The 72,089-nt window shown below is 40.6% G+C and overlaps 2 protein-coding genes, 3 long non-coding RNA genes and 1 pseudogene across 15 annotated transcripts in view; 1 reads left to right on the forward strand and 5 right to left on the reverse strand.

The window, feature by feature from the left end:
- Window positions 1-1,000: 1,000 nt before the first annotated feature.
- LOC143884614 (pentatricopeptide repeat-containing protein At2g40720 pseudogene) lies at window positions 1,001-4,860 on the reverse strand (annotated as a pseudogene). Its single transcript, XR_013253000.1, has 2 exons — window positions 1,970-4,860; window positions 1,001-1,847 (listed from the first exon to the last, which is right to left on the reverse strand). The product of XR_013253000.1 is annotated as a pentatricopeptide repeat-containing protein At2g40720 pseudogene (transcript).
- A 21,410-nt stretch (window positions 4,861-26,270) lies between these two features.
- Window positions 26,271-42,376, reverse strand: LOC143884622 (uncharacterized). Its single transcript, XR_013253004.1, has 3 exons — window positions 42,295-42,376; window positions 41,418-41,458; window positions 26,271-26,666 (listed from the first exon to the last, which is right to left on the reverse strand). It is a non-coding gene; the product is annotated as an uncharacterized LOC143884622 (long non-coding RNA).
- LOC143872113 (uncharacterized) lies at window positions 27,589-37,051 on the reverse strand. Its single transcript, XR_013246876.1, has 2 exons — window positions 28,257-37,051; window positions 27,589-28,118 (listed from the first exon to the last, which is right to left on the reverse strand). It is a non-coding gene; the product is annotated as an uncharacterized LOC143872113 (long non-coding RNA).
- Window positions 42,377-44,720: 2,344 nt separating the features above from the next.
- LOC143884625 (uncharacterized) lies at window positions 44,721-55,732 on the reverse strand. 7 transcript variants are annotated; one of them, XM_077388319.1, is made up of 4 exons: window positions 55,452-55,732; window positions 54,756-54,874; window positions 54,547-54,660; window positions 44,721-44,959 (listed from the first exon to the last, which is right to left on the reverse strand). In XM_077388319.1, the coding sequence occupies exons 1-4, from the start codon at window positions 55,595-55,597 to the stop codon at window positions 44,952-44,954; spliced, it is 387 nt and encodes a 128-aa protein (XP_077244434.1). In that variant the 5' UTR covers window positions 55,598-55,732; the 3' UTR covers window positions 44,721-44,951. The 7 variants fall into 7 exon arrangements, 5 of the variants coding, with proteins under 5 accessions (XP_077244434.1, XP_077244426.1, XP_077244400.1 ...); XM_077388311.1 differs by lacking the exon at window positions 44,721-44,959 and adding an exon at window positions 48,876-49,552; XM_077388285.1 differs by lacking the exon at window positions 44,721-44,959 and adding an exon at window positions 48,876-49,957.
- Window positions 55,733-58,360: 2,628 nt separating this feature from the next.
- LOC143884659 (uncharacterized) overlaps window positions 58,361-72,089 on the reverse strand; it is a 21,133-nt gene continuing 7,404 nt past the window's right edge. For 3 of the 4 annotated variants that reach the window (XM_077388342.1, XM_077388364.1, XM_077388356.1), the window contains 8 exons: window positions 60,275-60,695; window positions 59,967-60,152; window positions 59,798-59,890; window positions 59,618-59,719; window positions 59,213-59,512; window positions 59,048-59,121; window positions 58,724-58,948; window positions 58,361-58,627 (listed from right to left, as the gene is read on the reverse strand). In XM_077388342.1, the coding sequence (XP_077244457.1) occupies window positions 58,939-58,948; window positions 59,048-59,121; window positions 59,213-59,512; window positions 59,618-59,719; window positions 59,798-59,890; window positions 59,967-60,152; window positions 60,275-60,685 (1,176 nt within the window). In that variant the 5' untranslated portion in view covers window positions 60,686-60,695 and the 3' untranslated portion in view covers window positions 58,361-58,627; window positions 58,724-58,938. The remainder of the gene's footprint in view (window positions 58,628-58,723; window positions 58,949-59,047; window positions 59,122-59,212; window positions 59,513-59,617; window positions 59,720-59,797; window positions 59,891-59,966; window positions 60,153-60,274; window positions 60,696-72,089) is intronic. The other variant, XM_077388349.1, reaches the window with a different exon arrangement.
- Window positions 66,026-71,567, forward strand: LOC143884653 (uncharacterized). The gene is made up of 3 exons (XR_013253031.1): window positions 66,026-66,091; window positions 69,926-69,986; window positions 71,490-71,567. It is a non-coding gene; the product is annotated as an uncharacterized LOC143884653 (long non-coding RNA).

The raw sequence follows: 72,089 nt of genomic DNA on the forward strand, positions 1-72,089 counted from the left end.
TCTAATGTTCTTCATGAGAGGACATAGTATCGAGGGCCACCTCTGTCCACTAGGGGCGGCCCTTGATCAAATGAGCTTAATCCCTTGATTCATCAAGCCCAGTTTAGGGTTTTCCCAAGGAAAGCTAAACTTATCATTTTTATAGTCCATTATCTTATGCCAGATGGATCTCTCATTTAATAAAAGTATGAAACCATGGGTGGTTGTTTTTTTTTTTTTTTTTTTTTCTGAATGAGAGAATTTTTATTGAGACATCTTGTGACCGAGGTGGTCGATACACGAAGAGAGAAATTACAAAGGGACTTGATAGCAGATTGCCCTCAAGAAGGAAATCAAATAGCCCTGGGTGCTCTCTAGCTATACCTTCCACAGCTAACCTATCAGCTTCTGAATTAGCCGACCTTCTAACATGGTGAAAGGAGATAGCAGAAGCCGCCCCCCACTCGTAACATGGGACCTAGGGTTAATTATCCGTGGAATAGCAAGCAATTCAAATAAAGTTTGTATGATATTCAAGAAAAAAAGGTTCTAGCTCCTAATTCCTTTCCAGCGTCCAAGAGCAGAACCAACTGTATCCATATCCAGAAATTCACATCCAGAACCCCACACCAGGATAGTGGGTTAGTTGGGCCCACCAAAACCTGAAAACATGGAATGAGCTGTTACCCAGTTGAACAAATAATAACCGAGAAAGACATTTCGGACTTGAATCAGAAATGTGAGGTTAGGTTGGGAAGTAAATAGGAGCTCTGTAGTTATCCTTTCTGAAGTTAGTTTAGTAGCTGCATGGATTCTGGCTTGATCTGATTGACCGAAGTTTGGTGATGGGAATAAAGAAAAGTCTAGTATGGAGCAGGAAATAGTGGCATGTCAGCAGAAGGATGAACTATGAAGTGAAGAAACTACGCTTGCTGGATCAAGGTACATGGCTTGGGAAACTAGTCCTGTAGTCCTATAGTGGAATTGTGTCAAATTTTCCTAGGGTTTAGTTATGCAGAACTGAAAAAATTCCAATTTGGATGTTTTGATTTAATCTTTAATTAGTCTTGAAACTTTTTATTAAAGCAATCAGCAGATGATGTAAAAGCTAAGCCCAGAGTCCCACAATTACCTTGACCCACTATCTATAATGATGATACTGACCCAGGGATGTTCTATGTTGGAAACCCAAATACAGAGATCCGTTGTATTTATTGTCCCCCCCACCCTTTACACTTACATTAACTGTCTCATCTTACTCATCATCCACCCCTTCTTTTGCAAACTAGTCCTCTCTTTCATTTGCAGGCTGAAATTGAGGACCAAATTTTGGAGGAAGGTCCCTAATTTCAGCAATAATATCTGCCAACTTCCATGGGCCTCTAGTTTTTTTAGTGGCCCAGTTCAAGACAATAGCTTAATCACCTTCAATTATTAGGGTCCGAAACTAGGATTCACTAAGTCTGCCACATTTCTCTTTAAAAAATTTATTATTTCTCTCCTTCCGTATATCCCAAATTAGAGCAAACGGTAGTAATTTCCACTAAGTCTGCCACATTTTGCCCAAAGGCCGAATATGACAAGTTTCTTAATAGATCCTTGAAACACCCATGATAGTCCAAAGCCTTTAATAGTATTCTGCAAAGTCTATACGAGAAGGGCCACAGGATTAGTAAGTGATCTAAAGTATCCTCATTCTCCTTGCAAAGCATGCACGGGCTCACGATCTGAAATTTTCTCCTTTTGAGATGTTCACATGTGTTAATCTTATTCTTCATCAACGTCCAAGCAAAAACCACAACACTTGACGGGGCAATGGATTTCTAAACTCTTGCACTGCAGGATCCTTCCTAACCTTCGAGTTTAACCTGTAGAAAAAAGTTCGATAAGAAAAAGCACCTTGAACACACGATGTCTTCACTCTACAGTCAGGTATGGTAGAAGAACAATAAAATGAGGAAATAAGACCAAGCAAGGAAGACAAACTAACCTTCTCACAGTATTTAAGGTTCCGCCTAAGCCTAATGTCCCAGGTAAAGCTCCCAAGCTCCCACCCTCCCCCTCATAGAACTTCTCTCAATTAAAAACTCTCTTGGGGCCTCACATGGGAACAGCTTCAAGAGAGCTTTCTTCCTTTTCCATGTTAATTTTTAGACAGTTCAATGTAGCATGGATTTCTACTGTTCGTGGCGATGATGAATCCCCTGAGAAGAACACATCAACCCTATCTTTCACCTCAATCCAACTGCATCCGGGGCTCTTTTTTAATCCCCTTTCTTTCATCAAAGCCCTCAATTTTGCTACCTTGTCCCACAGTTCACCTTCCCCATAAAGATTTAACAAGTGAACATAATTGCTACTTCTCTCTGGCTCTAGCTTTAGTAGCCGGCCAGCAGCTATTTCTCCGAGCTCTATCCGGTTTTGAGCTCTACAAGCACATAGCAAGCACAACCAAACACTCTCGTCAGGTTCGATTGGCATGCTTTGGATGAAGTCGTAAGCTTCATTAAGGCACCCGGCACGCCCCCAGAGGTCTACCATATTTGCATAGTGCTCCATTTGTGGTACAATGCCATAGTCTCTGCTCATAGAATGGAAAAAAACAACACCCTCTACCAGAAACCCTGAATGAGTGCAAGATGAGATCAAGGTAAGGAATGTGACTTCATCGGGCATTAACCCCGATCTTTGCATTTCTTCGAACAGTTTGATTGCTTCTAGGCAATCTCCATGAGATCCGTACCCAGCAATTATCGAATTCCAAGCCACAACATTTCTCTGCGACATCCTTTGAAAAATGCAGCGTGCATATTTTAAGCAGCCACATTTGATATACATATGGATTAGTGCATTCTCTACATGAAAATCAGATTGAACCTTATGTCTCATCAGGAAACCATGTATCATCTTTCCCTTTAGCAATGCCGCTAACGAGGAGATTGCAACTAGAACACTTGTTATGGAAACAGAGTCAGGAATCAAACCATGTTCAAGAATTTGAGCGAAAAGAGTAATGGTCATGTCGGATTGACCACTCCGACAGTAGCTGGAGATTAATGAATTCCATGCTACCAAATTCTTATGCGACATACCGGAAAACACGCCTCTTGCCAACTCAGGCAAGCCGCATTTTGCGTACATATCTATCAAAGCGCAACCTACAAACACATCTGATCCTGTGCCATTCTTGATAACAAGTCCATGGATTTGACAACCCAATTGCACATTTTCTAAACTTGCAAAGGCATTGATCACACTTGCCGCAATTTCGGAATCTGGTTTCAGTCCTTCGAGCTCCATTGCTTTGAACAAATCCAAAGCCTCCTCAATTTTCCTCTTTTGGCAAAGTCCCATGATCATGGAGCCCCAGGCAACCAAATCTCTTTCCTTAATTGTATTAAAAACTGAATTAGCTTCCTCAATTCTTCCATATTTAGCATACATTGTAAGCAGGGCACTCTGCACAGCCATGTTAGTCGAGGCTGCCGGACATTTCACCAATTCCCCGTGAACTCTCCTCCCAAAATCAAATAAACCAGTAATACTACATGCAGATAAAATATTTGAAATTGTGAAAGAATCAGGTCTTAATCCACTTAATCTCATACGATTATAAATCTCAAAGGCTTCTTCAACGTAATCATTTCCAACATAAGCTGAAATCATAGCATTCCATAACTCAATTCCTCCACTAGACACACTATCAAACAGTTTGTATGCATCTTCAACTACCATACACTTTCCATACATTGCCAATAGAGAAGTACAAACATAAGGATCATCCACAAAGCCCATCTTTATTACATTGCAATGAACCACCTTCCCAAAAATTAGAGCCTCTCCATACGAACAAGCTGTTAAAACACTCGAAAACGTTGAAGACCCAACTTCACAACAGTCATTCTTCATGCATTTGAACAGTTCCAAGCTTTCCTCCCACAGCTCATTTTGACAATACCCCCCAATCATAGCATTCCAAGCAAAGCTGTTTCTCTCAACCAATTTGTCAAACACTTTGCGGGCATCAAAAGGCCTCCTACATTTCGAATACATACCTATCAATGCAGTACCCAAGTAAGGGTCATGATCCAAAGCATTCCTAACAACAAAACCATGAACTTGCTTCCCATGCTCTACAACTAAATAATCCCTACAAATCCCAAGAATTATACTAAGAGAGTACTCGTCTGGTCTGACGCCTAAAATTTGCATCCGACGAAACGACAAAAGGCCCTCAGCTTTATAATCATAGCGAAAATAGCCATCAATCATGGAATTCCAAAGAGTGACATCTTTTAATGAACACTCATGCTCAGACATTTTCACAAACACCTGGGTGGCATCACCAATTGAACCTGTTTTAAAGTACATGTTTATCAAAGCACTTGCTATGTGAGAATCGGATTGAAGACCCATTTGAATGATCGAGCCATGGATCTTCTTTCCGAGATTCAGATCAAACAGGGAAGCACAGTTTTTGAGAAGGGAAGGGATGGAAAATTTGTCGGGTTTTAGGGAGGAAAGCATTAATGTTACACGGAATAACAGTCATAGAACTTCTTGATGAATAAAAAGAGAATAGTTGTAGAGGTGATTTGCGTCCACTGAAGCGCACCCCCTGTAGGATAATTCGCACCCATTTAAAGTGAATTCATGCGCCAGACTTGAACGCCAGAACGTTTTTTCACGTTAAGGGGCGCGAATTATCCAAAAAAAGGGTGCGAATTTATAATTGCCCTTTTTTATATATGAAAACATGCCCTCCGGATGATTTTTGGAGATTGTATGAGGATGAAGATCTTCAATTTAGAACTTATAAATTCTTGAATACACGATCCAGCATTGTAAAATCCTGGATTTTAGAAGCTTAAAACTAGATTTTCTAAGACAAATTCTGTAGTTTAGATTTTCGGGTTTTAGCTTATAAAATCTTGAAAATGTACTACAATATCCAGGTCTTAACTTATAAAATCCAGGTTTTAGCTTGTCAAATCCACGATTTTACAATCCTGGCCACTTAGATTATAGGTATCGGGTCCTACAACCTTACAAGTTGAGAGTAACGTCTTGATATCCACTCTTTCTTAATGATCTTGTACAAAGAAATTTTTGATCTACAAAATTTGATTGAGATCCTCATTTCCCAAATTTTCCAAGCTGGATTGTAGTAAAACCAAAATTTTAAGACGCCCTGGATTGATTCCCCATAGATGTGAGGACTATGTGAGCCATTTAATGTAAAAATCAGAGTACATTAATTTTAGGGCAGTGATAAATCGACTCCCCATGTGTCTATCTCTCTCCTCTTTCTCTCTCTAACCTAGAGGAGAGAGAAAGACACATGGGGAGTCGATTTATCATCTTGGGGAGTCGATTTATCACTCCCTTAATTTTATACTACGCAGTTCATATTTAACAGTGGTTCATGTGAATGAGATTGCTAAACTTTGTAACCATAGAATGATCAGACACTGATTAAGATGTGTATTGATCTCTATAATTCGTTATTAGGAATTTGTTAAGGGCAATGATATTTTCACCACCCTGCATTGCACATGCGCTCCCCTTATAAGGTGATTTGAGGTGAATAATGTGCAACTGTAACTCTTTTTGACGTTAAACTTAATCATGATACTAAGTTGGTATTCATATTAATTTTCGGCAACCACAATAGATAATCCAATCTAAAAAAGTTTCCAAGGTTTCTGGTCATATAATTAGGCCGTACTTGGCAACCACAATTTTTTAGAGTTGCTAGCGTCCATCGCAGAAGGCAATTCGCGGAGCATTTGTTGCTTGAGGTAGCAACCACATATGCTCAGATTTTATCTTACTCATTTAATTCATCTGAGGTGGTTGCTTCCTCATGCAACAGACACTGTGAAATGCCTTCTACAATGGACTCTAGCAAATCCCTAAATTTTTTATCATGATATATTAATTTCTCCAAGTGGTGAGAGAGGGGTAGGGCGAGTGGAGGGAAGAGAGACTTGACAGGGCACGGATAAGTAGCGGGTGAAGTGGCTAAAAAACATGGAAAAACTCGATCGCTCATATTTTGGGTGGAGTTTTTTGTTTCCCTGTTTTTCTACTTTTCTTACCCTCTCCACGCTCATTCTCTTCCATCTATTACCCTCCCACGCTCCCTCACCATTTGAGCTAATATTTGTGTGTGTGTGTAGGGGGGGGGGGATCACGGTAGGCAAACATGCCATTTTAATGATTGCCCAAGTGTGAGAATGTAAGAACTTTTGTATTATAGGCTTTCCATTGGTTACATATATTTAGTTAGGCCTATGAGTAAAACTGATGTAAAGCGGAAATGTCTAAAGCCATCAATTTATCCTTGATTCACAGATTATAAATAAGAATATTGTGGGTTTATGATCTTGGTTTGGAATCTAATGGCTATTGTTCTATGGTTTTGCTCGCCCACAATATTGATCCTTAAAAAAGGGAAATATTATATTCATCCCCTTTTCTTCCCCGGGCCACACCTTTGTTACCCAATAATTATGAAGATTGCCACTAATCTTTGATTAATTTTCAATTAAGCTCTAATGAGTGTTTATATAGAACACTCAAATGGTACGGTAAATATAAAAAATTAAAGATAATGATTGAAAGAATTCATCCTAATTTAGTTCAGTTACCTAATATAACTTTTACCTACGGAATCTAACATTACCTAAACCCAATGAAAGGTAGTGATTATGAGGGTGTATTGGTGCACCTTAGACATGAGCTATCACGCGCCCACAAGATACAGATGATTAGTGATGGGGTGCAAAAACTGCAGCCTCTCACAGGCCGCCACCTGTCCCAGAGTAGGTGAGCTGCAGCCTCTCACAGGCCGCCACCTGTCCCAGAGTAGGTGAGCTGCAGCCTCTCACAGGCCGCCACCTATCCTGGACACCTGTCCAGGACACCTCACCAGATTTTCCCTATAAATAGGGGATCAAAGCTCAGACCAATGGGTAATGAAAAATCCCTTCTCTCCCTAAAAACTCTTAGACATCTCCCCTTCACTCCTGCTCATACTGACTTGAGTGTCGAAGGGCCTGTCCGGAGTAAAACCCGGTCTGGTCTTCTGACCTCGCTTGCCTTGTGCAGGACTCAGCCCTCATAGCAGGACTCGTTCTCGACCACCTCTCTCCTCGTTCACTCCGGTCCCTCAGGACTCAGCTCCCCTAGTCATCCAGCTCAGCTCTCACGCCACTGCTGTACCTGTTACCGATTTTAGGTCTAACAGATTGGCGCCATCCGTGGGACCCCAGAACTAAAAGCTGTCCTTACACATCCCACTCACAAAAATGGCAGGACGCAAGAGTACGCGGACTACCCAAACCGCGCTACCCCGCAGGAACCGGAGCGAGCGAATTGCATCACTAGTAGTAGCAACTTCTGCTACAACAGAGCAGAGCCCGGCTCGCTCAGAACATCTGAATCCCTTGCCCACCCCGGAGCAAGTTCAAGCTCTATTTCAACAGATGACAGCTCTCGTTGGGCAGTATCAGCAACTGCTTGAGACGCCTTCACAACCTCCCCCAGAGGCTCTGCGATCTGTCCAAGAAAGGCCAGACATCCACAGGGGAGAGTCGTCGCGCCATGGTGAGGATCGAACTCACCACTCCACCAGACAAGTCCATCACCCCACAGCGAGACATTCCCAAACAGAGCCTCACGGCCGCCAAAGGTCGCGGTCCCGCTCCGCACAAAGGCGCCGAGCTCATGAAGATCGTGCACCACCAGTGAAGTCCCGGCCTCGTCGTAGGAGTCCGGAGAGTCAGTCCGGCTCCGCGGCGAGCCAGTCTGTGGAAAGGATCAGGTCCTTGGACCACAGGACGGATCCGCTACTACAGAGAATGGAGGAGATGGATCATCGGATAGAGGAACTGGCGAAGGACCAGAGCCGGCCCGTCTCCAGGGCTTTCTCAAGCAGGACGCCGTTCACTGATGATGTTCTGGGTGCCCCAGCACCCAGAGGGTTTAAAATGCCCGCCGTCCCTCAGTATGACGGCACTACAGACCCCGTGGACCACTTGGAGACATTCAGAACAATGATGCTCCTCCACGGAGCTTCCGATGGCTTTCTTTGCAGAGCATTTCCGACGACGCTAACTGGCGCGGCAAGAGACTGGTATTCCAGGATCAAACCGAACTCCATCAGCAATTTTGATGATTTTGGAGAGGATCTTGTCCGCCACTTCATGAGCAGTCGCAGGCCAAGGAAAACAACAGCTTCCCTGATGGCCTTGCGACAGGACGACAACGAGCCTCTGAAGGTGTTCGTCCACCGATTCAACAGGGATGCACTTCAAGTGCCAAATCTAGATCCCTCAGCAGCAATGAATGCTCTCCTCGCAGGCGCCAGGTCTAATGATTTCCGTCGAGCGGTGGCTCGACAAAATCCGCACTCACTAGCGGATCTTATGGTCGGGGCAGAAAAGTACATAACGGTGGAAGAAACACTGGCAGCTCTTAATTCAAACCGGAGGATAACCTCTGAAGAGAAGAATCTCCCTAAGCAGCGCAGGGAGGATAAGCCTCCCAGGAGAGAGAAGTCTCCGCCTCCTCAGAGAAGAGAAGAAAACTTCACGCCTCTCAACACCTCCAGAAAGCACATACTGGCGGCGATCAGCGAAGAGAAGTTCGTGAAGTGGCCTGCTAGAATGATCTCCAAGGGAAACAGGAGAGATCCTTCAAAGTACTGTCGGTTCCACAAGGACCACGGCCACGACACAGATGATTGTTGGCAACTTAAGGAGGAAATTGAGCAACTCATCAACCTGGGCTATTTGAAAAAGTTTATCCGAACTGACAGCCGCAACCAAGAGCGCAGAGGAAAGAGCCCCCAGGGCCGCAGCCCTCGAAGATCACAGCAGCCCCCTGCTCGGGACAAAACCCCTCAGCCAGCCAATGCGCAGCCTGAGGCACCCCGATCTCAGCCAAGGGGGGTCATCGGTACAATTATGGGTGGGCCTGCCGCTGGGGGCACCTCCTCTACCGCTCGCAAAGCATATGCACGGCGAGTTAACGTCGTGCACACAACCAGCAAAAAGACGAGAACGGAGAATGAAATCTCCTTCTCAGATGCAGATCTGGATAATCTTATCCTGCCCCACGACGATGCACTGGTTCTAACCATGCTCGTTGCCAACTGGGCGGTGAAGAAAATCCTCGTAGACAATGGGAGTTCAGCGGACATTCTATACTACCACGCCTTTGAGAAAATGATGATAGGCGATGACCGTCTGAAGCCGGCGAACTCAGATTTATTTGGCTTCTCCAGAGAGGTCGTGAAAGTGGTGGGGCAGATCGAGCTCCCTGTTCTTGTCGGAGACCCACCTTGTCAAGCTTTCGTCATGGTCAACTTTCTGGTAGTAAGGGCCACTTCGGTCTATAATGCTATCTTAGGACGGCCTGGCCAGAAAATGATTCGTGCAGTGGCTTCGGCTTATCACCAAAAGATGAAGTTCATAACCCCCAACGGCGTGGGAGAAGTTCGAGGAGATCAACCTCAATCTAGGGAGTGCTACGCGATGGCACTCAAAGGCAAAAATGCAGTGGAATCACTGCCAATCGAACTGCTTGATGTAAGGGACGAGCTCAGGGGGACTCAACCCACTGAAGACCTCCTCTCCATCCCGCTATGCCCAGAAGATAGTGAGAAAGTCGCTCTGATCGGCTCCTCTTTCAGCAGCAGCACTCAGCACCAACTCACTAAGTCAAATCGTCCTGCATGAAAGGTGATTTTGTAAATTAAATTTATGTTAATATGAATAATATAATCTTTTTGCAGACTCAGTCTCCCTCTTGTATCTGGAAACCCAGTTCATAAAACTTGGGTACTCTCTGGAAACTCAGTTCATAAAACTTGGGTACTCTCTGGAAACCCAGTTCATAAAACTTGGGTACTCTTTGGAAACCTAGTTCATAAAACTTGGGTACTCTTTGGAAACCCAGTTCAATAAAACTCGGGTACTCTGGAAACCCAGTTCGCTAAAACGGGGTACTCGCTGCTTGGTTCGCCACGGCTCGTCTCCGCAAAGATCGGGAGCTCACTCCTGGTCCGGAACCAGCCCGGATGCAAAAACCATCGCCGCCTGAAAACCCAGTTCACTAAAACTTGGGTACTTTGGAAACCCAGTTCAATAAAACTCGGGTACTCTGGAAACCCAGTTCGCTAAAACTGGGTACTCACTGCTTGGATCGCCACGGCTCGTCTCCGCAAAGATCGGGAGCTCACTCCTGGTCCGGAACCAGCCCGGACGCAAAAACCAACGCCGCTTGGAAACCCAGTTCACTAAAACTCGGGTACTCTGGAAACCCAGTTCGCTAAAACTAGGGTACTCGCTACTTGGAAACCCAGTTCGCTAAAACTAGGGTACTCGCTGCCCGGAAACCCAAGTTCAATAAAACTTGGTCATCCTAAGCCGTTCAGAACATCTCAGGCCGAACTGGATATGACGAGTCTCGCTACAGGACAGAATTCAGTCCGGCCCCAGCCGGACTGGATATAACGCGTTTCAGCAAAACGACAAAAAGCAGTCCGGTCCGAACCGGACTGGGCGCAAGACGACAAAAAATCAGTCATGTGCAAGCCGTACTCCGAACTCCGGACTGAATACGACGCGTCCTACAAAACGTCAGAATCAGTCCGGTCGAAGCCGAACTCCGGACTCCGAACTCCGTACTCCGAACTCCGGACTGAATACGACGCGTCCTACAAAACGTCAGAATCAGTCCGGTCGAAGCCGAACTCCGGACTCCGAACTCGGGACTCCGAACTCCGTACTCCGGACTGATTACGACGCGTCCTACAAAACGTCAGAATCAGTCCGGTAGAAGCCGAACTCCGAACTGCTCCAAGCTCCGGACTGACAAAATCCGGACTGCTCCAAGCTCCGGACTGACAAAATCCGGACTGATAAGCTCCGGACTGCTCCAAAATCCGGACTGATAAGCTCCGGACAGACAAAATCCGGACTGCTCCAAGCTCCGGACTGACAAAATCCGGACTGATAAGCTCCGGACTGCTCCAAGCTCCGGACTGACAAAATCCGGACTGATAAGCTCCGGACTGCTCCAAAATCCGGACTGCTCCAAGCTCCGGACTGACAAAATCCGGACTGATAAGCTCCGGGCTGCTCCAAAAGCCGAACTGACGAACTCCGGACTGGATCTCCGGACTCATTTCCAGCCGGACTGGCTCAAACTCCGGACTGGATCTCCGGACTCATTTCCAACCGGACTGCCGAACTGGATATAGCGCAAAGCGCTACAGGACAAAATCCAGTTCATCTCAAGCCGAACTGGATAGCGCTACAGGACAAAATCCAGTTCATCTCAAGCCAACCAGGACTCGGTGAGATTCGCTACAAGACAAAATTCAATTTCGTCTTTTAGCTGATTGCACTATATTCAGTTCATCTCAATCCGAACTGGATATAGCGCAAAGCGCTACAGGACAAAATCCAGTTCATCTCAAGCCGAACTGGATATAGCGCAAAGCGCTACAGGACAAAATCCAGTTCATCTCAAGCCGAACCGGATAGCGCTACAAGACAAAATCCAGCTCATCTCAAGCCGAACTGGATATGGTGAGATTCGCTACAAGACAAAATTCAATTTCGTCTTTTAGCTGATTGCGCTATATTCAGTTCATCTCAATTCGAACTGGATATAGCGCAAAGCGCTACAGGACAAAATCCAGTTCATCTCAAGCCAAACTGGATATAGCGCAAAGCGCTACAGGACAAAATCCTATTCATCTCAAGCCGAACTGGATAGCGCTACAGGACAAAATCCAGCTCATCTCAAGCCGAACTAGATATGGTGAGATTCGCTACAAGACAAAATTCAATTTTGTCTTTTAGCTAATTGCGCTATATTCAGTTCATCTCAATTCGAACTGGATATAGCGCAAAGCGCTACAGGACAAAATCCAATTCATCTCAAGCCGAACTGGATATAGCGCAAAGCGCTACAGGACAAAATCCAGTTCATCTCAAGCCGAACTGGATATAGCGCAAAGCGCTACAGGACAAAATCCATTTCATCTCAAGTCGAACTGGATAGCGCTACAGGACAAAATCCAGTTCATCTCAAGCCGAACTGGATATGGCGCAAAGCGCTACAGGACAAAATCCAGTTCATCTCAAGCCGGACTGGATATGGCGCAAAGCGCTACAGGACAAAATCCAGTTCATCTCAAGCCGGACTGGATATGGCGCAAAGCGCTACAGGACAAAATCCAGTTCATCTCAAGCCGAACTGGATATAGCGCAAAGCGCTACAGGACAAAATCCAGTTCATCTCAAGCCGAACTGGATAGCGCTACATGACAAAATCCAGCTCATCTCAAGCCGAACTGGATATGGCGCAAAGCGCTACAGGACAAAATCCAGTTCATCTCTAGCCGGACTGACGAACTCCGGACTGGATCTCCGGACTGGATTTCCGGACTCAACTTCCAGCCGGACTCCGGACTGGATTTCCGAACTTAATTCTCCGACTCACTCCCAGACAATGCCTACCCATTCAGAGAAACGATTGACTACACTTTCCCAAGTCCCTCAATGACTTGGAAAACTGGGGGGCAACTGATGGGGTGTAAAAACTGCAGCCTCTCACAGGCCGCCACCTGTCCCAGAGTAGGTGAGCTGCAGCCTCTCACAGGCCGCCACCTGTCCCAGAGTAGGTGAGCTGCAGCCTCTCACAGGCCGCCACCTGTCCTGGACACCTGTCCAGGACACCTCACCAGATTTTCCCTATAAATAGGGGATCAAAGCTCAGACCAATGGGTAATGAAAAATCCCTTCTCTCCCTAAAAACTCTTAGACATCTCCCCTTCACTCCTGCTCATACTGACTTGAGTGTCGAAGGGCCTGTCCGGAGTAAAACCCGGTCTGGTCTTCTGACCTCGCTTGCCTTGTGCAGGACTCAGCCCTCATAGCAGGACTCGTTCTCGACCACCTCTCTCATCGTTCACTCCGGTCCCTCAGGACTCAGCTCCCCTAGTCATCCAGCTCAGCTCTCACGCCACTGCTGTACCTGTTACCAATTTTAGGTCTAACAATTAGTATAGGTACTGTTAGACCGAAAATCGGTAACAGGTACGACAGTGACGTAAGAGCTGAGCTGGAAGACCAGAGGAGCTGACTCCTACGGGACCGGAGTGAAGGGGGGAGCGAAGTGGCTGAGTCCTGCTGTGAGGGCTGAGTTCTGCACAAGGCAAGCGAGGTCAGAAGACCAACCCGGGTTTTACTCCGGACAGGCCCTTCGACACTCAAGTCAGTATGAGCAGGAGTGCAGAGCTAGTCTTAAGAGTTTTGGGTGGAGAGAGGGTTTTTCGTATTACCTGTTGGTTTAAGCTTTGAACCCCTTTTTATAGGGGAAAACCTGGTGAGGTGTCCAGGACAGGTGTCCTGGACAGATGGCGGCCTGTGAGAGGCTGGAGTTCACCTACTCCAGGACAGGTGGTGACCTGTAAGAGGCTAGAGCTCACCTACTCCAGGACAGGTGGTGGCCTGTAAGAGGCTAGAGTTCACCTACTCCAGGACAGGTGGCGGCCTATAAGAGGCTGGACCTTACCTACTCTGGGACAGGTGGCGGCCTGTAAGAGGCTGGAGCTTTTCACCCCATCAGTTGCCCCCCAGTTTTCCAAGTCATTGAGTGACTTGGGAAAGTGTGGTTGATCGATTATCTGGACGGGCAGGTGCCGGAATTAAGTCCGGAAATCCAGTCCGGAGTCCGGCGGGAGTTGAGTCCGGAGGTCCAGTCCGGAGTCCGGCTGGAGCTGAGTCCGGAGGTCCAGTCCGGAGTCCGGCTGAAGCTGAGTCCGGAGGTCCAGTCCGGAGTCCGGCTGGAATTGAGTCCGGAGTCCGGCTGGAGTTGAGTCCGGAGGTCCAGTCCGGAGTCCGGCTGGAATTGAGTCCGGAGGTCCAGTCCGGAGTCCGGCTGGAATTGAGTCCGGAGGTCCAGTCCGGAGTCCGGCTGGAGTTGAGTCCGGAGGTCCAGTCCAGAGTCCGGCTGGAATTGAGTCCGGCTTCAACCGGACTGGTTTTTGTCGTTTTGCAGAATGCGTTGTATCCAGTCCGGCCGTTTTTGTCGTTTTGTAGAAACGCGTTATATCCAGTCCGGCCCAAGCCGGATTGGTTTTTGTCGTCTTGCGTCCAGTCCGGCTTGGGCCGGACTGGTTTTTGTTGTTTTGTAGAAACGAGTTATATCTAGTCTGGCTTGGGCCGGACTGGTTTTTGTCGTCTTGCGTCCAGTCCGGCTTGGGCCGGACTGGTTTTTGTCGTTTTGTAGAAACGCGTTATATCCAGTCCGGCTTGGGCCGGACTCGTTTTTGTCGTTTTGTAGAAACGCGTTATATCCAGTCCGGCTTGGGCCGGACTGGTTTTTGTCGTTTTGTAGAAACGCGTTATATCCAGTCCGGCTTGGGCCGGACTCGTTTTTGTCGTTTTGTAGAAACGCGTTATATCCAGTCCGGCTTGGGCCGGACTGGTTTTTGTCGTCTTGCGTCCAGTCCGGCTTGGGCCAGACTGGTTTTTGTCGTTTTGTAGAAACGCGTTATATCCAGTCCGGAGTGCGAAAATCCAGTCCGGAGTGCGAAGATCCAGTCCTGAGTGTTTTGGAGGTGGAGGTACGCGTATTCGTACGCGCGTGCTCAATCACATTTTTGTTCTGAGAGAATGTGTCCGTCATTAATAAGGGACACGTGGCGTCATTTGAGTACCCTCGAGATGCGTGCTTCGCATTTAATGCCCCACCGCCTTTGAAAAGTTATAAAAGGAGGTTTTTACCTCTCATTTTTCACTTTTCACCTTTTATCTGCTCCTCTTCTCTTGCTCTGCGAGTTCGGCTTCGCAGTTCGTGTTTGGAGTTTGCGCTTGGATCTTTAGGAGCTCTCTACTTTCCCTGGTATTTTTCTCAGCCTTTCTTTTTACTACATGTCTGATAGTAGTTCAAGTTTCGAGTACGGTTCTGAGTCTTCCACCAGTAGTAGCTCAGAACTGAGGCCGCTTTAGGAGCCTGTAATGGCTAGTCCGGCCGCTAGAGTAGATATTATAGACAGCGATGACGGCGGGGACAATGACGAAGTTAGACCTGAACGCTACCCCACTCCCGACTGATAGTCTCCACCGAGTAGGGGGGTGGGGGTAGTGATGTTGCTGAAGCGTCGACAACGTTTCTCCCTGGCCGGGCCGTGGAGGTCATCGCTAGAGCACGGATGGAGGCCATCCCTAAGTATAACATGCAGGCTTTAATTGAGGAAAATCACCTAACCGAGTCTATGCTGGGGGACATTAGAGATAAATATTGTGTGCCCCCAAGATTTGAGCTGAGGGCGGCTATAGAGGGAGATAGGGCCTGTAACGAGAGTCAGGACCTCTATATCTATGAGGAGTCGTTGAGAGCAGGACTTTGATTCCCTTTGCACCCGTTCTTTACAGCGGTGCTCCGATACTACGGACTGGCCCCAGCCCAGGTTGCTCCGAACTCATGGAGGTTACTGACTGGGTTTTTGTACCTTGTCCACGGCCGGCTAGAGAGGAGCGTGACCTTGCCGCTATTCCGCGCTTGTGCACATCTGAAGAGACACAAGGAGGGGGGCTGAATTTATATTAGCCAGCGCCCTGATTTGAAAATAATTACTGGCATCCCCTCGTCAATACATACGTGGAAGAATAGGTTCTTCTACGTCGAGGATAAGGGAGCCAGTGAGGCCTGGCCGGTCCCTTTAGTGTGAGACACTCCGGATACCACCGGACTGAGTCGCAAACCGCTTCTTGAGGGTGAAGATGCGAGGACATTCGCCTTGATTACGGAAGGAGGTTGAACGACCAGGCATCATCCACTGTTCGGACTTTTCAGGAGAAAATATCTTGGTCGGACTTGGTATAAGTACCACGACTCCGGCACGTATGTAGCTAGACTTGTCTCAAAATCTGCTGCTTTTTGTTTATTTGTTTCTGACTGTTTGCTTACTTGCAGAAATGAAGAAACAATCAACAGTCGAGAAGATAAGGCAAGGAGCCCAGCCAAGGGTACAGGAAGGGGCTCAACAGGCAATTCAAGAGCACCAAAAGAGAAAGGCGTCTGAGCTGGCGAGCCCGGCCCCGTCACGAGACACTGCGCCACACCCGGCTCAGAAGGCAAAAACCACAGTGAAGCTAGTGGGCCCCTTTGCTCAGGGAGGTGGTTCCTCTAAATCTGGTGGCACATCCACTGGAACTGGGGCTGGAGCCCGTCCTCCTGTGAGGTCGAGTGACAACATTTTTCGGCCCAATTGGGCCGTTCAGAAGGACGATACCGGGCTGGGCGAGAGTCGAGTAGCGGCTGAGATCGTGAGCAAATGTCTCCTTGGAAAGGACAAGCAACAGGTCATCCACGAGCCGCCGGCTACTGGCGAGGAGGCGGTGTTCTCTTCACTCTATCAGGTAATGAATTTGTTTACTTTCTGTCCGTCTTTTGCTTTCTTCCTATACTGATGCTTGTTTCTCTGTAGATTGGAATATACTACAACGATCTCAAGGAGAAGAGCCAGAAGTTCTCCGAAGCCATCACCAAATCCGAAGAGGTGAACAGAAAGCTGGCCACTGAGGTCAAGGAGCTCCAAACGAGTATCGGACGGGTGGAGGCTGAGAAGAAGTTACTGGCGGAGGATTTGGCCTTCGAAAGGCAGAAGTTGGACAAGGCTGCCGAGGCCATGGACGCCCAGAGGAGGAGGGCCAAAGAGAGGCAGGAAGTGGCAGTAAAGGGGGCCGTCGAGGCGAAAGAGGCCGAACTCTTCAGCCTGTCGAGTGAGGCTTATAGTCTTGGGTATTACGACTGCCTCCAGGAACTCCAAGCGTGCAACCCGAACTTGGTGATGGCTAATCTGACTCTTCCTTCCAGGCCGACGATTGTTGACGAGGAGCCAGAGGCCCCTGCCGATACTGCTGCTGATACCGCTATTGACACTGCCACCATCCCAGATGCCTCTTAGTATTTCTTTCTCCTTTTTGTAGTGGTCTTTGAGACCCTAGGATCTCTTGTTTGTTCTGTTGTTTTTCTTTCTTTTTTTGACGGCCTTTAAGGCCAACTCTGTAATGGTCCTCGAGGCCCTACATTTTGATGAATGAAATTATATTTGTCCATATTTGTTTCTCCTGCCTCTGATAAGCTTTAGCTGAGTAACTTATCCGGCTTGCCCCCTAGTTTTAATAACCTGGGATTTAGGCGGTGGAGTGCACCCATGTTTCCTAAGCTGGGTTTCCAGAGAGTACCCAAGTTTACGAACTGGGTTTCCAGAGAGTACCCAAGTTTTGCGAACTGGGTTTCCAGAGAGTACCCAAGTTTTGTGAACTGGGTTTTCAGAAAGTGCCCAAGTTTTATGAACTGGGTTTCCAGAGAGTACCCAAGTTTTGTGAACTGGGTTTCCAGAGAGTACCCAAGTTTTGTGAACTGGGTTTCCAGAGAGTACCCAAGTTTACGAACTGGGTTTCCAGAGAGTACCCAAGTTTACGAACTGGGTTTCCAGAGAGTACCCAAGTTTTGTGAACTGGGTTTCCAGATATAAGTGATAAGAGAAAGTCTAGATCTGCAAAAAGGATCATTTATTCATATTAATGTAAACGTAATTTTACAAAATCACCTGTCAAGCCGGGCGACGTGTCTACTGATAATATTTCCTAAGGTTTTTGGTGTTCCATGCGTGGAGTAACAAACGCTCCTCCAATGTCTCTAGCTTGTAGCTTTCTGAGCGGATGACTTATTTCACTCGATATGGCCCCTCCCAAGTCGAGGAAAGTTTCCCGATTTTAGTTGGTTGGGATACTGCTGCCCTCCTCAGAACTAAATCTCCTGTTCGGAATTCTCTGGAGCGTATCTTGGAGTCATGATAGTTGGATACTTTCTGTTTGTAAGCGGCGACTCGGATTCGAGATTCTTCCCGGATCTCTTCTAGTAAGTCGAGATTGGCGCGGAGCCCGTCACTATTAAGCTGCTCGTTGAAGCTGGTGACTATGGGAGACGGAGTGCCTATGTCAACCGGTATCACAGCCTCTGTTCCGAAGGAGAGGTTGAATGGCAATTCACGAGTTGGCGTACGAGGAGTAGTACGGTACGCCCATAGAACGTGATAGACCTCCTCTGCCCATCGACCAGCTTCTTCATCCAGTCTTTTCTTTATCCCCTGAAGTAGGATTCTATTAGTCACTTCCGTTTGCCCATTGGTCTGGGGGTGAGCTACTGAAGTGAACCTCTGTTCAATCTTTAGGTCAGAGCAGAACTTCCGAAAGTTCCGACAGTCGAACTATTTGCCGTTGTCCGTTATCAAGGCACGGGGAATCCCAAATCGGCAAACTACTGATTTCCAGAAGAAGTTCTGCACATTTTGCTCTGTGATCTGCGCTAGAGGTTCTGCCTCCACCCACTTAGTGAAATAGTCGATCGCCACTACCACGAATGTGCGCTTTCCAGAGGCCGGTGGGAAAGGGCCTAGGATGTCCATCCCCCATACTGCAAAGGGGAGTGGACTGATAATTGGAGCCATTGCTACGGCGGGCTGGTGGATGGTGGGAGAGAATTTCTGACACCTCTCACACCTTTTAACCAGACCCAGCGCGTCCTGCCTTATAGTGGGCCAATACAGACCTGTGAGCAGCACTTTTATTGCCAGGGCTTTGCCCCCCAGATGCTCTCAACAGATCCCTTCATGCGTCTCTTGTAGTGCATACGCGGCGTCGCCCGGCCTGAGGCACTTTAAGTATGGGAGAGTATGAGATCTCTTATACAAGATGTCACTGCTGAGGGAGAATCGGGCAGCTCTCTGTATCACCTTGCGGGCTTCCTTTTTATCCTCAGGTAGTTTACCATCGCGCAGATAATTGATGATCTCGTCCATCCAGCACGGCTCATTCCCGACCTGCATTATTTTCGCGGCTTCACTCTCTATACTCAATCTCTGTAGAAACTCCATACATATGCTTCCAAGAGCGGTGTACCCGGAGGCGGCTAGTTTCGACAGCACATCTGCCTTGGCATTTTCTGTTCTGGGGATTCTGATGACCTCAAAACTTTTGAACTTGCTGGCGAGTAGGCGGACCTTGGCGAGGTACTTGATCATACGCTCGTCTCGAGCTTCGTATACTCCCTGAATCTGGTTTGTGACTAGCTGAGAATCGCAGTATGCTTTTAAGTCCCGGGCGCCGGTTTGGATTGCGAGGCTCATTCCGGCGAGGAGAGCTTCATATTCTGCCTCGTTGTTGAATGTGCGGAATCCAAACCTCAGGGCGTAATCTGCAATGAAGTCGTCAGGCCCAGTGAGGACGAGGCCGGCTCCACAGCCACTCTTATTCGAAGACCCGTCGACATGTACTTCCCAGATTAGTGAGCTGGCTATGGAGTCCTGCTCAGCTGGCAGATGAACGATTTCTGTTTCAGCTCCCTCCGCTATACATTCTTTAGGAGCTGATTTTTCCACCACTGGGAGCTGCACAGCTTCAGAATCGACGAACTGCTGGGGGATGGTGCACTCGGCCACGAAGTCGGCCAGTACTTGAGCCTTGATGGCTGGCCTAGGTGCGTACTGGATATCGAACTCGCTTAGCTCCACGGCCCACTTCACCAGTCGCTCGGAGATATCTGGTCGATGTAGTACTTGCTGGAGTGGCTGATCAGTCAGGACTTTTATGGTGTGGGCTTAAAAGTACGGCCTTAAATTCCTGGCCACCATTACCAGCGCGTAAGCCAATTTCTCGACCCACTGGTACCTTGTTTCTGCGTCGTGAAGAACCTTGCTGACATAATAAATAGGTTTTTGCTGTCGGTGCTCTTCGCGGACAAGGACAGCTGTCAGAGCTGTGGAGCTAATGGAGAGATATAAAAATAGCTCCTCACCTGGCTCCGGCTTTGTTAGTAGTGGTGGGGAGGACAAGTACTTCTTCAACTCCTCGAATGCGGTCTGGCATTCCTCCGTCCAGGGCGTAGTCTTGAGTCCTCTGACTGCGGTGAAGAAAGGCAGGCACCTCTCCGCGGACTTGGAGATAAAGCGCCCCAGTGCGGCTATCATTCCCGTGAGCCGCTGGACTTCTCTGATAGTTTTTGGGGCAGTGAGCTCCATCACAGCTTTGATCTTCTCTGGATTCGCTTCTATATCTCGTTGGCTTACCATGAACCCCAAAAAATTTCCTGAGCTGACTCCGAAAGTGCACTTGGTGGGGTTAAGCTTCATGCTGTGCTTTTTCAGCACCTGAAATGTTTCTCTGAGATCAGATACATGATCCTGCGCACTGCGACTTTTGACCAGCATGTCGTCCACATAGACTTCCATGTTGCGGCCGATCTGGTGCTAAAAGAGTCTGTTCACCAGCCTTTGGTAAGTAGCTCCGGCGTTTTTGAGGCCGAAGGGCATAACACGGTAACAATAAGTCCCTTGATCTGTGACGAAGGAGGTCTTTGGTATATCTGATTCGTACATTCTGATCTGGTTGTATCCGGAGAAGGCGTCCATGAAGCTCAACAATTCGTGACCCGCAGTGGCGTCAATAAGTTGATCGATCTTTGGGAGCGGATAGCTGTCCTTGGGGCAGGCTTTGTTTAGATCGGTGAAGTCGACGCAGGTCCTCCATTTTCCGTTAGTCTTCTTGACTAGGACTACGTTTGCCAACCAGTCCGGGTATCGAATCTCTCGGATGAAGTCAGCTTTCAGAAGCCTCTCCACTTCTTCTTTTATTGCCTGTCGCCTTTCAAAAGCGAAATGCCTTCTCTTCTGCTTAACCGGTCTACAGGTTGAATCAACACCAAGTCTGTGCGTGCTGATCTCTGGGTCAATGCCGGGCATATCAGCAGGAACCCATGCAAAGACACCTGCATTGTCTTGGAGAAACTCGGTGAGCTGGTCCTGAATGCTGCCGCTGAGAGAGGAACCGATCAGGGCGACCTTTTCCTTATCTCCTGGGCACAGCGGAATGGAGATGAGGTCTTCAGTGGGTTGAGTCCCCCTGAGCTCATCCCTTACATCGAGTAGTTCGATGGGTAGTGATTCCACCGCGTTTTTGCCTTTAAGTGCCATCGCATAGCACTCCCTGGACTGAGGTTGATCCCCTCGAACTTCCCCCACGCCATTGGGCGTTATGAACTTCATCTTTTGGTGGTAGGCCGAAGTCACTGCACGAATTTGGTTCTGGCCAGGACGTCCTAGGATAGCATTATAGACTGAAGTGGCCCTTACTACTAGAAAATTGATCATGGCGAACGCCTGACAGGGTGGGTCTCCGACAAGGACTGGGAGCTCGATCTGCTCCACTACTTTCACGACCTCTCCGGAGAAGCCAAAAAGGTCTGAGTTCGCTGGCTTCAGGCGGTCGTCGCCTATCATCATTTTCTCGAAGGCATGATAGTACAAGATGTCCGTCGAGCTCCCATTGTCCACGAGGATTTTCTTTACTTCCCAGTTGGCGACGAGCATGGTTAAAACCAGTGCATCGTCATGAGGCGGTATCAGATCGTCCAGGTTTGCATCGGAGAAAGAGATCTCATTCTCTGTTCTTGTCTTCTTGTTGGTTGTGTGCACGGCGTTGATCCGTCGTGCATACGCCTTGCGAGCAGCGGAGGACGTGCCCCCAACAGCAGGTCCACCCATGATTGTACCAATGACCCCCCTTGGCCGAGTCCGTGGTGCCTCTGGCTGTGTGCTGGCCGGCGGAGGGGTTTTATTCCGAGCAGGGGGCGGCTGTGATCTTCGAGGGCTGCGGCCTTGGGGGCTCTTTTCTCTCCACTCTTGCTTGCGGCCGTCAGTTCGGATATACTTTTTCAAATAACCCCGGCCGATCAGCTGTTCAATTTCCTCTTTGAGCTGCCAACACTCATCTGTGTCGTGACCGTGGTCCTTATGGAACCGACAGTATTTTGATGGATCTCTCTTGTTTCCTTTGGAGATCATTCTAGCAGGCCACTTCACGAATTCCTCTTCGCTGATCGCAGCCAATATATGTTTTCTGGAGGTGTTGAGAGGTGTGAAGTTCTCTTCTCTTCTTTGCGGAAGTGGAGACGTCTCTCTTCTGGGAGGTTTATCCTCCCTGCGCTGCTTGGTGGGGTTTTTCTCTTCAGAGGTTATCCTCCGATTTGAGTTAAGAGCTGCCAGTGTTTCTTCCACTGTTATGTACTCCTCTGCCCCGGCCATGAGGTCTGCCAGTGAGTGCGGGTTTTGTCGAGCTACAGTCCGACGGAAATCATTAGACCTGGCACCCGCGAGGAGCGCATTCATAGCTGCTGAGGGATCTAGGTTTGGCACTTGGAGTGCCTCCCTGTTGAAGCGGCGGACGAATACTTTCAGGGGCTCATTGTCGTCCTGTCGCAAGGCCATCAGGGATGCTGTCGTTTTCCTCGGTCTGCGGCTACTCATGAAGTGGCGGACCAGATCCTCTCTAAAGTCATCAAAATTGCTGATGGAGTTCGGTTTGATCCTGGAGTACCAGTCTCTCGCCGCGCCAGTTAGCGTCGTTGGGAACGCTCTGCAAATGAAACCGTCGGAGGAGCCGCGGAGGAGCATCATTGTTCTGAATGTCTCCAAATGGTCTACGGGGTCGGTAGTCCCGTCGTACTGCGGGACGGCGGGCATTTTAAACCCTCTGGGTGCTGGGGCACCCAGGACATCATCAGTGAACGGCGTTCTGCTTGAGAACGCCCTGGAGGCGGACCGGCCTTTATCCTTCGCCAGCTCCTTTATTCGGTGGTCCATTTCCTCCATTCTCTGTAGGAGCGGATCCGTTATATGTTCCACGGACCTGATTCTTCCCACAGATCGGCTCGCCGCGGAGCCGGACTGGCTCTCCGGACTCCTACGACGAGACCGGGACTTCACTGGCGGTGCACGATCTTTATGAGCTCGGCGCTTTTGTGCGGAGCGGGACCATGACCTTTGACGGCGGTGAGGCTCTGCTTGAGCATGCCTCATTGTGGGGTGATGGACTTGTCTAGTGGAGTGGTGAGTTCGATCCTCTACATGGCGCGATGACTCTCCCCTGTGGATGTCTGGGCTTTCCTGGATGGATTGTGGAGCTTCTGGAAGAGGTTGGGGAGGTGTCTGAAGCAGTTGCTAGTACTGCCCAACGAGAGCTGTCATTTGTTGAAAAAGAGCTTGAACCTGCTCCGGAGTGGGCAGGGGATTCAGGTGTTCTGAGCTAGCAGGGCTCTGCTCGGCTGTAACAGAAGCTGCTACCACCAGCGAGGCAATTCGCTCACTCCGGGTCCTGCGAGGTAGCACGGCTTGGTCAGTCCGTGCAGAGGGTATCCGCGCACTCTTGCGCCCTGCCATTTTTGTGAGATGTCTGAGAACAGCTTTTAGTTCTGCGGTCCCACGGATGGCGCCAATCTGTTAGACCGAAAATCGGTAACAGGTACGACAGTGACGTAAGAGCTGAGCTGGAAGACCAGAGGAGCTGACTCCTGCGGGACCGGAGTGAAGGGGGGAGCGAAGTGGCTGAGTCCTGCTGTGAGGGCTGAGTTCTGCACAAGGCAAGCGAGGTCAGAAGACCAACCCGGGTTTTACTCCGGACAGGCCCTTCGACACTCAAGTCAGTATGAGCAGGAGTGCAGAGCTAGTCTTAAGAGTTTTGGGTGGAGAGAGGGTTTTTCGTATTACCTGTTGATTTAAGCTTTGAACCCCTTTTTATAGGGGAAAACCTGGTGGGGAGGTGTCCTGGACAGATGGCGGCCTGTGAGAGGCTGGAGTTCACCTACTCCAGGACAGGTGGTGACCTGTAAGAGGCTGGAGCTCACCTACTCCAGGACAGGTGGCGGCTTGTAAGAGGCTGGAGCTCACCTACTCCAGGACAGGTGGCGGCCTGTAAGAGGCTGGAGTTCACCTACTCCAGGACAGGTGGCGGCCTATAAGAGGCTGGAGCTTACCTACTCTGGGACAGGTGGCGGCCTGTAAGAGGCTGGAGCTTTTCACCCCATCAGGTACAAATGATTCCCACCCACTAATTTTAACACTCTCACCCATGTCATTCTCTCTCTTTCCCATTGAGATTAGAATCTATTATCATTGAAGAACTACTTTTAATTGGATGCCCTATTTCCTTCCATGTAAGTTTGGCTTTAAGTATATACTTTCATCACTAATCAATGATCTGTTATTTTAATCACTAATCTATTATCATCACATCCATATGATAATTGCTTGCTATTGTTGCCAAAATGAGTCGTGTATTATTTTTCTTATGCAATATGTAGTATTTAAAATTAGCATTCCAAATTCCAATCAATTCATTCGTTCATCGCTTTGGGTTGTTAAAACTTCAGTCTCACCTATAAATTTATCTGTGACATCAATCAAACCCTTTTTACACCTGATCAAAGGACGCTAAGCCACTTCCTTCTCTTGTGGCTATGATTTCAGGTTCAGGTACCAAAAGATTTACGTGTGACTGCAAGTTCAAATAGCAAACAAAGCACCTATAGCTATTGTATAGAGTTCCATAAAAAGAAATTGTCACTGGAATACTGAAGGGCATGCGGTCTTGGTGCCAGAGGTAGTAAGAAAGGATTCAAAGAGTTCCCATTGGGGCTTGGAAGAGAAGCTAGGATTTATTTTTTCCGCATTTAGGCTTGCTATCTAAGGATTCACGTTGAGAACAGCCCCATTGGGTAAGGTATACTATACAAACATATTAGTAAATCCTATACTATACAAGCATAGTAGTAAATCCTAGGGATTTATTTAGACGGGAACACATGTTAATTTTCTTCCATTAATAGTTATTTTATTGCAGAGCCCTTTTGTGGACTTATTTTTCTAGTAGAGACTCAAAGCTGCGTTAATTTTGAGTGTAATAATCAGTATTGGACTTGAAATTGTAGAATTTGAAGCATGAAAGCAATTTGTGAACAATATAAGTGTGTGCTACTGGTAATACCCTCATAAATAGGAATTGCTTTGGATACAAACCATATGGCTAATGTATATGTTCTTAGACCTATTACAGTTAAAGCACAAATCATGGTTACAAAATTTATAGGAGAAAATGAGGGCCTTCCACTGGTTTAGTCGCCTGCCGCTATACACAGTCTCCCACCACCATACATTCGATTTACAAAATATATCGAAAACACAGTTTTTATATGGTGTAAGGCCTGACAACAATACGGTAGAGGTACCACCCTTATATTAGATAGAACAGCATCTCACTTTTTGAGAAGCTTCTGTTGAATCAAATATGAAGGTTGGTACCTCCACCGTACAAGGGCCTTATTGTGTAAGGCCTAAGGCCTTACACCCCCAAAACACAAATCATCTTATTTTTTCTTTCCTATATAAAATTGTATAGTTCGAATCACAAAAACAGGTTGTGAAGAGCATAAGATATGTGCTACTGGTTATACCTTACAGAATTTCTTCGATCACTACTTTTATATGCTTGTCATGCTTAGCAATGTTCCCGACTATTAAGCAAAGAAGTGTCCCATTGTGCTGTACATTTGACGGGGTGAGTTCTTGATGTGTATTTGTGGATTAGGATCCCTTTTAGGGCCCGTTTGGATGCCGAGAAGATTTTGATTTTGATTTCTCACATTTGCAGCCCTTTTTGTGTTGTGATTTGGATCCGGATCAAATCCATTCATTTCCAAATCAGAAACTGACAGTGAAAAACTATCAGATTTCCAAATATGCTGTGGAAATCCTCTGGCAGTTTCCTTCACCCTCTTTGCTCATCAACCGAGACCCCATTCCCTCTCTGTCTCCCTCAACATGAGGTGGCAGATCTATTCGTTTTGTATTCAAAACTCAATTCTAAATCCAAATACAAAATATGAGGTATCCAAACGGGCCCTTACAGTATTTCAGGAATCTATTCTTGACTAGTATTGGGGATTATGATTCCTTTTATGGTATTTCGTGAATCTAAGAGGTGGTGGAACTTGCTCTTCTTATTTTTAACATTGAATATGATTTTTCGGCAGGTATTTCGAAAAAAATCTGCACGTTATCTTCTATTGTTCTTTATTATTTACACAGTTTATCCGAGAATTTTGAAACACCCTTGCGGGTCCATATCTCAGCATATGATCCGATATCTTCATACTTGATTTTTGAATTTGCATGTGAAAAGAATTAATAGTGTCATTATCAGCTCAAAAAAATAGATAATATAAAAGTATGCAGTTAGCAAGTATTGTTCTAGAAAGGAAAGATGCAAATGCTATAGATTCAGCTCCGATATCAGGTCCTATTTAAGTTGATTGAGATGACCTTCCTACCTTATTGTTCCATTCTATTGAAAAATGTAGCACTCATAAGTTCCAAATCTATTTCAGTCCCTTTTTAAAATTTAATGAAGAAATCTATAATGCGGGAACATTTGCCACAAGTCTCTCATAGTTTCATTCACTTTTTCCATTATCGCACGGGTTCACACACACACATATGGGATTTGCTAGGGACCATCACTAAAGGTGGCACACCGTGGGGACCCACACATTTGGTTGCCGATTTCTTGGATGAAAGAGATGGGCTTAGAGCCAGAATTCGTCTATGCCGGCGTCCGTGAACAAGAGAAATGAGCTTAGTGCGAGTCATAGGCTTCACTATAACTCGTCAACTCCGGCCTCCGTCAACAATTATTTCTTAGAACTTCGTGAGTTTCCGCTGACACCCACTATCTTGCTCTGAACGCCCATTCTCCTCATCATTCCTATCACATGAAAAAAATCTCAATATTTGAAGGGAAAATATATGAAGATACATCTTCTGTCAAGATTAACCCAAATAGCCCAAGTAATATTAAAAAGTATACTAAAGTTGGAGCATGTTTGTTAGTTTATTAAATAATATGGGCACTTCTGGTAAAAAAAATGCATCTTTGAAAAGAAGATAGAATAGAGAGGGAAATCTACGTCACACACATTTCTTCTTTGCATTTCTCTTATTAAAATAAATCAAATCATAAACATAAATGTTTTCACGAAAATTATGGGTATTTTGTTCATTTAGGCACTATTTTGAGAAGCCAAATGATACAGGCATGAAGACAACTTGTCACATATGCTTTAACCGGCTGTTAAAGGCGGTACAAAGCTATTTGGGAAATGTAAAACTGGTTAAGCATATAGGACAAGCTGAGATTATGCATATTATTAAAACACGGTTGTGCTGATATTGTTTTCCTTTGATAATTGATTTTGAGTACAAAATTGTTGTACTCAAAATTAGATGTCGTGTTACGAGGGTAAGTTTCTAGACATTTTATCATTGAGTTTGATGTGATGGAATTACAGTTTTTTTCCATAACTAGCTTTTGCATAGGATGAGACACATAGCCCATGGAAAGAATTGTTATTCAATTTTATCCCTACAGATGTATAGCTGAATCCAAATGAAGATCCCGCAACAAAGAATGAAATGTCAATCCATGATGGCATCTCGATACTCAAAATTACATGTCGTTACGAGGTAAGTTTATAGTCATTTTATCAATGAGTTTTATGTGATGGAATGACAGCTAAGAATGTATCTATTAATAAATTCACCCACCCACCCCTATTTATTCTTATTTACTCACCCGTGTAGAATCTTCAAAAATTTCTGCAATTAGCAGTCTATTACATCTCCCATAATCGCATCTAACCATACTTTTATTCCGTTACAATTGTATTTTCACACCCCAATTGATATCATTTATAACAAGAAACAAATATAATCGATATGGATGAATCCTCTCTCCCTCTAAAAGCCATATGTTGCCTCCATGGCGCTATATTCTCCTTCCTCTTCAAATCCACTGTTACATGCTAAATGACCTTCATCAATCATTCTTCAAAAATGCCTCACCCACCATAACTACACCTAACCTCAACACATTCACCATTGTTTGCATTGAATGAATTACAACCTCTATATAATAAGATACGGTGGAACCAAGAATCCTTCCACTTCTATTCCACTACTTATTTCATGTGTCATTCACACCTCGTTTTGTAATGGTTAGAGGGCTGAGGTGGACACCCTCTCCTTCCTCCACAGTCCTATGTGTCTGCCACTTCAGCACCTCCAACAGCTTAAGAACGTATCTATTATTAAATTCACGCACCCCCACCCCCGCCCATTTATTCTTATTTACCCACCCGTTTCCAATCTTCAAAAATTCCTGCAATTAACAGTCTATTAAATCTCCCATAATCGCAAAAAAAGAGAATAGAACATAGAAATAAAATGAACTAAATTAGAATTGGCAACATATTTTTGACAAACTTTAGAAGTTTCCACAAATAGATTAGAAGAGTACCTTGAACATCCAATAGAGACGCGTGATGTTTATTAGAGGAGTACCTTGAACATACAATAGAGACGCGTGATGTTTATTAGAGGAGCACCTTTGGAGTTCCCCTGATTTAGGAATCATCAAAGCATTAAAACACTGAACTTTTTATTATTGGTGTCTCGTGATGTTTATCAGAGTAACCTTTCCTATTCAAATAACCCCTACTAATTTCACCCAAGATGCAATAAAGAAAGCACAACCCATTTCTACATAATTCCATCCACCCGTACCCTTCGAAATCTAATACTCAATATTAATTGATATTAATCAAAGATCGATATTTATGAATTTCTTTTTAAACCCAACCCCGTCCGTTAGGTTTGACTCAACCGAAGTTTTTATAGATATATTACATTACTTTTCCTATTACTAACGTTTCCTCTTCGACACCCACATCCGGTATAATAAGGGTCTCCATGGAGCTGTGTTGAAACGAGTATGTCCTCTTAGCCTCCAAGAAAATAGGAGGTCTCTTTCCAGCACCTGTCGCTGCCTTACCCAAAAGCATTCCGACGACTTATTGGGCACCCAAAAAGGTTTGAGAACGCCTAGAAATTTCGGCAAAGGGGCACACTCTGTGAAGATCCTCAAAACTGAACGACTCCTTCTCGATGTCGACAGAAACAAGTGGCAAATTTCCAATCACGCCGAAGAAATGATCAGATGCAATATGCATATTGCTACTATGCGGGGATTCCGGCATGACGGAGTCTGACAATGTGTCGAACTCTTTCCCTTCCAGAAATTGATAGGTAAAAAGAAAGAAAACCGCCCTTAAACCAGAAATGTCATTCTTCTCCTTCCAGTACTTGCAAGTCCTGCAAACATGGCCAACCTCGAAGATATCTTGGAGCTTCAAGGTGGCGAGTTCGTTGTTTGTTATTGCATTCCGTTTAGGGAGGGGGGGAGGTTTTTTTGCGTATCAGAGAGAGAAGGGAAAGAGTGTACAGATTCCAAAGGTGAAAAAAAAGAAAATGGTCGTCGGTGGGATGCATCCAGGAAATCTCCTCTATTTTGCTTTTTTTTTCATTTCTATTCGGCCAATGTATGTTGATTTTTACCAAATATTTAGGTTGAGCAGACCAAACTTATTTTTCAGAGAAAACAAATATCTATGATTTTTATGATTTTACGGGTTTTCTGCACTGTTTGAATTTGAACCATCCTGAAACCTCTCTGTCCTGGAGTTTTGTCCGACTCTTATTCCTCACATAATCTATACTATGCCAAATGATATTTCTACCACCGTTCTCTGAATTCACGCAAAGCAAAAAGGTTCTAAAAATGCAGTCATTTTTACGAAAATATATAAGTTGATGACAATGCTGGAAAGTGGTAGAAGCATGACCTAATGTGTACCATGTATACATACCTTTGTCACATGTGCATGTGGAGCTAAACCCAAAGACATGTAGACATGTTTGTGAAAAGTTCTAACTGCATCCTAAATGTACATACACAAGCATGTAATTGTGATGGGTATATGTAATCTTCTGAAAAAGCATTAAGTACACAAGTGAGGGCACTTAAATGTATTGTTGCATAACAAATATGATCGTGGGGAATTAGACGTCAATGCATTCCAAGCACAGCTTGCGTCCCACATAAGGGCCTGTTGATCTAGTGGACCACGATTATGAGATGTCTGTGAGAGCTTAAGGCCTACTAAAATCAAAGATTTAGCTTCTATAGAAGGAACTTAAATGTGAACCAACATATCAATGAGCTAGGATCAACCCAGTGCTAACAACAATGGGCCGGAATTGTTCGCCTGTTGTGTATCAAATGACCCGATCACATTCACTTCGAACACATAGGTTGCAAAAAAGATATGTTTAGAAGAGAGACAAATGACCTCTTTAAGCACCTCTTAACATTATTTGAAGCTAAATGTACAGTTACCCCCACATAATCAGATGATCTAAACCATTCATGTTTGCTGATGTTCCTTGTTTCCATGTTTTTTTTAAGCTTCATTTGATTGTGACGCTTTTGAATTCATCCAAACATTTGTGACTTACTGCCACGTCAAGATCTTAATTTCCCTGAGAAAGGTCCCTGGTAGCAAAGACCCTTACAACAACCGCATTCAAGAAAACAAAACCAACAAAATCCAATCAGCAATCAGGTCTGGGATCCTAGCTCATTGATATGTTAGTTCAATGATCTAGGAGGGGGTGAAGTGCTTGGTGAGTTGGTTATGATTTTTCCTGAAGAAAATGGGCAGGTAATGGGCTTAATTGTATTTTTCTGATATCATTGATTTAGCTCTACAGGATATGGTTCTAAAAGCATAAATCCTTAGATGGGTTTTTTATTTTCATGGCTAATATTTGTGTTGTAAAGGAGAATCTATTTTTCTTGATTCTTTTCTTGCTTTTTATAGGATGACTCGGGAACCATGGAGGAGAAGGTTCGATAATTGTTTGATGAAGATAATTTTCTTCCTTACAATCTGAGGGGTGTTTCTGAAACCATGGGAAGATTTCTATAGTCGGTCTTTCCTTTTTCCACTTTTCAAATTGTTTTTTTTTTATTTTCTTATTTTTCTGTTGGAAATTTTAAAAAATTTGAAAAATCAGAAGTGCTTTTGCGTTGTCTTTAAAATTTAGAGGGAAATATTCAAAATTTGATTTCCCTTTTATTTCAAAAGCTAGTGACTTTTGAGTGCTTTTTTAGGTTTAAATGAAAAATAAATAAATCTTTTTAATGCCTAAAACAGTTTCCATTTTACCCCATTAATTGCTAAACGTTTGTTTTTTAATGGCACCACAAACGGTTGTGATAATAACACCTATTAAAGTTGCAAAACCGTTTCATCTCTAACGGTCACAGATATGAATGTTGGAAGAGAAACGTTCAAGGCTTTTAATGTTGGCTTTTCTCAACATTAATACCCATTATTGGTGGCTCTTTCCAATAGACACTTTGTGGTCTATAAAAAGGAGAAGAGAATACGGTTTGGGTAAGGCTAAGAGTTTTTGGGGTCTACGTTTGGGGTGGCTTTTGCCAATAGAAAAAGAAAGAGGTTTACACAGAAAAAGGGTTATGTTTTTTTGTTTTGCTTCATCTCCTTCTGTTCCTTCCGTGTCTGAGCACAGTTCTAAGGTGGTTCTGGGTGGACCAGTCAGCGAGTGCACGTGGACTGGAGCCAACTTTGGCTGTTTTATCTTGGAGCATCGGTTCGCGGATCCCGGTTGCACCGGTAGGGGGCAGATACGATTCTTAAGGAGAGTGACCAGTGGCACGACTCAGCCTTCTTCTTCTTAATCGGATTTCCCATAAACGTTTTTCCATCAAAAGAGATAAGTGCAATCTGTTTTTCATGTTTTATTTCAATTATGGTTTAATTACAATACATGGATTTTTGACTTCGACTTGCACTGTTTTGAGGTCGAGTAACATGTTTTCGTTTCAAGTAACGTGTTTTGGGTTCAACTAAACCATATATCATTCTTTCATTCTTTGTTTATAAGATCTGTAGAAATCTGATCCGTCTATTTTATCCAACAGTCTTAAGAATAATATTTGGGCTTCTTAAGATATGGATTCTATCCAACAAACTTAAGAATCGTAGTATTTCAGATTTATTACTTCTCTTATAAGGGTCAAACTTGTTACTGATCTATGATCTATGGCTTTCTAAAAAAACCCAATTTTGGTGCAAACAAAGTCAAAAGATATGTTTAGATTTCTCAAAAGAAAATAGAACATTTTAATGATTTTTAGCCTCATGTTATGATGTTGATTGTTGATCCGTTTATGTTTGCTCTTTAAAACATGAAAAGTTCCATATTTTATTTCAATTACAGTTTTGAAATTTTACATGCTTGGTTGATATTCATATGATGTTTTTTTCATCATTTAGTTAAAACTCTTTTGATGTTTGGAACTAAATTGATCACATGGATGGGGTTTGGGAAACACTTTGTTTTTAAATTGGTGTAAAAACCCATCTCTTATTTGGTTTGGCAAATAAAAAGGTTGAGTACCTTATGACTTAAACTATTAGATTATATTTGTTTGGCTTTGATGATGGATTTTCTTATTGTATCTTTATACAATTGCCTCAACATGTTAAATTTCTGTTTTAAGAAATTTTATTGGTTTGTTGATAAAAGAAAAGGGAATTCATGGTTGATCATCATAGGGGCTTGATATTTGGACCGTTTGCGGTGGCTCATAAAATCAGTAGCCTATGTTTTGATATCAACACCCATTTATCTAGTTAAATGTTTTGACACTCATTTGTTTTGGTAATGGTACATGGTTAAAAAAATGATGCTTGTCAAGTGTTTGCTAAAATGCCTTTAATGCTCTGTTTGGTTGCTGGGTTTTTTTTGTTTCCAGGATTTATGTGGGTAAAGGTTTAGTGGTCACATCAGCTTTTTCTTGCTGACATCAGCAAAATCTTGTCTTGAAAAGGGTGTTCTCTCTTTCTCTCTCTACCCTCTCTCTCCACTCATCATAATATCTTTCTCTAATTAATGCTTGTCCCCTCTTTTGTCTCCTACCTTTACCCACATAAATCCCAGGAAAAAAAAAACCCGGTATCCAAACAGAGCATAAGAGATAAGCATGTCTTGTTGAATGCTTGTAAATGAATCTAATGGCAATATAAGTAATGATTTATTTTCAATGAGAAAAAATCTGCATTACTTGAATGGGAATACTATATAATTCATATACTATCAAAGTTTAAAGTTCTTGTTCTTGTTAAGGAACTTGGTGTATTGCCATTATGTATTGGAAATGATGTTTTATACGTACTATGGCATGGGAACTCTAAGAGCCAAATTGGGTTTGGCATTACCCTAACTAGTTCATTCCATCTAAAGAAGAATTGATGAAATTCATCAATATAATGCATGTTAAAATGTCATTCTAATTTTCTGTATTTTTTTGGAAAATAAGTAGATTTGGCATATTGGAACACAATTTGAATATTATATGCATTATGTACCTATTACATACATATTCTGCAGATTGCAGAATGTAAGTCCATAAAAATACTTATATGAAGATTAGACAATTGAATGCAATTACATATGCAATGATGCATGTAGTGTATGGACATGACTTTAAATTCTTGGTTGAGAGGCTAACCATAATTTTTGGAGTATGGAGGCTTAAAATGTAAATTCCATATACTCACTTATGGTTTGTTGCCTGATAGGTACATGTGTACATAAGATTGGGATGGATTGTACCTGGTAACTCAGAATTGAGAAGTAATTGTTCAAATTGTGGGGGTCCTACTGTTCAAGAAGGCTAGGTTGCGCTAATTGTATCTCTAATTGAGAGAATCCAAGTATACCAGTGGGTACTTATCCATCTTAAGTGGTGGAGCGATTTCATGAAAATCGGTTACACACATGTGTTGTAAAAGTCCCACTATATGATAGTAAGATTATAATAGCCTTATCTCTAGCAAGAGGTGGAGCCAAATGGCTCAAGTTATGTTTTTATGGCAGATGGGCTGCTATGGCCAAGACTGGTTCCCTCGGTAATTTTATATAGTGACTGCAAAACAAAACAAAAAATGCTTTAGCCAAGGCCAAATGTAAAACCTTAAATGGCAAAAGAGGCATGATTGCCTCAGGCATAAGTTGGTAAAGCCACATAAAGTGGTGTATAAGGCATCGGAAAGGAATGGGGTTAAAGACCGAGGCATTAACCATTAGTGATGGACACCCAACCTATGTGAAAGGAGATCCCTGAAATTAGGTTCAATTGGTACTAACAAGTCACCAGATGGTTTGTTAACACTATCACCCCCCACTTCTAGATGCAAAATATTGGAAGATAGTGTTCACTGCAAATGCGGTAGGATGAGTTTGAGACTCTTAATCAGTTCATAACCTGAATTGGGTGGTGTGTTACTTGCGATGCACACTTGATGACTGGCCTAAGTGAATGTGGAGGTGAGGCCGCTTCCTATGAGAATTTAACGGGTAATTCTCTAGAACATTCATGAGAACCAAGAGGGGAACAAGGCCAAAATGTTCCAATACTGTGAATGAATCACCAAGGAATCGAACGTAGGGTGTGAGTAACAGGTTAGCCAGTTACACCTACGAGAAAAGGTTGAAGGAGTCTAACTCTACCCGTACTCGGTAACGTAATCTGTTTATCCTAAATATCGGTTGAAGTCCAAAAGACACCGGTATGAATTCACTCTATTTTTCTAATGTGCTCAGATGCTTCCGTTTTTAAACTCTAACTGTATTTTGAATCTTGTGGGGGATTGTTGGAAATTTTAAAGAATTTGAAAAATCAAAAGTGCTTTTGCGTTGTCTTTACAATTTAGAGAGAAAGATTCAAATTTTGATTTCCCTTTTATTTCAAAAGCTAGTGACTTTTGAGTGCTTTTTTGGGTTTAAATGAAAAAAAAAAATCTTTTTAATGCCTAAAACGGTTTCCATTTTACCCCATTAATTGCTAAACGTTTATTTTTTAATGGCACCCCAAACGGTTATAATAATAACACCTAATAAAGTTGCAAAACTGTTTCATCTCTAACGGTCACAGATATGACTGTTGGAAGAGAAACGTTCAAGGCTTTTAATGGTGGCTTTTCTCAACATTAATACCCATTATTGGTGGCTCTTTCCAATACACACTTTGTGATCTATAAAAAGGAGAAGAGAATACGGTTTGGGTAAGGCTAAGAGTTTTTAGGGTCTACGTTTGGGGTGGCTTTTGCCAACAGAAAAATAAAGAGGTTTACACAGAAAAAGGGTTATGTTTTTTGGTTTTGCTTCATCTCCTTATGTTCCTTCCGTGTCTGAGCAAAGTTCTAAGGTGGTTCTGGGTGGACCAGTCAGCGAGTGCACGTGGACTGGAGCCAACTTTGGCTGTTTTATCTTAGAGCATCGGTTCGCGGATCCCGGTTGCACCGGTAGGGGGCGGATACGATTCTTAAGGAGAGTGACCAGTGGCACGACTCAGCCTTCTTCTTCTTAATCGGGTTTCCCATAAGCGTTTTTCCATCAAAAGAGATAAGTGCAATCTGTTTTCCATGTTTTATTTCAATTATGGTTTAATCACAATACATGGATTTTTGGCTTCGACTTGCACTGTTTTGAGGTCGAGTAACATGTTTTCGTTTCAAGTAACGTGTTTTGGGTTCAACTAAGCCATATATCATTCTTTCATTCTTTGTTTATAAGATCAGTAGAAATCTGATCCGTCTATTTTATCCAACAGTCTTAAGAATCATATTTGGGCTTCTTAAGATATGGATTCTATCCAACATTTTCTCATGCATAATATTAGTGGTAAAGAAGGGGGAAACCATCTAGAATTGGAGTTGAGGAGGTATAGTTCCACCATGGCCATGACAACACCCAGATGCTGCCTGGGTTGGGCTGCATGTTACCTATTGTGAACATGGGCATGACAACACCTAGATGCTTCCCGGGTTGGGTTGCACACTAGCTATCATGCAGAAGGGAGTCTTTAGAGATGATGGGGCAGAATCCTCCTCATATGTCCCATAAGCATAATCATCCTCGTATGGGTGCCAATGATTCTTTTCAGATAGGATCCACCTATGCCATGGTTTCCTTATGATCTCTGATAGTTCCGATTTATTCCGAGTCCTTTTCACGGTCGCTACCCAATGGTAAAACTCATATCATTGCTCCATCCAACCATTTATTCTTTAGTCAACTATCAATTTCATTTCGAACTTAAATAACATTCAAATTGTGCATCACTCGGTCCCATTAGTATCTATTATATTAAAGATGGAGTTATAACCGTTTTGTGCTTAGGTAGACACCCTCTCCTTCTGCCTCAGTCTTATGTGGCAGCCACCTCAACTCTTCAAAAAAACATATATGTTGTTGTTGATTCCATTTCAAAACGGATGCAAACCATATTAATTGCACAGACACATCTCTTCCCCTTCCAATCATTTCACATTCTTAGATCTACAACCCTGAAATCTCTCCATGGAAAATGTTCTTTATTCAGCAAAACCCCATTCCAAACAATTAAGCTTCTTCTTTATTCTTAGACACCTTCCAAACGGTGCAACCCTTTCCCCTTCCTATTTATTGTGATCTCCCAAACGTTGCAATCGTTTTCAATCCAACCCGCCTTTAATCTCTTAAATTCAGCAACCCTTCCTATTTGATCGCCCTAAATCTCTTAAATTCAGCAAACTTACCTTTAATCTCTTAAATTCGACAAGTGGTCCCATTCAAACTCCTCTAGACAAGAGACAAATTCCTTTGCCCTCATTTATAACAGGAAACAAATCTAATAGGTATGGATGAATCATCCCTCCACCGTTACATGCTAAATGACCTTCATCAGTCATTCTTCCAAAATACCTCACCCACCATAACAACACCTAACCGTAACGCATTCACCATTGTCGGCATTGAATGAATTACAACCTCTATGTAATAAGATACAATGGAACCAAGAATCCTTCCACGTCTATACCACTACCTTTTTCATGAGTCCTTCCCACCTCATTTTGTAATGGTTGGAGGGCTGAGGTGGACACCCTCTCGTTCCTTCACAGTCTTATGCGGCTGCCACTTCAGCACCTCCAACAGCTTAAGAACGTATCTATTACAAAATTCACCAACCCACCCCCATTTATTGTTATTTACCCACCTGTTTCCAATCTTCAAAAATTCCTGCAATTAGCAGTCTATTAAATCTCCCATAATCGCATCTAACCATATGCTAATTGTTCCGTTACAATCATATTTTCACACCCCAATCAATAACATTTATAACAAGAAACAAATCTAATCTAATAGATATGGACGAATCCCCACCCCAAAAAAAAAAAAAAAACCTATAAACGCAACACCCCAATAAATATCATTTATAACAGGGAACAAATCTAATCTAATAGATATGGACGAATCCCCCCCCCCCCCAACACACACACACAAAAAAGAAACAAAAGAAAAAAAAAAAAAAAAACCACAATCGCATCTAACCAAACTTACTCTAATTATTCTGTTACAATTGTATTTTCACACCTCCAAACGATATCATTTATAACATGAAACAAATCTAATAGATATGGACAAATCCTCTCTCTCTCTCTCTCTCTCTCTCTCTCTCTCTCTCAATAAACGCCATATATTGCATCCATGTCACTATATTCTCCTTCCTCTTCAAATCCACAGTTACATGCTAAATGACCATCAATCATTCTTCGAAAACGCCTCACCCACCATAACTAACCTAACTTCAACGCATTCACCATTGTTTGCATTGAATGAATTACAACTTTTATATAATAAGATACTATAGAACCAAGAATCCTTCCAAGTCAAATACCCTATCTATTTCATGCGCCCTTGCCACCTCTATTGTTGAAACCAGAAATTCGCACCGACAAGCTAAATATCTCAACTCAACTCAACAAAGCCTTTGTCCCAAACTAGTTGGGGTCAGCTAAATGAATCCTTTAGAAAACATTCATGAAGAATGTGAAAGGAATCTATCCGGCTCTAATCCTGGCTCTAGTTGGGTTCTTCTACGTGGATCAATTTCTTCCATTCTACGCTATCCAAAGTCATGTTCTCTGTTATGTTCCTAGCTATCAAGTCTTTCCTCATTGTTTCTACCCAAGTTGTTTTCGATCTGCCCCTACCTCTTTTTACTCCATCAATTTGGCACGAGTCACCTCTTCTCACCGGAGCATCCAAAGGCCTACGTTGGATATGTCTAAATCATATTAAGCGGTGCTCTCTCATCTTCTCCTCAATTGGTGCCAGCCCCACCTTTTTACAGATGTCTTCATTTTTAATTCTATCTAACCTTGGGTGGCCGCACATCCATCTAAGCATTCGCATCTCCGCTACACTCATTTTATGCACATGTTGCTTCTTTGTGGCCCAACATTCTGAGCCGTACAGCATGGCTGCTTCTTGGTGGCACAGCATTCTGAGCCACCCCCACCGACAAGCTAAATATCGAGGTCGGTTATTTTTTTCAGCATCATTTCTCGAATATTCTTCTTTGCAAGCTCCTTTCCATTAGATTTATGCAAGTTCCATTTTATTTATAATGGCTTTCGCTCTTTCCACCTCTCCGGCTGCATACAATAATTTGCTCCAGGTTCAAACTCAAGGTTATTTTTTAATTTGGCATCTTTAGCAAAAAAAAATTATGATAATCCAAAAACATATAGTAAACCCCTTCTCACTTGGAAAAAAATAGGACAGACAAATAAAAGGAACTAAATTAGAATTGGCAAAACATACTTTTGACAAAATTTAGAAGTTTCAACAAATAGATTAGAGTACCTTGAACATACAATAGAGACGTGTTTGCTTTGGGGAACAATTTAGGAATCATCAAAGCATAAAAACACTGGATTTTCTATTATTGGTCGCGCGTGATGTTTATTAGAGTAACCTTTCCTATTCAAATAACCCCTACTAAATTCACCCAAAATGCAATAAAGCACAGCCCATTTCCACATAATTCCATTTCCCCGTATGTTTCGAAATCTAATACTCAATATTAATTGATATTAATCAATGATCGATATTTATGAATTTCTTTTTAAACTCAACCTCGTCCGATTGGTTTGACTCAACCGAAGTTTTTATAGATATATTACGTTACTTTTCCTATTACTAATGTCTCCTCTTTAGCCATAAAAAAAATGTTTCCTCTTCATCTCCCACATCCGGTATAATAAGTGTCTCCATGGAGCTGTGCTGAAACTCAGTATGTCCTCTTTGCCTCCAACACAATAGGTTTCTTTCGAGCACGTCGTTTCCTTACCCGAAAGCATTCCCACGACTTATCGGGCACCCAAAAAGGTTTGAGAATGACTAGAAATTCCAGCAAAGGGGGGCACTCTAAAGATTCTCAAAACTGAACCACTCTTTCTCGATGAACTATCCAGGTCATGTTGAAAAACTGTGATGAACTAAGCAAAATTGTCTGATTACTATGTGATTCCCACAATTATGATGATTAAGGATCTCTTAAGATGCCGGTAATAATTATCAGCGTGTGGTCCTACACGCAAATAATGGTTATAATAGGCTTAGCAATGCCATATTTAATGGTCCAAAGAAGCTGTAATGTCCTATTTAGAAATAACATTAAACTAAAAGAAACTTATGTCAGTAAATTAAATCTAGTAAAATCTGACCACTGGATCTAGGGCGTTAGATGTTGTAGATTAGGCAATTTAACAATTATGTATTAGATTAGGACTATGATTTGTGGACAGGGACACAAGTGTCGTGTGTCGACATGGACACGGAGTGTCGGACACGGCAAACCCACAAACTTTAGAAACGGAGACATGGCTAAAATAGAAAGTATATGTAATCATTATGTGGATATTGATTCGCGTGTCCAGTTTTGACATGGATACGAGTTGTCTAAATGAGGTAAACACGGTATTCGATAAAAAAAACAGAATGTCACACTTGACACGGTACAAAAACATGTCTACACACCCACATTAAGTCTAACACTTCCAGAAATACAAGTAAAAGTGTCCAAAGGAGTGTCGACACGTGTGGACACGCCTGCTGTGTCGGATACGGCAGGACAAACGAGTCGGCAATAAATTCGAAGCGTAGGCCAAATCATAGGATTAGGATAATCTTTCATAAGGTTTTCCGTCTATGCTTATCTTTTAAGGACATTACTTGAGGACAGATTTTGGTTAATTGTAGCAGTCCAAGATTAATAGAAATTCGTCATTTTTCAACTTAGTTGTTATTAAGAATCAATTTTGGTAGCATCTATAGAGGCCCTAAGGCCATGTTTGGTAGAATTGAAAGTTTTTTCTATGGAATATTGGTTTATCAAGTGGTGGGAGAGGGGCATGAAGGGTGGAAGAGGGAGACTTGGGCGGGCATGCATTAATGAGGAGAGGGTGAAAAGTGGCTGAAAATAGGTAAAAGAAGAAATTCAACTCAAATGCGAGTTTTTCTTTTCCTTATTTCTCAGCCACTTTGCATCATTCCTCACTCATACCCTCTCAATTCTCTCTTTCTCCTACTCTCCTTGCCCCCTTTTCAACACTTGGTAAGCCAATATTTCGTGAAAAAAAATCATGGTTTCCAAACATGGCCTAAGGGTCTATCTTGGATCTCCATCAAAGTTATTTGCATAAATTGTTAGATGCAAATGGTCTTGAAGTTAAATATGAATATTTGCAAATAAGATGTAGTTAATGGCTTCCTAGGAGGCCTCAGTATGCCAATTACAAATAATATTAGATTAAAATAAGCTTATTTGCAAATAGGAAACTGGATTCCAAAGATGATTACTTGAGACCTACTGAATATTTTTAAAAGCTTACCGGTTGTTGGTGACATATTTTTAAAATCTTAGAAAACAGTTTGTGGATAGATGGAAGCTTTTTGTGGTTCGGTCTAGTTTCAGATTTCCAGTCTTGAATTAGATGTGGCTCAAGTATAACTGGGGTTGCAACTTGGGTGGGGCTCAACAATTTTTGCTTGGATTGGATTAGGAAAAGATACCCCGATTGGGTTATGACAAAGGTCTTGGGAAACATTAACCTAATTTTTTTACTGCGATTTTTAAAATCTTATTTATTTGTATTTTTTTCATTCTTCGCTATAGGACAATCCAAAACCAACCTGGCTGGATTTTGGAAATCAAGTTAGATGGTTTGAATTAGGGTTGAGAGATTTAGAGGCAGTTTGGGTTAGGGTTGAGCCTTCCCGACTAGAGGTTCATAATGGGTCTGATTAGGATTGAGATAATGCAACCTTGGGTTAGGCTAGGGTTGCGGTAATTGCCTTTTATTGCTGATAGTAAAAGTGGATTTTGCAGGCAAGCCTTCTTTCAGAATTAGGGTTAGATGGGTTGTCTTTTATTATTTATAGAGCATTAATTATTAGAGCTCCAACTGTGCTCAAAATTAGAATAGAAGATTTTTAGAAGGAATGCATGATATCTAGTTAATAATGAACTCCTAATTAAAATAATCTTATCGAGACTAATGCACGTATCCAAAGAGGCCCTAGTATTCTTAGCATTAGCATTGATGTGAAGGTTTTATTATACAGATAATATTAAAAAGAAAAAAAGAAATCTACCCTACTCCATCCACATATAAAAGCGCAAAGAAGTTTAGATTCGTACCTCTTTTTCCTATATCACCTGATCCATTCAACATGTTATTCCTGTCAATTGGAATTTACATATAAGCACCAGGAAACAAAAAAGACAATGGTATTTTCATCTCTTATTTCAGTTACTTCTACCATCTCTCTTTTACTCAAACTCGTTTGTTAGAGCTTCAATTAACTAGTTAGAATGAATGAAGGAATTTTAAGAGAGCAGCGAAAGAATAAAAAAAATGATTGGCATGGCCAATTGTATTTATATAATATTATTAATGGAAAGTGATATTTCCACACTCTTTTCATTTTCATGCTTTCTGTTAGGTAGAAACAAAAGGGTGAAGATAGGATTTACTCTCATGTAAGCTTGCTTAGAATGAAAAATATTAGATGGTCATTAAAGCATATCTGCATGTAATTAATCCTGACATAAGGTAACAGTGTGATGTGTGATGTGTGATGTGAAACCATCTAAGCTAAACTCCAAATCTAGAGAGATGTGATATGAAACTACATGTGATGGGTTTCCTTTTCAAAATTTAGAGGGAAATAATATGATTGTGATCAGTTTAGTAGAATATCATCATAAACTGAAGGTTCTTTTAGATAAAAATTGAATATGGTTGGTTCAAATTATCTTTTTTAGTGTGTGAAAAGGGATTTGCTAGGGACTTTCACATAAAGGCATTTGTGATCTGTTTTTCTAACTTGGGTTCTTCCCCAATCTCATGAAAAAATTTCTACAAAAATTATTTTTTCCTCCGCGATTGGAACTTAGATATTGAAAGACTCTGTGGACAAAAACAAATAAATAAATAATTGAAAATGGGCTAAAAATAAATAAAGTAAAAGAAGGGAAAAATGAAGGTGAATCCAAGAATCGATTAAACTCTTACCATCTGAAGAGAACTCCACCATCGTTTTTTCTTCCTCATCTCCTCTTTTCTTCTCTTTTTTCTCTCAACCCTAATCTCGAATAAGAAAAGAGGTGGTGAACTTATCAGCTTATAGTATTCTCAACGACAGTGATATTTCCACCCCCTTTCAACATTTTCACGATTTTCTAGGTACCGACAAAAAAGGTGTGGAGATATAATTTTTCCTTAGAATCAAAAGTATTGGACCCCATGCAGCGGACCAGCTGTCGTGAATCTGCTCGCCATTTAGAGTTATTTTTCACGAAAGATTAAGAAAGGGAGATGATATTTTCACCCTCTGTGAAGTACGCATGCACCCCCCTTATAACTTGAACTGTGGGCAACTTTAACGCTTTTTGACGTCAAATCACGTAAAAATATTCATTGGATGGCCCCATTTGTAAATAGGCCATTCCTGAAAAATCATCTCCATATGATAATCTTAACTCGTGAAATTTAAAATTCCAAAAAATTAAAGTATGTGAACCAAACCATAAAATTTAAAATTTCAGAAAAAATATTTTGCAGAAAACTTTCTTGAAAAGTTCTACTTTTAAAGAAAGAATGGATGCACCAATATGAAGCTTTAAAACACTGTGGTCAGATGAGAGAGCTTTTGACATGGAGAAGAAAGGGGCCATACCAGTTTGCCATTTCGGTCCGATGAAGAAGCAGCTATTTCTAATAATGCCTGATGAGAGTGATGCCAACTAGTTATCTGATTTTTAATTATTCATCTTCTAATTAGCTATTACCTAGTAAGAAAAATGGATATTGGGTAGCAATCTTTCTTACCATTGCCTAGGATTCTTTCCTATTAATTATGTAGGTAAGAAGGAGATTTAGCTAGGACTCTTATCGAGTGTGAATGTTGCATATCACCTCTTATGATTAAAAAAAGTTGAAATTTTCTATTTTGAAGAAAATGAAAAATCATCTCTTTCTCTCTATATTCTTCAGTGTTCTTGAGACTATCCATAGATATGGGAATATTTTAGTCTCTTTTACAAGTGCCGTATAAGGAAAGATCCTAAACAAGTGTGCCATCTTTGAGCAAGTCACCAAGTGTCGTAATAGGAAAAGTTCCTGGAAAATTATGTTATCTTAGAGAAAAGACTTTAGAATGGAACCATTTCGACTTTTTTCGTCAAGGTGGCGTGGCGTCATACAACGAAATTTTGCCATGCTAACTAGTTGTCTGCTAAATTTTTAATTCAATTTTAAAATCTAGAAGTTGTTTTTTTGTTTTCTTTCTATTTTTGCAATACTCCAAGTCTCCAATCCAAAACCAACCTGGCCCAATTTTGAAAATCGGGTTAGATGGGTTGTACTAGGGTTGAGAGATTTAGAGGCGGGTTAGGTTACGGTTTACCCTTCACAATCCGAGCTTCATATTGGGTCGGGTTAGGGTTGAGATAATGCTATGTTGGGTTGGGTTTGGGATGAGGTAATTGTCTTTTATTGCTGATGGTAAAAGTAGATTTTAAGTGAGCAATCTGAAGCTCAAAGCCCTCTTTTGGAACGGTTTAGATGGGTTACCTTTTATTGTTTATAAAGCATTGATTATTAGTGCTCCAATTATATTCAAAATTAGAAAATTGAAATAGAAGACTTATACGAGGGATAAATGTTATCTAGTTAATAATTAACTCCTAATTAAAGTCATTATTTACAAATAAGATTAACTTAAAATAATCTGGTAGATAAATAAAGACTATTGTAGATAAATAAAGACTAATGCACGATGCACCCCAAAGAGGCCCTAGTACTCTATTTACGCTTGTATAAAGGTTTTATTATTCAATTAATGCAAAGTCAGAGCAAAGAAATCTATCTATTCCAAATTTAGAAGAGGAAAGATGTCACGACCCACGCCCCAGGATCCGAAAATCCCATGGTGTGGTGCCGTTCAAAAGTGTTTCCATATATTGGTTCAGAGTACTACATTTTTTTCTTTCAATGAATTCCAATGAATGTACGATCAAATATCACTAAGATTACTTCCATTCATGTATTCAATAGTTACATACATCCCAAAAAGAATGTTACATATTTCCTCTTTCTTTCAACCATAACATGATCACATATTTACATTATACACATTACCAGCTGACACAGATGCAACAAAAACAGCTCTACAAAGCTCACTCCAAGATCCTCAGTGATCCCTATCCCTTTCTGGAGACTCAACCTCTATAAAAACAGTTCTTTAACTAGAATGAGCAAAACAGCTCAGCAAGTCACTAAGTTAAGCCCTATGAGTACATAAATGCCCTACTAATGATGCAAAGCGACTTATAACATGTTAGCACTCAATTATACAAAGATCATAACAATATTTGGCAATGTAAGAGACATATCACTTCTAAACATTTCCTATTTCACAGTATATAGGTTCATGGCCAAACAATGCTCAGTAGAATCATAAAAACAATAAATCACAGGTGTAATCCCTCACGGGGCAAACATATTTAAAACAAAGCTCAAGAGTTACCAAATAGCTTATATAGATAACCAAATCCGGATGGGTCCAATAACAGAGGACTTGCACAAGCCACGAACCCCAATGACCTTATGGTGGGGACAATCAGATGATACCTTGATGAAGGACCCAACAAAGGCGACCAATAATCAGATCACCTTACTGGAGGAGCCAATCAAGGCGACCAATAATCAGATGACATCTTACTGGATGACCGACAAATAATCAATTCATTGACAATATTCAACATTGCATTACAATCAATGGAGTCTCAATATAATAAATAATAGAATTTCTAATTTTTAATGAATCATGTAATGTATAAGTATTGGGAACATGCTCTATACAATATGGATCACAGAAGAAAGCATAACTTTCTAATCCCATAGAAATCTATTTGGATTTACCTTTGTAAATAGCATGCTTCAGTATTTTAATTTCAGCTCTCAAATTACTTCAAATTTCTTAGTACAGTTAGTTTCACTCAATAGTAGACTTCAAGAGCTTTGAATAGGAGCAAATTTCACTAAATTTGGATTTAAATCGACAAAGTTATGGTCATTAAAAGTTAGACCAAATTTCCACCATTTCTGCAGATTTTATGCCATAATCTGTTTCATGTAAACTAACAAGTTTCATCATTTCTACATATTTTTATGCCATAAACAGTTTCCACGTAAATTGGCAAGTTCATCATTTCTGCAGATTTTATGCCATAAACAGTTTCCACGTAAACTGGCAAGTTCCATCATTTCTGCGGTTTTATGCTCTAAATAGTTTCCACGTAAGCGGGTATGTTTCATCATTTCTGTAGATTTTATGCCATAAACAATTTCCATATAAACTGGTAAGTTTCACCATTTCTCTAGATTTTATGCCACAAATACCGTCCAAGTAAATTGTAAAATTTCACCATTTCTACATATTTTTCACATACACTGACATGTTTCACTCTTTCTGCCATAACTCTCAAAACGCTAGGAATTTTTTAGTGTCATTTCTTCCGTTAGAAAGTAGACTTCGAAAGCATCTATTTGAGTATAAATTTCACTAATTGATTCACCTAAGGCACCTATTTGTAGGGTCCTAGGAGCAAGCCAAGAGTATCCATTAATGGATCAAACAAAAAGTCACCAGTAATGAAAGAACTCAAAGGACACCTAGGGTAAGCCAAGAGTCTCCATTAATGGATTAAACCAAAGGTCACCATTAATGAAAGAACTCAAAGGACAACATAGTTAATCCAAAAGTCACCATCAATGGTGAATATGAAGAATTTTGCATGCAAAATAGCCATCTCTTTGTTTTGTTCATTCTAGCTTCTCTCTTTCACTCAACCTCATTTGTTAGTGCTTCAATTAACTAGTTAGAATGAATGACAAAAGTCTAAGAGAGCAGTGAAAGCATAAAAAATGGATGGCAAAGCCAAATGTCTCTCTGTAAGCATGCGCTTTTTAAATTCTGCATTTTCCACCCCTTTGAAAAGTCAATAAAAGGAAGCCCTATTCACCCTTCATATTTACATCCTCTACCCCCTTCTCTTAAGCATAGAAAAACACAAGAAACTCTTTGAATTTACAACATCATGCCTTCAACCATAAAGACAAAAACTCCTCTTTCCTTACTCGTTTTCTCCCTACAAATCTCATATCCAATTTCCCACCCTAAATCCTTCCCTATATAGCCGAATCTCGTTAAAATCCCCCGAATCCCGCCTTATATTTTTTATCCCTCAAGAAAATCCCGAAAAATCCTGTGTTTACACCTTGATTTTCAAAAAAAGAAGAAAAAATAGCATCAAAATCCTTTGACAGATTCGCCATAGCGGCTCTCTTACCTCATCTTTTCTCTATAAATAGGCTCACCAAGAGCCTTCTTAGACACAACATTCCCACATGAAAAAACCACAAGCAACAAGATCTCTCTTCTTTCAAGCATTTTCTCCACTTTTCCTCTTTATTTCTCTTCATTTTCTTCATTTTCAACAATCGGGCCAGCAACTAGACACCATCTCAAAGTTTTCCAACAGGCTCACATGACCCACCATTTCCTCCTCTCTTCACCCCAGCGTGAAACACACGGTTCGGCATTCGACTTTGTAAACGGTGAAGGCCTCAACCTTTGATTTTATTTATCTTATCAACTTATTCATGATCGGTTTACACTGATTTACCATTTTATTTGTGACTCATTTACATTGATTTCATTCAGATTGTTTGTACTAATTTCATCATCATATTCAGGATCTGTTTGTATTGATTTCATTCCCTTACTTACGATTCATCTGTGCCGATTTCATTTATTTATGAAGATTAGAATCAAATCATCTATTTTCTATGAAACAATTCAAAATTGTATATTTTGTCATTAAAACAAACAAGCCTGACTTAACTCTGTTTTATTACATTTGCTTTTAAAACATATTTTCACATTTTCCAATATATTGGTGGAATGAAACTATGAACTACAGTCCTTACAAATTCGGTGTATTAAATTTATGTTGTTGAATACACGCTACCCTAAAAAACTAGTTTGTTGTTTACCCGTTTTCTGCTGACCTAGAATAATTATCTCATCCTATAAAAATCAATTTGCAGCTTTCTCTATTGAATTCATCTTATTACCATACTTCAAATTTCTGCCTTATTTAACTGCAGTAACAACTCACTGTTGTTTTACATTTTTAAATCCCACCAATTATTAAATCTATCATCTTTTGCTTTCTTTCTAAAGGCATTCATTTGGTTGGAACTCTGAGCTTTAAATAGTATCTCGTTTACCCGTGCACATCGTATTTTAAAATTGGTAGTGACACCTCCACGCATTTTATTTGAATTGTTTAATTTGTGCCTTTCATACGCAACTCCTCACACTTGATTCAAATTTCTCTCCCGTTAATAAATTCAAATTCAAATATTTAATTGTTTGAATTTTATTATTTTTTAGTCTTTATATTAGATTATTAATGGAAAGTGATTTTCCAGCATTTATTCAACTCTATTTTCATGTAAAAAAATATTCTCGAATTCAAAATTGTCATTGTTATAATATAAATTGTAAGTATACTAACCAGCTACCTTGATCTGCTTACAGGTTGTGACAGTCCATTTGTTGCGGATGCTATTGCATATCAATACATAAATCCCATTTTGAACCAGTTACATCCATACTTACTGGACAGTTAACTGAAATTGGCTATGCTTGTTACTGAAATTTCAGTTGTCACTGCCCGAATCATAGACTCCAAGCTGATCAACTTGGAAACCCGTGGTACACAAAATAAATCAAACAAAACCCAGTAAAGAAAAAAAACGCAATCAAATGTATCAAAAAAATATTTCTCTACCGAAGCACCCCAGGATCTAGAACTTTCAGCACCATCTTTCCTTCCCGACTGCTCGCGAGCTCGAGACCCCTTACTTTCACCCTACCAAAAGCATAACCTAGACCAGATAAATTTTTATTTCTCCAAAAAAATAGAGAAAAGAAAAAAGTGCACATATCTCCAAAAGAAATTGCAGAAATGTCAGAAGAAAGTTACCTCAGTCTATTGATCCGATAGCTAAAGAGCACCCGCCAAAATAAGAAATCAATAAATCAAAATTATCATCCCTATCTAAGTAACCAGAAAAATAAATGAAAATGAATATCTAAGAGATGGATAAAAAGAAAACAAATGACACTACTTACATCTCTATAGCGCTGTAAATAAACCCTCAAAGGCTCGATATAGTCCACGAATCCTAAAGTTACCATTGCCTCCAACGAATCCTAAAGTTACCATTGCCTCCAACAAATCATCTCTGTTGATCGTTTGACGCCTCTCTCTCTCAACGGAGATGATTTGTTGGAGGCAATGACAAAGTTAGGATTCGTGTACTATATCGAGCCTCTGAAGGTTTATTTACAGCACTGTAGAGAGGTAAGTAGTGTCATTTGTTTTCATTTTATTCATCTCTTAGATATTCATTTCCATTTTTTTTCTGGTTACTTAAGTAGGGATGATAATTTTGATTTATTGATTTCTTATTTTTGGGGGTGCTCTTTGGCTATCGGGTCTATAGACTGAGGTAACTTGCTTCGGTCATTTCTGCAATTTCTTGTGGAGCTTTGTGCACTTTTTCTTTTTCTCTATTTTTTTGGAGAGATGAAAATTTATCTGGTTTGGGGTTATTCTTTTGGTAGGGCAAAAGTAAGGGGTCTCGAGTTCGTGAGCAGTCGGGAAGGAAATATGGTGCCGAAAGTTCTGGATCCTCGGGCGCTTCGGTAGAGAAATATGTTTTTGATACATTTGATTGCGTTTTTTTTTCTTTACTGGGTTTTGTTTGATTTATTTTGTGTACCACGGGTTTCCAGGTTGATCAGCTGGATTAGTTTTCGCCCCGATTATACATAGTACGTCTGTTGCTTAAAGATGCATATTTCTGTACTGTCTGGGTTTACATAATTTCTGATTCTAAAAAGCATCATCAGTTGGAAACATCAGTGCTTCTTGCTTCTGTCTGTGATTTACTAGGAAAAACCAACAGCAAATTTCACTTGGTTTCTGTTGGTCCTAGCAGTGATAGAGGAACTTTCATCTTGTTGTCCATCGTTTCCACCAAGTATTTAACCTATTGGTGACTGCCCTACGTTACTGTGTTCAGAATTTCTGAACCTGACGGGAAGGTGCTGTCAGGTGGAGAATTTCCTCCACAATTGAGCTTCAAGCTTTCTTCGAACTGATGATGCTTCACCCCTCTTGCAAGGTCAGCTCTGTACATTGACAACCAAATTCAGCAGTTATTATGCATTACTGGACTGTTCTTGGCAGCAGAATTTGGCAACTTGTTGCGTTCAAAGAGGTTGAGACTTAGGGCTATTGGTGAGTCTCGGTTGAGCACTGAAGTTGCAATGAACCTCATTGTTAAAGATGACTACAATCCTTGTATTTAGGAACAAATACTCAGAGATGATATGGTAGACAGTTCCTTTACGAAGTTTGAGTGAGAGAAACTGATTTAACTTCCTTAATCGGGGAGAGGTTGCTGTCGATCATAAACCCATTGGTATGATTGTAATCTCCGGCCACTTCAACACCATCAAACTAGGAGATCTTTATCATCTCTATTAAAAGATGGTGATACTGGAGTCTTCGCCACTTTATGGATTTAATCTCAGCTGCAACATAAACGGAGAAAACATCTCTGTTTGAGTCAAATATGTGACACAGAATTCATGAAACCCCTCAATCCCTCATAATTCCAAGATTGTGAAACAGGTTGCTATTTGGTATTTGTACAATTTGGAGGAACTGAATGCTGTAGTGAGTCAAATGCAACTTACATGGACGTTAGTTACAGAATTCTGATCACTTCATCTTGAGTTCCTCTCTTAATTCACATTAAATTTGGAAGCCCAAGGCACAATGATTGACTCAAGCCAATGGCTCACTAATCCAATGTTTATTTGACAAGTTACCAATTAGGATAGCCAGGGAGTTGTAAGGGCAGCAACACATGTGAGCATTCACAAACTTTTGTCAAGGCTAGGGAACCCCTTAGATAGGAATTTGATCTAATCTGGGCCAGTTTTTGCAATACCATCGGTTAGCTCAGATTAAAAAAATTCAGCTTAAGCACTACTAGTGTGAGTATCTTTCAGCCACTTTTAAAAGAACCTCACTAGCTTATCCAAACCTCATTGAGGATGTGCATACCTGGAATATAATGTGGAAAAACGAACATATTAGAGCATTGTCAATCTGCTATTGATGTGACGTTCCTATTCAGTTGAGAGATCACAATAAATCCCCATAGCTCTGTACTTTAAAATTAACTGAGATGAGTACTTTTCTTTTGATCTTCTTACTAGCTCTTAAATAACTTGATATATCCAGAGCTGAATTCTATTATGAAGATTTTGATTCAAACCAATTTGTTGATCATATAATGGAATCGCAGCAATTAGCACACCTTTTACTAACCTTCAAGGCAACTGAACTCTGGTAAGAGTTTTACCACGAACATCACTTCAGACTGAAGAAATCAATACACCAAGATAACCCCCCCCCCCCCTCTCTGGAAGTTAGGGGGAAAATGAAATTGAAAAAATGGGTAACAAAGAAGTAAAAAACTTAGAAACAAAAAACTTCTTTCGTGAATTTCGGATCGAAGAATGCAGAGAGTGAGAAATATGTATTCTAAGCATGGCTTAGAAACATGCAATTAAAAATAACCCCCTCTTTTTGGGGCGAAGCTATCCAATGTCGTGCATCAAAATATTCCTTCCATAAAAAATAAATGTTTTGTGTGAAAATTTAGTTGCCCCACATTCACAGTCATTTGTAGGAACTCACTGCTTCTTTTGGTAAGCATATAGTCGATTTTTTTTTTTTAGAGTTCTCTTTTCATTTTAATGAGTGTTTTTTGCCTTCATTAAGCTTAGAATCTATTTATTATTGAAGTACTACTTTTAATTGGATGCCCCTATTTCCTGTGACACCATTATCTTGCTATCCAGTGCATCACATCCAATGATAATTGCCTCCTATTGTTTCCAAAATGAGTCATGTGTTATATTTCTCTTATGCAAAATGTAGTAATTAAAATTAGCTTTCCAAATTCTAATCAATTCATTTGTTCATCGCTTTGGGTTATTGAAACTTCAATCTCACTTATAAATTTGTCAGTAACATCAATCAACTCTATCACACCTGATCAAAGGATGCTGAGCTACTTCCTTCACTTGTGGCTATGATTTCAGGTTAGGTACCAAAAGATTTACTTGTGACTACAAGTTCAAATAGCAAACAAAGCACCTACAGGTATTGTATAAAAAGAAAAGATCACAGGAACAGTGAAGTGCGTGCGGTCTTGGTGTCAGAGGTAGGAAGAAAGGATTCAACGAGTTCCCATTGGGTCTTGGAAGAGAAGCCGGGATTTATTTTATCCGCGGATAGGCTTGCTATCCAAGGATTCACGTTGAGAACAGCCCCATTGTTGACTTTTATGTGAAAAGAAGTCTTTTTGTAATTCAAACTTACAATGGGGTGTTTTTAGTAATTTTATGTATGCTTTTGGGCTTCCCTCCAAAAAGACTAAAGTCATGAGAAAACTTTAGTCCTAGATGGGAAGTGTGAGAGGATGAGAGTGGCCATATATATACTTTCACTCTCTTAACCTTGTAAATGAGCAAGAGGTTATGGGGATCCTACGCGCACGGATCGCCCACTTGGGTCCAGTGGGCTTTTGATCTTACCACACGCGCGCCGCCCGGCCCGGCCCGGCCGGCCGCGCGCGTGGACCTTAGGCTTTTCTTTTTCTATTATTTATTTTTCGTTTTAACGGTCAAGAATTTATTTATTTTGTTTTAATTCTTTTTTTACCGTTTGAGATTCCTAATCGTGGTTTAGTGACCGTTTGGAAAACGTCTCTCACGCACTAAAAGAGTGCGACGTTTCATCCTAACGGATCGATTACCTTTCTATATAAATCGGCTTTACAGAAAACAGAAGATTATCCTTGACGGATTCTTCTTCTGCTCTTTCTCTTCTCTGGCTTTCTCTCTGCTTTTCTGCTCAAGGTTTTTGGCAAATATAAGCAAGTTCTTAGGCATCCGGGCTGCGTGAGTGCACACCCCTGGAGCGAGAGTTGTTGTATCCTGGAGGCATACGCCGAGACGCCCATCTGCACCGTTGATTCATCATAGTGGGGGCGAGATTTGCACATAAATTTTCTAACATTCTTAAGGCAAATCTACGATCTGTGATCTGTAATTTTTGGATTTCGATTATTGGAAATTACTCATCATGGCTTCCCAAACCGAAAGACTGGAGAAATTTGACGGATCGGATTTCGGTAGATGGCAGGAAAAAATGCGATTCTTTCTGACTTTTCTAAACCTAGACTATATCTTGAAGGATCCTGACTCATTACCTGATGAGGAAGAACCTGCAAGAACTCATCTCACTGAGAAAAGAAAAAGAGATAACTATCTCTGTAAAGGTCATATACTGAGTTGTCTCAGTAATCAATTATTTGATGTATTTTTTAGAATTGAGTCTGCAAAAGTGTTGTGGGAAACTCTAGAGAAGAAATACCTAGTCGAAGCAGCGGGTTCAAAGAAACATCTAATTGGAAAATATTTTCGATATCAGATGATAGATGGAAAATCCATTATGGATCAAGTGAATGAGATCCAATTGATTGTTTCTGACATTCTTGCTAGAGGGATCAAAATAGAAGAACAGATCCAAATTGGTGCAATTATTGAAAAACTACCACCTTCATGGGAGAAATTCCAAGACACATTATTGCATGACAGAAATGATTTTTCTCTTCAAGACTTGTTTGTTTATCTTAGAACTGAAGATGAAAATCGTTTCAGAAAACTGAAATCTAAGGCCTATGAGTTTAACTCTAAGGCAAATCTCACTGAATCTTCATCTGGAAAGAAAACTTTTTCTAAACCTGCATCTGGATTAGGAAAAGATCATTTCAAGAAAAATAATAAGGATTTCAAGAAAAAGAAAGGTAACTGCTTTGTGTGTGGGAAAGCAGGTCACTATGATAAAAACTGTCGGAAAAATGATAAGAAGAAAAACCCTCAAGGAAACATTGCGCCTCAGGCTAATGTGGCTGAAGATCAATATCTGTCGGCCGTAGTATCTGAAGTGAACCTGGTTAGTAACGTGAAGGACTGGTGGGTGGACACTGGTGCCACCAGACACATCTGTAGTGACAGAAGTGTATTTTCTTCCTACGAGCTTGTAGGGGATGGAGAGCAGCTTTTCATGGGAAACTCGTCCTCATCTGTTGTGACGGGTAAAGAAACAGTGATGTTGAAGCTTACATCTGGAAAAGTTCTGAAGCTCTGTGATGTCCTTCATGTACCAGATATAAGAAAGAATCTGGTGTCTGGGTCACTTCTGATCAAGAAAGGATTTAAACTGGTTTTTGAGGCTGATAAATTTGTAATCACTAAAAGTGGTGAATTTGTAGGAAAGGGTTACTCTAGTGAGGGCTTATTCAAACTGAATGTAACTGAGAACATTATGAATAAAGCTTCATCTTCTTCTGCTTATATTACTGATTCTTCTTGTTTATGGCATGGTAGACTAGGTCATATTAACTATGCATCTTTAAAAAAAATGATGACAAGACGGGTTTTTTTTTTGAATGGCAAAATAGATTTCATTAAATAAAAACCGAAACCGAGGAGGTCCCGAAAGAAAGATACAGAAGTACAATCAAGACACCGAAGCCAATATACAAAAGGAAGACACTAGGGAGGAAGAAAGTCGAAAAACTCGACAATTTTTTTGGAAACCACCTCCATGAGCTAATTTATCTGCCTCGCCATTGGCTGACCACCTCACATGTGAAAAAGAGACCGATGGTGCCCCAATTCTATCCTGAATTTCATCAAAGAAGTCGGCAAATCTCCAAGGCACCGCATTTGTACCTCGATGCATCTAATAACATTGAGAGAGTCCCCTTCCACCACCACCTTGTTCATATCAACATTAAGGAGCATCTTGATACCATGATGGATGGCTCGTACCTTGTACACATGGCAGTTAATAAAAATAAAGTTTGAAAACATTCAATTGACCATTTTCGTTGTATAATGTCTAGACTCTAGACTCTAGACTCTAGACATTCACATATACTTCTATTGTATTTTATCTCTAAAGTATCTTTCTGCAAGCTATTAGGTGAATGAAACAGAGGGTGAATTTACTGTGGCAAGTAGAAATAGATGTTCACCTGCTATGCCTTGGCCAATGAAGTTCAAAGCATTTAGATCATTCGTGGCAGCATAGATCTCCTTAATTGGAATTTTCTGACAGCCAGACCCTTCAGATACTAACTCCTTGGAATCTGTAGAAGTAAACAAGCCAATGCTCAATTTACTAAGTGTTAAAAGTGGTAAGTTACAGTGGATGAATCTAGGAATGGGAAATGCTATGAAATACCATCTTTTTCTTGTGGAATACTGGATATAGACCATTTTTTGTCGAGTGCGACACGGCCCACACCACAATAATTACCAATATGAAAATCTCTACTAGGCCCCCAACTAGTAGCCACAGACCTATTCATTGCAAAAACTGCCCAGGTTAGAAAAGAGATCAAAATAACTCATATAGAATGAGGTTTTGGTCATCGTTTCGAAGAAGGTTTCAATAAACAATTATTCCATTTCTCTAAAATAACCCAATCTCCATTTGCAGTCACCTATAGGGTAAACAATTTACATCTATACAAAGTTAACTAAAATGCACCAGCATGATATATGATCTTAAAAGCCTCGAACATAATCAACTAAATGAATCATTTAGGGTACGGAGTACAGCCTACTTCGAGACAGTAGAGGCAACAAGAAAATTTGCTATAGGAACGAGACTAGAGCAGAAAATGGGCATCCCTCACCAAACCCACCCAGAAACACATGTACACCCTTTTCTAAGTTCTCAACCCTCTTCAGAAAACCTCAAATATTGAATTCAAGACACCCAACTCAACACTCCGATACTACTGAACCACAAGTTCAGAGCAGAAATAAAAGATTCTCACATATTTAAAGACTAGGATTAGCAAAACTGAAATCTATTTTGAGGGCTACAATAAGGAAAAGAAGAATTCCTGAAAATGAGAAGGAAGAGAAGTACCATTCAAAGGACTTGATAACATCAATCTCAGAAGCCATCTTGTTCAAACTTTTGAGTATGTCTTCCACTTGTACCCCTTCCTTGAACTTAACCAGTACTAAATGCTTCAATTCACCCATGGTTGCACTGTCAAGAGGTCCGAGCATATGGGCATTTTATAAAGGTGAAGGCTCCATACATGCTTTCACAATCTCACTACTGCTTTGTTCGACCCCACTGCTTTGTCGGTGCCTTTGCTGAGTAGTAGGCACCTTGAGGAAATCACTGTTTCATGGACAACATCTCCCACCTGATATTATTTGGCATATCAACTACACAAGGTGGAGAGCCTCAAATCAGCTACTAAATTACACCTTTTCGGGCCCCCATTTGAAATGCAGGAATTTTCAGAAAAGTTAGGAAAAGAAAAACTTACCAGAATTTCTTGCCATTCCATTGATTACAAATGAAAAAAAAAAGTTACTTGAACTACACCAGTTCAAATTTCATTCAAGTGGAGGATTTTCAATTTATACTGATCCCTCCAAGGAAGGTATAACATTAAATCAAGGTAATTAAACAATTTTCCTATGAAAATTTTTTTTTGCCTAAAATGTTTTTCGCGCAATACAAAAAATTTGAGCATTTTAAAGTTAGAGACTCCTCTCTTGATTGAATGGCTTAGAATATAAGATCAATTGTAGTTGCTTAGGCTCTTCAATGTTGAAATTTTAAAATATTTAAAGCTTTTTAAATTAGTTTTTTTTAATGGCATCTGTTTTTATATCAGAACTATATATGAATCAATTCAGACACTGTAATTATTTAATGTTAAAACATTTAAACGTTGCAATCTTTTACAATTTGTTTTTAATAGCAAAGAATTATATTAATATAGAAAAAGATACACGACGATTGAGATGATCAAAAGAATACAAAGGAAAACAAGAAGGAAAAGCCATGAAACGTAAGGAATTATGAATCAATTCAGACGTATGGAAATTTTCACTTCAGACGTATAGAATTATTTAATGTTACAACATTTAAAACGTTGCAATCTTTTACTATTTTTTGAATAGTAAAGAATTATATTTATATAGAAAAAAAATACACAGGGTCATCCTGGTGATTGAGATGATCAAAAGAATACAAAGAAAAACAACAAGAAAAAGCTCACAAAACAAGGGCTCATAAGGGAGAGAAAGTCATTAAGTATTTCAAAGCCATCCTAGAAACTCCTTCCCTAGGAAGCTATCGGCCTCACTATTTGCCGGCCTCCTTACATGACGAAATGAGATGGAGGTCTAAAGTCTAATGAATAAGAAGAAAGAGCAGAACAAGGTGTTCTAGTGATATCATTTGACTTCATTCTAAATTCAGAAGAAGGTTCGCCAGTGGTCTTTAGATCTCAAATTCAAGCAATCTTTCTGTTTTTCATTTCCAGATCTATGGTATTCGTTCCAGGTGTAAGAGCTGTTTAGATAGGTTTCTAGAAGTGGCTATGTTAAGTCTCTAAGATGCTTATTTCCAGATTTACGGACTTCGGTAGAAGTTTAATTACAGCAAGTTTGCTTTATTGAGTCAGAACTATAATTTCAGTACAGGTGAAGTTTAAGCTAGAGGCTCTAAGCCAATATTGGTGGGATTCTATATATATGGCATGCAAGAGACAAAGTTCAGGAACCTTTTGTATGGGAGTTTGATGTTTTCCTCTATATTTCCCGTTACTTTCTGTTACTTTCTATTTGAGCACCTCCATAACCCCCAAAAGAACATGAACCAATACAACCTCAGAATATGAAAAGATCATTGGCCGATCTTCTAGCAGCTAGATTTTGCAACACTGACTCTTTCCTTACTTTTCCAGCATGCAAGGAGAATACACATGAAAGTGAGGGAAATGGCACCATGTGCGTAGTCTATTTTTAGTGCACACCACTACCCATAAAAAAAAAGAATTTGCAACATTACACTAAACCCTGATGAATGGTAGAAGAAAATGTGTTATATGGATAAATCAGAGCAAACAATGAAAAACATGCATGTGCCAAGAGAAATGAAAACATAGCTTGCTTATCAGGGCAGTGGCAAGGGCCCTGTGATAACTACTTAATAACCCAGTTTTTGGTGTGGGGGCAATCATTGTGGTGGTACACAACAAGATGTGGCCCATCTCACTTGACTAGGAGAATTATGCATCTTATGTTCAAACCAAGTAACTTAACTGGAATTTTGCATGGACCATGAGTGAGAATAATGTGTTTTAACCAAGTCCGAATAACCAGTTTCTCATTGTTGAATACTGCATTGAACCAATGTATGCTTAACCAATTTACAATCACATTAAAGAAAGGGTACTTTTTCATCCAATCCGTGAATAAAGCCTTCTGTAGCACTCCAGACTCTACCGAAAGGCAGTAGAAAATCTACATTTCCCCACTCTACCTACAAAGTGTAAGTATGTTAAGAAGCAAGAGAAATCTAAGAACACTCAACATAAACACAATAAACACATGAAGGCATACTAAAATATATGCCAAATTCCCAAATTTACACATGCTAGAGACATGAATTTTAGGGAAAGTGAGCAAATGCTAATATTACTAAAAACTATCTATCTCAGCATTTCTATATCAAATGCTAATGCTAATAGATGGGAACTACCTTTCTCATCGTAGATCTCGTGTCTGTAGGGAAAGTGAGCAACAACTTCTCAACTCTCGACTCATGACCCATCCACAACTTGATAACTTCTTATTTACACTGAATTCCTAAAGAAAACTAAAGGTAAAAGTTACATCATCAAGGAAAGTAAAGAAAAATTACATCAGAAAGGAAAGTAAAGAATAAACAATGCTGAATGCAATTCCTATCCCTTTGCTACCTGATCAGTTGTTCATATCAACCTCCTTATTTATGCACACTTAAGATATAAAAATCATTAAGCAAAAATAATATGACCACCAGCAAAATCATCCATTTACTACCTCGTCCACACAAAAAATTTGGAATCGGATACAAGAGTTTAGCATATCCCCAACCACTGTTCACATGAAGATTATCTATAGTTTAGCATGTCCCCAATGATGATGTCACTCATCATCCATAGCTACAAAAAACAGATAACATCCAAGTTCATAACTACAAAAAGGTACTACAAACATAAAAGTAACTTAATTGCTCGGTGCTTCTTTAACCTGCAAAGAAAGTAAAAAAAATAAAAATAAAGAAAACGATTAATAAATATATGATAAAAAAATATATTAAAAACCAAAATTATATCATAAACTTACACAAAAAGATGGCCAAATGACATGTCCTCCAGCCACGTCTCTAATAGTTTTCCGTCGTCCTGATGGTCTTATCAGAAGTTCATCGCCCACTATTATAACCCTGACACTAACAAGAGAGAATCCTGGCCCAATCGGTGTGCCATCAACTATTGTCGCCGGATCTTCGCTCACAAGAGGTCCTTTGGCCAATTCAATCCCCGGTCGTGCCAAGCTCATCAAAATAACCTAGGCAACATTAAGGAAATGAAAACTTGTAAATTACACAGTCAATGATAGCAGTCAAGTATTGGAATTAGCTGCATGAAAATGTAAAATCAATTATACCTCTGTGGAGGAGCAAGGCGGGTGACTTGCAGGGGGGAAGTCACATCTCGTGATGGAGTCGCATCGGCAGTATTCTAAAATTATTATAAAATAGAAACGTTATGTAAAAAACCTCATTTTACAATTTTGTATCTTACTTGTATGCAACATAATTTCAAACATTACCTGGCTACCACTAAAATTTGACATGAAATTCTGAAGCTGCTGGGTCATCTCCTCCTTAAACTGGCGAAAATCCTCCCTAATTTGTTCTTTGTCATTTCGCTCTTCTTCAATCATTCTCCGATAATCCATGCGATTCGGTGATGGCCCAAAACAATCAGTTGGGGTCGTACCAAACCCCATCATCCGTACCCTGCCATGTCTCTCTGATCCCATGAAATGGGCAAAGGCGTCGTCTCTGGAAATTGCAACGTTGCTACTGGAAGACTCAGGATGCTCCATCTCGTACTGTGTAAACTTTTTCTGAAAATAAGAAAAAAAAACAATAGAAATAAAGCTTAACATAAAACCGGCGAAATAAATAAAAAAATAGCATATAGTATTGGCACATTATATTTAATAACATACTATCAGATCCTCTGACGCTTTATCAACAATCTTCCCATTTTTCTTCGTATGAGTAAGCTTGAATAGTTCAGGGCGGCTACGAACCTTGCCACTTCCTTTCTCCTGTCAATAAGAAAACAATTTTATCATGTCAAAACCAATATATAAATGAGGAATTAAATTAGAAGTTCATGAAATTACCAGATCATAGCGTTTACATGCGAAGCTCTGAGTCCCATTTGTGTGCATCATCACTTGTTTGGATCGGTTAGCCTTGTTCGTTATACTGCGCTTCTGAAATTAGCAACCAAATATAATAATGTTAATTTTTTTATATTAATGTTAAAACCAAAATAAGATTGCATTTTACCTGAGCAAGCGATGACTGCCAATGGGCGCAGAGACCCGTCCACTGGTCACCAATTACTCTATCATCCGTGCATGGGAAACCAGGATCAAAGTAAGCTTTTCTCAAATAACACTTCCAATCTTTCCATTTTGTACCGATATTACTCAATGTCCAACTCTTATGCATCTCATCAACATCATAGTAATCCTAAATTGACATGTAAGAAGTCTTTAATACCATGGAATTATAACAAAATTTAAAATCAAAATAATACTAGCTTCCTAAAATAACTTGTAGGAAGTTAATAATACAATTTATTTTCATCGTACCTGAACAACTTCCCACGCATCTTCTTTCTTTTCGTTAGGCACTTGCCTCCAGTCGAATTGGTCAATTGGTAACTTAGCACCAAGTCTTGCTACAGTGCCCAAGAAATTTGTGAATTTTTTCCCTATTTTTCCTACGGGCTGGCCAAATTTATTAAACACTACTCTCTTCCTTTGGCTCCTAGGGCGTCCCCATGTATCTTTGCAGTAAGTGGGACCACTTCTCTTCCAAGACCTCCTCGACGAAGAGGCAACATCCTGTGTCTCAAGAACAGAGGAGGGCTGTGTATGCAAGTGCCCGACCTGGTCATCCAGATCCTCAATCTGCTCATCCCCCTGTCCTAACTGGGAATCATCATGTGTATCTTGGGCCTGAGAATGTGAGGGTGGCATAGTGAGATTGCGTTTCCTCATGTCTGATCACCTGTACATGATTAACAATTGAGATTGATATCTTAAATAATAAGCATACAACTATTGCAAATTGATAACAATTTAACGATTTGACATTTAAGTGGAGATGATAATGTATCCATCAAATTTCAAAAGCTAGCAGGTGTAAGTATTTTAGTAAACAAAGCCTATAAATTTAAGAACATTAAGAATAGAGCAACATTTAGTGATTCAAAACTCCCAAATATGATACCCCCTCAACCATTTCTTAGAAAAAGAACAGATACAAGTGTTCCACTACACAAAGTCTACAAATGTAAGAACATTAAGAAAAGAGCGACATTTTGTCAAAATTCAAACAAATCAACCATCAAAGCAGTACACCAAATAGAGAAAGAGATATGATCCCGTTTATTTATCGTTGGCAAAGGGACTCTCATCACCGTCACTATCATCTGAATCTGTATCACATTCTTCATCATCTGGTATTGCCTGGGTCAATTGTTCCAACGGTTCGTCAATTTCTGTCCCTCCTATATCTATTCGTTCCCAGCTATTTACATCTTCCAAATTTTGGATTTCTGCTACCTCGGTCTGGACATCTCCCTCATCATTGTTCCCATGTAACTCATACAAGTCCCTAGGTTTTGTCTTCACAACCACATGCCAGTCTTTGTTACCGGGGTGATTTTGCACGTAGAATACTTGCTCAGCTTGAGATGCAAAGACAAAAGGCTCATTTTTATAAATATGACGTGTCATATTTACAACTGTATAACCGAACGCATCTATTTTTATTCCCCTGTTCGGCGTTACAACATCAAACCAATCACATTTGAAAAGCAATGCCTTCAGGCGTCCAAAGTAGTTAAGTTCAATGATATCTGTTAAAACACCGTAATAACTAATATCTCCTGCTACTGGATTCTGATCCCTGGCACTTGAAAAACTTCTTGTATTTGCAGTGACAACAACTCCACAATTCTGTGTTTTCCTTTTCTGTTCGCGAGCCTTTGTGTGAAAGCGGAAACCTTTACTAATAAACCCTTTGTATTTAACCATCTAAGCTTTTCTGATATATGCTCACTCCTTGGTCGCTGCAAATTTTGAACCTATTCAAAATTTGATAATGATTAGCAAAGACCAACGTGTATGCTAAATAAAGTTGAAGAGTAGCTTAATGTGTGTGTGAGCTGACTTGTGTGCCAAACCAAGTTGGAAATTTTTTATTGTGAATTTGCTCTATATCCCTTGCCCTAGCACGAGGATGCAGCCTTTGAATATGGTTTACATGTTCTCTGCATAAGCATTAATGTACGTAAGAGAAAAGAGTTTCCAAGTATTTACCGAATAGATTAAAGACAATTTAATTGGCTTACGCAATAAATGGAAAAACTGCAGGGCAGTTGAAGAGAACATATTGATGTGCCTGTTCAATTGTGGTTTGATCTAAAGGGCAACTCTTAACTTCGCCTAGAGGGTGTCCTGCTAGTGAGAATATAGAAAATCCTACTTCCATTTCAACATGTGCATCTTCATGATTCCTTACCGGCCGATTCAACTTTAATTCAACACCTTCCAAATATCTTGAACAAAACGTCAAACATTCTTCTGCCAGGTACCCCTATGCAATAGATCCCTCAGGACGACTTCTATTGCGCACATATGACTTTAATGTGAGAAGGTACCTACACAATCACAGCGTGCATTACTTTCACTAATATGAACTTATAGAAACCTTCAAGATCGAATCAAATTTTTTGATGAACTGTGCATACCTCTCTATGGGGTACATCCATCGGTATTGTACCGGTCCAGCCAACATTGCCTCATCCGCTAAATGAATAGGTAAATGCACCATAATATCAAAAAAGGCTGGAGGGAATATCTTCTCCATATGACAAAGTGTTAGTGCAATCATATCTTGTAGTTTGAGGAGGTCGCCTACATTGAGGACTTTTGAACATAATTCTTTGAAGAAGTTACATAGCTCAATCAATACAGAGCTGACGTTCTTAGGCAATGATGAGCGTATAACTAATGGAAGTAGCTGCTGCATCAAAACATGACAATCATGACTCTTCAATCCCGAAATCTTGCGCTCTCGAACATTCACACGTCGCGAGATATTTGAAGAATGGCTATCTGGAAGCTTGACATCCTTCAGGATGTTGCAAAGAACATCTTTCTCCTTTGGAGACATTGTGAAGCATGCTGGGGGCAAGTATGTTTTGTTCCTTATAGTAGTCACTGGGTGACGTGTCCTTCTCAGTCCCATTTCTTGTAAATCTAATCGTGCTTTTACACTGTCCTTTGTTTTCCCTTCAATATTCAATAATGTACCAATTACACTAATCGTGCTTTTACACTGTCCTTTGTTTTCCCTTCAATATTCAATAATGTACCAATTACACTGTCGCAACCATTCTTCTCAATGTGCATCACATCTAGGTTGTAGCACAATAAGAGCGATTCCCAGTAAGGAAGACTGAAAAATATACTTTTTTTCTTCCAATTATGCTCCTTAGGAGGCTTCTCTTTTTTCTTAGCAGCGGAGGCAGAACTGTTTTCCTCCAAGGGACTCTCCTCTTGGACCCTCTTCTTCCCACGCTTACCTTGCTTCTTTGCACCGGTATCTTGCTTCTTGCCAAATGTGATGTTAATGCTTTGTAGTTGATCCAGTACCTGTGTCCCTATAGGGGAATCGGAGCTAACCTCTTCTCCTTAGTTCCATTAAAAGAAGACTTATCAGACCGAAATCTGTGGTTGGCCTCTAAGAATCGTCGGTGTCCCATGTAACAAAACTTCCTTCCATGCTTCAAACGCAGAGAACATGTGTCCTTGTTACAAGAAGGACAGGTCAGTTTCCCTTTGGTGCTCCATCCCGACAAGTTAGCATATGCAGGGAAGTCGCTAATCGTCCACAAAAGTGATGCATGCATCTGAAATGTCTCCTGCCTCGATGCGTCATAAGTCTGCAAACCTGACACCCATAATTCCTTCAACTCTTTGATCAGAGGTTGTAAGTAGACATCAATGTCATTCCCAGGACTAGAAAGGCCAGGAATTAACAATGACAACATTATATATGGTTGCTTCATGCACATCCATGGTGGAAGATTATATGGAATGAGCACAACGGGCCATGTGCTGTGAGCAATACTCATCGTCCTAAATGGATTGAAGCCGTCGCTTGCTAATCCAAGTCTAACATTGCGAGGTTCAGAAGAAAACCACTGATATATGTAGTCAAAAGTTTGCCAGGCCGTAGAGTCTGCAGGATGCCTTAATATATCGTCTTTGGTACGGTTCTCATAATGCCATCATGAAAGAAGCCGTTTTAGTTGACATATACAACCTCTGCAACCTTGGCTTCAAAGGAAAATGACGCAAAATCTTTGCAGGAACTTTCTGCTCTCTTGTGGATGAATGGGTTCTCTGCTCATCTGAATTCCCTTCAATTGTTTTCCACCTTGAAGCCCTACAAATACGACATTGAGAATCATTGGAGGCTTCCTTCCAGTATAGCATACAATCATTGGGGCATGCATCTATTTTGTCGTAATGGAGGCCCAAATCCCTAATTATCTTCTTCGTTTCATAAAAGGACTTCGGTAATGCTTCACCCTCAGGAAGTACCTCTTTTAACAACTCAAGCAACATGGTGAATGATTTGTTGCTCCACCCATTAAGACACTTTATGTGAAACAATCGAACCATGAAGGATAATTTAGTGAACTTGCTTCCTGGTTATAATTTTTGCTCCGCATCTTGTAATAGTTTAAAAAACTTATCCACATCTCCATTATGCTCGTCCATACGTGCATCTGCTGAATGACCCTCCTCATCTAGTGGTCTATTATCATGATCATGGCTCGATCTTGGGTGTATATCATTCAATAGTTCGTGCATTTCATCTTGTATAATTGGTTCATGAGGTGCTTGGGATTCATTATTACTCACAGCACGAGATGATCCTTCCCCATGATTAACCCATCTACTGTAGCCCAAGAGCATCCCATTCCACAACAAATCTCCCTCGGCCTCTTCTCGATCAACCAATCTAACGTTGCCGCATTTGTTACATGGGCAGAATATATTTCCTCCATGAGCTCCATGAGTAAACGCAAAGTTAAGAAATTGAGAAACTCCTTCCTCGTACGCCGGGTCATTCCTATTGTATCCAAAAGCGAACACAAATTAAAAATATTAAAATTATACATAATCAATCCAATTTCTTCCACATTTGAAAAACCTAAACGCTATCATAGTCATACCTTGGAAGTTGGATCCAACTTCAATCCATGACTTTTTGAGATTTTTCCGTAGACGCGTACAACTGAGGATGCCAGGTAGATCACAATATTCAACTTATATGAACATCCTAATAACAAAGGTCATTGCTTTTGAAATATTAAAAAATCACCTTTCAATACATTAACATGTATAAGCAACATGTATTAAAAAGGGTAGTTGACTCACGGGAATAAGGTAATGCGATGTCGAAAAGAAAGGATTGAATGGATGAAGACATGTTGTCCAAATTTTGCAGGCACACACACACACATTCGTCTGGACTCTGGAGTTTTGCAGGCATAGATATTAATTTAATTCTTGCGCGAGAGTCATGGCGCTTCAGTCCGCGTGCGCGCGCACACACACACACGTAGCTTCCACTGCATAGCTGCGCAAGCAGATAACTTCCGCTCAAGCAGCGGCTCTGAGAGTAAGTGGAGTTGGGCAGGCTCCTCTCCAGGGCCTCATTCCTAGATAGAGTAGTGTGTTACATCTCATGGTAACAAAACTATATTGTTCTGAGTTATATCAAGATTCAGGCTCTGGGTATTCGCACTACCATGTTTTAATAATCGCACAAACTCGGGTTATCTTTTGTTTTTTAATTGTTATCATATTAGATTAACTCGTATGACTTTGCCATAGTTCATGCATAGTCAATTAATTGTTGGTTGGTGATAAACTTACAGTCTCTATCCGAAATTAATAGTGTTACTATGATTATTATCATAATGGATTTGATGGCTATTTACTTTTGAGAATAGTGAAATCATCAACTGATAGTACATTGGCTTCAGATATTTTTGCCATGAAATTTATGATACTGCTCCATCTTAAAAACTAGCTACTATGCACATCTACTTTCAGTATGGAACTGAATGCATGATGAATATTGAGGTTTTATTTAATATTCAATTATACATCTACTGGCCTTTGTTTTATTGACGTTACTTATAGAACTATGTGTTTTTTGTTGTGAACTTCGTGTGCGCAATCTTAAAGGCCACTATTGGTCATGCCATCTCAAGAAACATTAATTCATGTGATTAGTGATAAATTTTGCAGGCATTTAGAAGATTGTATGAAGAAGTTGGTCTTGGATGGGTTTATGCCATTACAAAATATGAGCCTGTAAGACTTCTTATGATAGTATGCAATAGCTAACTTGATGGACCTACTACATTTAATTTCTTCTCTTTGCAGGCAAGAATGAAAGTTAAATAAAATTATAATCAATACATGTAGTTGAATCTTGGTATTGCCACATATAATTGCTGGAAAATGATTTCATGTCGAGAAATCTTTTTGTATTGAGAAAATGATGCTCTAGCTCGATACCTGATTTACAAATTCTGATCCTGTGCTTCTGAAGTCTATCTTTTAAAATAGAGAAAGATCCTCCAACCTTGACCAATGATGGTTAAAGGGCCCTTACGATTGAAACATATCTTTATTCGAGGAAAAAAATCCACCCGATATGAAATTCAAAACCCCCTTGACGTCAGTCCATAAGTCTCCTAGAATTTTTTGTTTTCTTGAACATTTTGATTTTCTTCCAGAACTCCTGTCTCACATGCTCATATTGCTTACTTTCAGCACTGCTAGCTCTGTTTTTAACCTAAATCCTATATGCTATACATGAGTAACGTGTAGCATTGTAGTGAAGATGCAAGGATTAAATTGTAACTTGTGATTTACTAAAGAATGTGGTGTTGACTATGAAGAAACCTACACTATAGTTGCTAAAATGACTGCCACCAAAATATTCTTGCCATTCATGTTCTTAGACAGTGGGAACCTTTATCAGATGGATATCAAGAACATGTTCCAAAATGACGATCTTAATGAGGAGGTATACATTATGCCTCAAGTAGGCCTAGATTCCTCTTGACTTCTCTCTAGTTTCTCGGCTGAGAAAACCGCCATATATCCTGAAGAATTCAGCAGTACTGTGATACAGACAGAGCTTATTTAAAGCCCGAGTGAGTACTCTATCTTTGTACATCAAACCACTAGTGGAAAAGTCATCTTGCTCATTTATGTTGTTTAGTTTCTCATTATCACTTTCACATTAAAGATCTTGGGAGCCTTACATGTTTTTGGGGTTGGAGATCACATGTCTTCCGCGCTGTTGTGTTCTAGATTAACTGAATGCAACAAAATTTTCATCCCATGCTCAACTTCTAATGCTGCACTAGAGTTATATGTCAAACTATGTGTGTGTATGGCGGAGCCAGTCTTATCGAGTAACGACCAATTGGAGGACTAGTATATCTGATAACCTCTTGTCGAAAAGAGCTTTTACAGTTCACAAAGTGAACCGATTTTCAAATGATATTGGAGAGGCTCACACGGTTTCAGTTCATTTATCTTTGATATATTCAGGACTTTTCTCTTCACTCAGCTGTTGATTTTGATTGAGCAGATGAACTTGGTTTTTGCAAGTCCAAAACCAGATATTGTATCTTCCTCAGTTCCTTCTTATTTCTTGCAAAAGAAATAAAAAGGATATAGTGGCAAAATCAATTACCGAGCAAAATATTAGGCCGTGTCCACTATCTCCTTGCTTCATGTCACACCAGGGATTTAGATAGCCAGCATCCTTATCAATCCAATGATTCACTCCTGACAGTTGGCTAATGAGATGTGCATACACTCTTGGTGACTGAAAATGAATGTTCGAAGAGAATAGGTTGCTATAAGGCTAGTCTAATATATAGATTTTTATTATTTATATGTTATTAGCAGCTTAGCCAACCCCAACTAGTTTGGGACAAAGGCTTAGTTGAGTTGAGTTGAGATATGTTATTAGCAGCTAGAGTTGTGTAGATTAGAGTATATCTGATAAAGATGACACGCAATTGCCCTCGCCTCTTTGTACGTTGTTTACAACCAATGTTTCAGTTAGGCCCACACGAGAATCCGTTTATGTGACAAACTAATAGGATGGATAATGAGCAATTTGAGGATATTAGTCATCGAGTTTTATCTGCTAATGAGTCCATATACTATTTCTCTTTTAGAATTCTTTCTCTAAGTTCACATTACGTTCGTCGTTAAGGTTTTTTGAAAGTGAATACTAGAAAGTTTTCCAGGCTGACTTAGTATCTTAGGGACCTCTCTGAAAATTCCCCATTCTGTCCTGCAGTAACTTTCAAGAACCATACTTCTATGCATAATCTTCCATCAATATTTGTTCTAATTGTTTGATAGAATTCTATAGTTTTCATGGATAGGCTATAAAGAGCCCTGTTTTTTTTTTCTTTCTCCAAGTGAAGTCTACAGTGTCTTTATCCATTATAGTAAGTTTTTGGTTTACTGTTAGTAATTTGTATTTTATCTTTGCATGTTTTTCTCTCTCCAAATTCTACATTCTTTGACATCTGCTGTCATATATCTCTTTCCCTTTCCTCCTTGCCCAATTATTGCATCCATGTGTTCAGTTCTTTCCACTCACTGCCAAATGTTTTTTTCTGCAGTTTGCAAAGTTATCCACATGATTATAAATTAAATCATGTCTACTTTTAACATTCTATTTGCCCTGCCTTATTTTGAGAGAATTGCATCTGGCATCACTACCTAGAAGACTTTGTTAGACTCCTAATTGACAATACACTCCTTGAACAAGTGGTAGACATAAATTCTATGTTGATATGTTTTAACTTTTAAGTTTTTGCCAATTTTCATTTATTATTATAATGTAATATACTTTCCATGGAGAGCCTACTCTCTCGCTGCTGCTACCTTTTCATTTGAAAGAGTCAAAAGCTAAAACCATTTATAACACAGTTCAGTTTTCCATATTTGTACACCAAATGACCGATTCATTGTTAGGCTACTTGTCATGGGCCTGCTAATCTGTAGGCTAAAACCTGTGCGGCACTCATGCAAAACTCAACTTTAGCCCCGAGTCAGCCAAATCCAAGTGTCCTAGCCTTCGATCAAGGCAACAAAACAAACTTTCACACAAGAAAGCACACAGGAGTGGAATCGGAAGAAGAATTGTATTATACCGTGGAAGGATTTACAACGCTTGAAGTTCTCATATTCAGAGGTCTCATAGGTGATTTGCACTAAGGAGCTCACCCTTAGATAGTCTCTTTCCTCCGCCAATGGCCCTGATCATGCATTCATGCCACTCGGCATCATCCAACGGTTCGAGGGCATCCTAGAAATTTCTAGACTCGCTAGAATACTCTACACTTGTCTCTTGAAAGAATTCTCAAGAATACTCTAGAATTCCTGCACATCTCTACAAATATCTACAAACAACCAAGTCTATCTAGTGTCTTCTACACATCTTTGGAGGGCTGATTTGGGCATCCTTTAAGCCTATAAAAAAAGGGTTCAAGTAGAACATGGAAAAGAGAACTTTGTCAATTTTGGTGATGTACAAGGGTTTAGTATAATCTCTCTTGTTGATAGATCTACTCTATGCATTAAAAAAATTTTAAAAAATAGGAGCAACAAGTATCATCCTTGAATTGCATTCTAATGAAAATATCTGTGTAGAAAATGTGCTTTTGGTTCTACAAGAAAGAATTTTTTCCCTTCCATCAAAATTAATGGAAACAAGAACTACGGGGTCACCTTTCTTTGTTTATTGGTCCTTTTGCTGCTGTACATTCAAAATCCCCCTCCAAAACCTTCTTTTATCACTAGTACCATGAGAAAAAATTTCCCTGGTACAAATAATTCAATTTGTAGATTTTTATTCTTATGCTAATGTGTTGTGTTTTTTCCTATAATGATTTGTTGCTTCCTTGATATTGTTGATATTATAGCATTAAAATAACTTTATCAAGTTTAACAGACACATATCTAATTATATATCATATATGTATATGACAAGCACACATTTCTATTTTATGTCATTTTAGAACAATTCATGTACTTCTCTGGACGTGGTTTCTTCTTATCTGTATGTAGTCTTTTATGGCTAATAAGTAAGCAATCCATGCACAGGTTGCAACTATAGCCAGTGCAGTATATGGTGTTTGGGCACAATATCGTCTGCAAATTACAGGTAACACCATGTTTGATAAATTATTTCAACCAGCTCCATGATAATTAGTACTTTTAATCTGAAGAATCTGAACCAATAGAATGTAACTGCGTATATCAATTTCACCCAATACTATCCATAGGAGAATAACTGTTTGAATAAAATTAAGGTTGCATTATTGATATTATTATGCCTTTTATCTGATTTTATAGATCTCATCATGGTTACATTCACCCTAGTCAAGCTCATGTATCTTGCAAGATAACTCAACATAGGAAGTTATAGGAAAAGACAGGGGTGCACAAATGACTTAATTTAGCCATGTATAAACTCAATTTCATTTGTATACGAAAGCCGTTTGCACAATATGCAGTAATTTCATTTGATATTTCTAATAATATTTGCATAGAATGGTTTCTATAACAAAAATTGATCTCTTGTGTTTCTCAAATTTTAGAAACTTAAAATTGTAGTTGCGTGTTCATTCTTATGGAGTAAATTTCTACAAAAACAAGCGATGGGATATTGCAAAATTAAATGACTTGTCTACTGATTCAAATGCACATCTCCCTGCTAGTGGTATCACCTAATAGGTGCTCTGAAGCACGTGTGACATTGCATGCCAATCTCACACAGGTAGGTGTTAGCGAGACAGACCATGTTGAAATACATGGATATAGGTACATTGGTATTAAATCAAATCAGTGAATTGCTGCACAGCATGGGAAATGTGAAGAACAGAAAAGGACTTAATTGTGGTTAATAGTAGTTGTAATTCTTTATTCTGTTTTACTTATCTGCACGCCATGCCTTTGTTGTCCTGTTTTCACTTCCCGAGCGGATCGATCCTTCAAATTTCTGATATACACTTGGATTGTAATATGATTGCTACAACAAAGATAGCATCAGAGAATGGTACGTAGACTGACACAACTCAACTCACTAAGCCTTTGTCCCAAACTAATGGGTCGGCTAATGAATCCTATAGAAAATTTTCATGAAGAAGGTGAAAGGATCTACCTGGCTCAAATTGACTAAGTCTACTCCTGACACTAGTTGGGTTCGTCTACATGGAACATTTTCTTCCAGAATGGTACATAGACTGATGAAGAATAAAAATATCTGAAAACACTAAAAGATCAAAAGATCATATTTGATTATATGCTTAAGTTCCTTATGATTGACCCTTGTTCTTTAATCTCTATTATTTGGGTTATTGTGTAGCATGCTACATGAAAATGGATCTTTATTATTCTATTTGTATCTAATTCTTCTGTTATTTGCTATTACTATTCTTGACCGTGAATAATTAAATTATACTGAAATCGTTAATCAACTTACACTACGATATTGGAGAAAATGACTAGCGGGGACGAAATTGTTTTAGAACACTAACGTGAATCATTCATTACTTCATGCTAAACCATAAACCTACAATACATGATACAACAATTCTATATATAAATTAATTGTTGATTTGTACTAATGTGTTTTCATGTTCATGCAATTTCTTCTTGCTTTTAGGACGTCCTTCTTTGGGAGATATCTTAGAGGCAAGAAAGAAAAACAAGGTATTCCCCAACACCTATGTGGATCCATTCCCTAATTATGAAATAGTGTAGTTCTTTTTAATTCTTGTGTTTGAAGGCATCGAATTTCTATAACATAATAGAGATGGACATTAACTAATGAAGTTACTCTTATTGAAAAACATCTAACCCTTATCCTTAGTAGTACAAATCATAGTTTCAAAACTCTCTCGCGTCATCATGAACTCCCCTGAGTCGAACTACTTTACCTTTCGCGTTCTTGTCCAAGTTCGTGTTTTGCCCGTATGGCAAATGTTGCCTACAAATTGACATTGCCAGAAGATAGTTGGATTCATCCTGTCTTCCATATTTCGCAACTCAAACCATATCATGGACCAACACCAAATCCTCCTTGCATTTTGCCTTCATTAACTGATAACAATCACCCAGTTGTTTCACCACTTGCCATTTTAGGCCGAAGACTTGTGCTTCAGCAAGATAAGCCAGTAACTCAGGTGCTCGTTCAATGGCAAGGACTTTTACTGGAGGACACTTCTTGCGAAAATTTAGTCGATCTTCAATCGGATTACCCATC

This window comes from Tasmannia lanceolata, unplaced genomic scaffold, assembly GCF_043159265.1.
Source record: "Tasmannia lanceolata isolate RefF3 unplaced genomic scaffold, GAP_Taslan_0.1 ptg000002l, whole genome shotgun sequence".
NCBI lineage: Eukaryota > Viridiplantae > Streptophyta > Magnoliopsida > Canellales > Winteraceae > Tasmannia > Tasmannia lanceolata.

Coding starts and splice junctions, on each gene's coding strand:
- LOC143884625 (XM_077388285.1), bottom strand. CDS start 55,597: ATGCTCGGACCTCTTGACAGTGCAACCATGGGTGAATTGAAGCATTTA. Junction 54,875..55,451: donor GTTATCAAGTCCTTTGAATG/GTACTTCTCTTC, acceptor TGCAATGAATAG/GTCTGTGGCTACTAGTTGGG. Junction 54,661..54,755: donor TATTCCACAAGAAAAAGATG/GTATTTCATAGC, acceptor TTACTTCTACAG/ATTCCAAGGAGTTAGTATCT.